Here is a 72,089-nt window from a genome sequence, read left to right on the forward strand (position 1 = left end):
AATATCCATTCAAATAACAATCCATAATTCAAAACAAACCAAAACCAAACAAATTATTCCAAATACTTAGGAAAATTGTTCAAAATTAAACCATAAACCTACCAAAATAGGGGGGTAGGGCCGGCCACTCCTAGTAGGTTCGGCCACTAGGGGTAAACACCCTAAAAACATGTCTAATTTATTCATCCATAGGCGTTGACGCCTCCTGAAAATCCGATATCTCTATTGATGTAGTTGCATTTTCCGGATGATCCACATGTGCAAAGTTAGACTCACGACGGGAATGATACTTGGCAATAGCCTCAAGGGAAGCTCGGCATACGCGTGACTAATGATCCCTTGATCCATAGCGATAGCACATGTCTAATTCAATAGAAGCGGGCTGAACGAGAGCTTTGCCCTTATTCTTGAAGTTTGGGACCTTAGAGGTGACTGGTGGACGTTGTTGGATCACATTTCTTCCCTTAGGTACGGCACTTTATTGACCTTGGGCACATGGTTGGACTTGTCGCCCATTGCCACGGCCACGACGATTCTTTCGTTGTTGATGGCTGCTAAAATAGGTCGCATGCGTTTTAGGCGCGATGTTCGAGCTAGTGGGTCGAGCTTGATGATTCTTCATCAGAAGCTGGTTCTGTTTTTCAGCAATAAGTAAAACAGAGATCAAATCCGAAAACTTGGTGAATTTATGTGCCCTATATTGTTGCTGCAAGACAATATTAGTGGCATGGAAGGTCGATTAGGTATTCTCCAGGAGATCTAATTCGATTAGTTCCACTTTGCAGAATTTCAACAAAGAACAGATTCTACAAACTTCAGAGTTGTATTCATTCACAGACTTAAAGTCCTGGAAGTGAAGATGCTACCAGTTGTGTCTTCCTTCAGGCAAGTATATGTCTTTCTGGTGATTAAAACGGTCAGCCAGAGCAAGCCAGAGGGTGCATGGGTCCTCCTCAGTGAGATACTCAGTTTGCAATGCATCATGGATGTGTCTTCGAATGAAGATCATTGCAGTAGCCTTTTGAGCTTCGTCAACAGGTTTGTTGGCGATAGGTGCCTCGATGGTGGCTTTAATGCCCTTTGCAGTTAAATGGAGCTTCACGTCTTGAACCCATTTTAGATAGTTTCTTCCAGAGACTTCTAGAGCGGAGAAATCGAGCTTGTTCAAGTTCAACATGTCCCTAAAACAAAGGGAAAAACGTAAGTAGTCATATGGTAAGCCATAGACATATATCATAGAACATACAGGTTCTATAAACATGTATTGGTTTAATTTATGCATGAAAACTACAAGTTTCATGTGGTATGTTTTGAATGAAAACTTCGGGTTTCAAAGGCACTAAAGTTGAAATTACAGGTTCAATTTAGTTTTATGAACAATTAGTTCATAATGAGAGGTTCCTGCAAGAAACACATAATGCAATATACTAATTTGAATATAGTGGATTTGAGGTTCTTTGGGAACTCAAGTGTGAGAGCTTTGTTACTACGAAAGTATGTGACGGTTCAAAGTATAAAAATAAATTATTGAATCGTTAATGTCCAAAAGTGATCTTCAGGTCAATAATTTTGGATTCATTATCAAATTAATGGACTGCAGGTCACTTTTAATTAATTCAATAAATCAGGCAATACGGGGTCGATTATAGAAGTTAGATAATATTAAAATAATATTATTGGATCTAAAATATAGCCCCAAAATAATTTGGGCTTGGTGTCGTGGGTAAGTGCACGGGTTGGGTGCCTTAAGTATAAGGCAAGGCCCAAAAAAGAAAGGACCTCGGGTCATGGCTGCAGGCTACGGGGTGGAAGAAATCCCCCAGCAGTAGCTAGGTTTTCGTTTGGGGCAAAGGAGGGTGCACGGGACAAGGCCCAGTAGGAACTGGCCTTGTGGATGATGCACGGGAGGACAAAAACCCAACCCCGTGGGCTGGCATGTGGGTTCAAGTGAAGGCCCAACCTCAAAAAGGCTGGTGTCATGTCTGCGGGCCAATGCAACAAGATGGGCATGGGACTTCAGGTCCTACCGAGGTGAGTGCCAGGCCGAAGCCTGGTGGCTGCTTCCACAGTGATGGTGCGATGGTATGTCGCACCATGTCCAATCCCCTTTCTTTTTCCAAAATCCCTTAGGGTTTAGCAAAAACCCTAAATATGCTTCTAATTTATTTTGTATAGTTTGACTCACAAATTCCACATAACAATTTAATTGTGCGATACATGAAACAAATATATATATATATATATATATATATATCGAAAGGAAAATATAAACATAGAGGGGTTCATGCGGGGAATGCTTTCATGCTTCGTGGACGTTTCAAATATCTTCTTTTATTTTAAGCGTACCTGATTAGCAAAAAACGAATATGCCTTTGAATTTGGTGGATGATAGCCTCCTCCTACGATGCGTCAATTCCTCAGCTTCTGGTAAGAACGTGCTGATAACGAGTTGTAGGCCTATTTGATTGAACGATCTAGGGTTTAGAGAGAGAGAGGGGAGCCGGCTACAATAAGAGAGAAGAGAGATTGACTTAATTGTGAGGTGTGTTTGATTCACCCCATTGTGCCTTTATTTATAGTAGTAGGATAGGTAAAAACCTTTCCCTTTAGGATTACAACATTTAATTGGTAATCTAGTCCTAATAGGAATATAAGATATTTTCTCATATCTCCTAGGATTTACATAATCACATTCCTATTTTAAATATGACTGCAACAAAAACAAAAATATCAAAAAACAAAACCCCCACACACACACTTGGAACACGCTTAGAGCAACAACACAAAACTCTCCTAAAACGAGACTACATATCACAAACAACTCAACCTAAAAATATGTTGGAATGAAATACATATTACATGAGAACGAGGAATAGGCCTGGGCCTCTCTTGCATTTTCTTTATTTTGTATGCTTTTGCTTGTGGTTGTTAGCTTTAGCTTTATTTTGTGTGCTTTTGGTTGAGTAACGATGATTGATGTTTGTTCAACTCCAATTTTCTTTTTGCAAAACTTGTAAACAAGTTTGGTGCTTATAATATAATTCTCTCAAATATTAAATATTTTTTTTCGTTACTCCGCTAGTCGCCTTTGTTTACAATATTCCATTCCTATACTAGAACTAGAATTATCCCTAAATTTTTCTTCCATTTTTTATATTATATTTTATTTCTCATATGGCCTAGAGGCCCCTCCTTGCTTCAATTTTTGACTCTGCCATTATTTCATTCAATAGCAGAAAATGAAGACAAACTATGACGATTCTGTAACGGCCAAATTTGAAGTTAAAATTACGGTCGACGATGCGATGTAACAGTGAAACTCGTTGAGTTCTGCAGAGGCTAAATTACCATACATATCTACCAAAAACCATGATGTCCAATTATATAGTTGTATTGGATTTCTAGAAACCCTCCAGCCCTCCAGCCCTCTCCGATTCCGTGGGGCCCTCTCAGATTCCAGAGCCCTCGGTTGGGGGCGGTTTTTGGACTATTTTCAACCCTCTGGCCCTCTGGACCCTTCGGTTGGAGATGGCCTTACGCTCCTAAATTTAGCCCTATACCCTCCTTGAGTAGCTTGTATATATCATACTCAATTTATTCATTGCTTAATCCAAGAAATTCATTTGTAACCACTTTAGCTTGAATTTGAAAATACACACCATGAGCAATGGACACCACAATGGTTATGCAGTGTTCATTGCTTCTTTAGTCTTATGTCTCTCATCGTCTGCAGCACCATTTGCAAATGCAGAGAGCGCCTCAATTAGTTATGAGTGTTTGCAAGCAAACCCAAAACCAATTCGGCTACAACCATTAACCATGCGTAAAAATCCTATGGAAAGATATTCCAAATCGTTCAGTACCTAATCTCAAATATGTTGGTGTAGTCATTGTTACCTTAGCACTTGAGCTTCCTAATTCACTATCTACGATGATGTTTTTTGTCATGTTATAATGGGATGTTGCATTCCTTGTTACTTCCGAATTATGAGATATCTAGGAAAATATGTGCGAATAATGTACTAAAATTTGAACGTAATTACATATGAAAGAATGTATCTGTCATTACTATATATCGGAAACCCTAACTAAAGGTTTGAAGTATACTTTGCCTCGGTTACAGCTTAAACTTTAAAAACATTAGTGAACGAAGTTTGTTTGTCAAAGGTATTTGAGTTGAAGGAAATTAGCAACATACGGCCATGGAACTCCACTGGTTTAAATCATTACATAAATAACGGTTAAACGGCATAAACAAATTACCATGGCAACATCGTTTCTTTTTTTACCCTGAACAAGTAACATCTTGCTAAGTAATCTGCATCAAGCATGAAGCGCGCAAGTAAAACAAGTGAATCTACCCTACATTAAACGGCATAAACAAATTACCTGAATGCAATCTTTTGCAGTCAAGGTTCCACCAAAACGATCACCAACCATATTTGGAAAGCATCGTCGAAAGGGAGAATCTTAAGGCTTGGGGACAGTAACATTCAGAATTTTCACGTCTACTTGGGGCCTTTCTCCCCTGTCTGTCTTCACTTTTTCTATAGCCTGCATACAATAAGATGGGTGTCAGACGTTAATTAACCAGTCACACTGGGGGACCTCATACTACTAGCTGTGATTCACGAGTAAAAGGTATACATAAATTCCCGTCATCATAGGACAATTTCCAAGTTTGCAAGAAAAACAAAATGTCTTTTGGCAAAGAACATTTTCGTCCCAAATCAATGACTAATTTTCAGGCAATTTAAAATCTCTTCCTCTCCACTCTCCCTCCTTCCACTACTCTTCGTGAAGACTGCACAGGCAGGTGATGACTCTCCCTCTCCCCATCTCAAGGAGAAGAAAAAAGAAAGACCACATGCAGATGATAAACATAAAAACCAAGGCTCAATCGTACCTGCACGACATCCATCCCCTTGATAACTCTGCCAAAAACTGTGTGCTTGTTATCAAGCCAAGGAGTAGCAACTGTGGTGATAAAGAACTGAGATCCATTTGTGTTTTCGCCCGCATTTGCCATTGATACAGTGAAAGGCCTGTCATGTCGTAAACTGCAAGGAAAGAAAATTTACATCATTGAATACTTAAACCAAAGAATTATGACAATACAAAAAATTGCAAGAGCAAACAGAAAGTAGAAACTTTGACTTCTTTGCAACCTACCTCGGTCCATGAAATTAAATCTTTACCTTTTATGAAATTCATCCTCAAACTCCCGTCCCCAAATAGACTGCCCACCAGTACCATCTCCTAAAGGATCTCCTGTTTGTATCATGAAGCCTTTGATGACTCTATGAAATATGAGGTTATCATAATAGCCATTTCGGCAGTGTGTTGTGAAGTTCTCCACAGTTTTTGGGCATTCCTCTGGATACAATTTCATGTGTATGTCACCCATTGTAGTACGTAAAATCTGAGGAAGAAGAAAATAGAATATTAGACACCTAATGCTGTAACATATCCCGAAGAATACAGCTAAAGAGAACATGATGTATGAAAACAAAGCAATGCTGAACCCATACATCTTCATGAGAAACAGGCCGCACAATTAAGAAGATGCACATCCAAAGATCTAAACCAGAAAACAAACCAGAACTAGTGGATTTAAGTCAAAAGACAGTGAAGTTACACATCCAAAGATCTATACCAGAAAACAAACCAGAACCAGTGGATTTAAGTCAAAAGGCGGTGAAATTATATACCTTTTGCTCAGATGATGATATCTAGAAAAGATAACACGACATAAAAATTTCCATACATTAATAATTTGGGTATTGATTCATCCAATTATCAAATAATTTCCAGATGAGAAAATATAAGAAATTAAACCATAACTATTAACTAAAAGAAAAACATATGTTGGAATGGATAACAAGAATTTCACCTTGAAAATAAACGCCTTTTCTCATGAAGACAATCAAAAACTCCTTTTTTGAAGGAGGAAAGTATTTCAAAAATAAAAAAAAATATATAAACATGAATGAATGGTAGGCATGGCCCACAAAGCCGCACCACTAAAACACCACAACCCATATATTTACACCATAATTCACACCACGGACACATAAATCCCTCTAGCTAGCCATTCATCCATTAAAACACCCAATTTCGTCCAAAGTTGTTTAGAGTCTTTAAATCTGTTTGCTTTTACTTTAATTTCGTCAAAACCAATCCCCCCTTTAATATTTCGTGTTTACTTAGTTAGAACCTGTTTTAATTTGTTTCTTTTAGTGTTTTGAGTCAAAGTTAAGTTAGAATTCGTCCAAAGTAATCCTTAATTTCTGTTTTGAGTCAATTTAACTTAGTTTGTTTGTTTGAGTCAGTTTAGCTTATTTTGAGTTGTTAGAGTCTAGTTTTCTGTTTTTGAGTCTAGTTTAGTGTTTTAGAGTTTAAATTGTGTAGATTAGCATCCCTCCTAATCACCGGCCTAGAACGATCCCTACTTACATCTTTACTACAATTGTCAATAAGAGAGTTTAATTTGAGTGCTAGCCGGGGAATTGTAATTTTAAAGGGAATTGTAATTGGCACTCCAAACTTTCAATATTTAGAAAGAAAAATACACTTGTGAGAAGTGCACAATTAGATTTTTGGAGTTCCACTAGCAGTTCCCTTTTTAAAATGTATTTGTCAATTCCTTATTGTAGGTCTAAAAATAAAATTAAAACCAAACAAGTCTGATATCATCTTCTCCTTTTTCTTTCTCTTTCTTTTATTTTTCTTTTGTAAATTGAGAATGATAGCATACCAAGATACAAGAAAATCAAGGGTTATTATTGAAAATTTAAGAAAAGTACAAGTAAAATGGAGGAGAAAACCATCACATCCAAGATACAAGGAAAAACAAACTTACCACATTGTCAGGTAGAGACGTTGTAGCTGATTTACCAATCTCTGATGCAGCCAAGAGTTCATCAGCAGGAGGCTTTTCGTTGAATATATCTCTTCCCTTAGTTGCATCTTCAGGCTCTTCTGGTTCTCGCTGACTGAACAGAGCACAAGGAAGTCAGATCAAATTAAAAATGCAGAATCACAGTTCCAAAACACCAGAATATAAAGTAGTCACACTAATGGGTGAGATATGCAATTGACAATAACTATATAAATACTTCAATCTTATATCCCAAATCATAATCCAATTTCTTCTTTCCAAGAACTTTTACCAATATCAAGATCTCCTCCAAGTACAAATCTGGGCCAGAAAAATATCATCATGCAATGACTTGGGCATCCAATCATCATTAGCCATGTAGTAATGAACCAAAAGCATAAGCTTAAAAGAAGAAAAAACAATAACAGACAGGTGTTTTCGAGGTTGTCTGAAGTATTTTAGTACCTGAATAGATAGATTCTGTGTTTTTTGAAAGCACAACATATGAGAGTAGGATCTGTCAAAGGCTCTTTGCTTTCATTAACATTTGCTGCAGCAGCAGGAATTTTTCTAACTTTTTTACTGCTTCTGTCACCTTGGTATAAGGCAATTCTCAAAAACCTATCATTATTCTCCACTTTTCCGAGAATTCGGGAAACTTTATTAGTGTGTAAATTTACCACCTGAAATAGAAAAACAAAATTAAAACAGAACAAATAGTTTCCTTCTTTACTCAAGAGAAGTAATGGGAAGGGGGAGAGGACAGTCCAACTCTATTATATTACTTTTATTCCAAGGAGAGTTGCATATATGAGAAAATTTGAGCTTTCATCAAAAACTGCATTCGGCTGTGGGGCAGATTCTGTTTTCTCAATTTCCCTCTCAACAGCCATTCTTCGCCCAAAGTCGATAGCTTCCAGCTGGTACAAAGGCACATCACTTCTCTGGAGATCTTGGGCCACCTAATCAGTGCAAGATGATCAATAGGAGTGTTAAAAAAACAAAGATTCTTAAAAACATTAGAGATTAACATACATACAAAAAAATGTTCAGGTAAAAAACTGATGTTACCTCGAGAGTTTCATCATAAACTCGTCGTAGTTTTCCTGTGCTAAACCAAAATACACGTATCCTGCGATCAGGCGATGTAATCGAAAATTGCTTACCATCCGGGCTAACCTGAGGAACCAAAGAGATTTTGTAACAAATTTCTTTCGTCATACATCAGCTATTAACAAAGTGTGGAACAAAACAAAACAAGTTTTAGCTTTATCTAAATGTACAAATAGAATGAGTTCATACTTCATAAGGATCAAAAGCCTGAAAAAGTTAAATCGATTTCCGACAGTACCTCGATAGAAGAAACGGTAGTTTTGCATTTCGGGATTTCAAACAGATTAGTATCACTTTTCATTCTGAACTTCACCCTGCAAACACCACATGAAAGCAGTATAGTTCTATTAGGAAGTGAACAAATTAAACACCTGATTAGTAAATCCTTAATGAACAGATGTCGTCAGAATTGTGTTATTTGCTATGCTAATGAGAGAAAAGTGAATAGAGAACAAAAAAATATGCACACAAAATGTAATTGCCAACACTCTCAAAAACAGCACATGTTGAATTCTCACTGGCAGTCTCTCTCTCTCTATTTTCTAAAAAGCTGGCTTAGTTATATTTGACTAGGATAAAGGTAAGCAAAACTTGGTAAGTTTGACTGCTCTGACTGCAACAGTAGAACTATTGTCTTACCACAATTTTATACCAAAACCAACCTTACAGGAATTGTGAAAGCTGATCATATGAACTTATCATCCGCATATAGTTTTCCACATAAAAATTTGGTGTACCTTCGTACAGTTTCTCTACGATATTGATGACGGAAAATTATCGTATTAACACGCCAAGGTGCACATACCCAGTCTCCGGAAACTTAAGGCTGTCAGGACTCCAATATTCAATCATTCCCTGTTGATCAGCTGAAATCACTGTATCAAATACAGGATTATACCTCATAACTTTCACTGGGCCCAAGTGTACCTGAGGAATGGATTAAGAAAAAAAATGGAAAACAAAATTGGAAGTTCAATTTGTTTAAAGTAGGTACATATTTTTCTAATAAAAATAAGATTCTGAAGGGGAAAAAAATATGCCACTTCCAACATTGCAAAAACATACCTCTCTGGAGATAATAGGTTCATTTGTACCAGACCGTGCATCGAAAATGTGTACATATGATGAGTTCCTGTCACTGATGGCAAGCCTGGCTTTGACATCCCCTTGTTTGTAGACCCACTCAACAGCACCAGGAACAAACTCTGTGCGAATCATGACCATCATATCGTAGTTGACTACGTCATATATCTTCACAGACTTGTCATTTGAAATTGTACAGCAAAGCAAACCATCAACACTAACCTGCATAGCTGAACAAGTTAAGGTTGATGACTGCAATACAGGGAGTTTGAAATCTACATAAAATCATTAATAACCAAAGAAATCAAAAAGGTCGGCTGGCTCACGCAAATAAATAGGTGAGCAACAAACTGAAAATTACAAACCAAAAACAAAAAATCCTCACATATCAACGCACACAAATCAGGTCGTTCATGTATATGCCATGACCATGAGTTAGAGGAACTAAGAAAAACATGAGAACTAAACATGGTTATGGACAAACTTTTCTCGTTACCATCAGAGTCTGAAATTTGAGGACACAGCATCCGAAATCACTTTTATTTAGTACCAAAACTGGGGATCGAAAAAAAAGGAAAAACAAAAAGCGCAGCTAACTTTGAATACAAGGAATAACAGGATGATAACTAGTTCTCTACACAATAAACTTAGTGTACAGAGCTTGTCTGCTTGACAAACATATCCTCTATCAAACAAGATTAGAAACAGATAACTGTACCACATTAATTAGAGAGCCAAAACTTCAGCTAACTGTGATTAATACAACCTAACACATATTCAGGAATCCTAAGTTTCACGTACAAACTAAAACAGGAGAACAATATGCAGCTTTTAAGTGTATGATGTTGTATTAAGGATAAACTACTTCAGATTGCATGTTCAGAGTCAACCCAATATTTAGAAAGAAAGCAGTGATCAATCTAAAAGTAAAATACGGCAGAATACACATGTAGTAATGTGGAGGAATAACTCACAGCTAGGCCTTCAATTGGACCAAGGTGGGACCTAAAATGCTTTGCAAACTCAATGCCAACAGCCTTTTTCTTCCAAAACTTCAAATGTCCTGGTAGAAAAACAAAAAACAAGAATAAGGAATGGAATCATACGTAGCTTACAAATAGAAGAAAACCAAAAAGGTCATAACGCAAGGTCTTATGAGTAACATCATCCCCAGTCCAGGTAGTAATATGAATTAAATTGCATATAGTTAGAAGGCAATAAAATATAAATTCAGGCCATATTACTGCAATATTTAGTGGCAGAAGGAAACTTATACCCATCCTTGTATTTACACACTTATTTTGAAAATCAGGAAAGTCCATTCCATGATATTTCAGGATGTAAACATAGACATAGTATGCTGGCTACGCAAATCTCGTTCGACTCAAACACACACTTCATCTAAAATGCATACTTCCATTTTACTAAAATGCATACTTCCATTTTACTAAAACACATAGGAGTCATCATCCAAAAGCATACTTCCATTTTACTAAAACACATAGGAGCCAAAATTAGGCTAAAGAATCTTTTTTTCTCTTTTTTGCAGACATATATTTACTATCAGGCTACATGTGGGGCTCGTTTGGTATACATGATTGGACTGCAATGGAGAACTCTCAAATTTCAGGCTATATTGAAGGTGGAAGTGAATGGTTTTTCATTTGGAGGGGATTAGAAGAGGATTAGCTTTGAAGGAAATTCATCCCTTCTAATCCTTCCATTTTAAAGAGAATTGCAATGGGTAAGTTTCCTTCATGAGTAATCCATCTTCTATCCTCTTTGATAATTTTATAATTTCTCCCTTCGACATACATTTACTTTAGTAGGTTATACATTCCAATCCAATCATGCGCATCAAATAAGCCCTTGGTTCCTAAACTTGGAATGGATAGGACTGGATAGCTCACTTGTTCATCTAATTCCCTCAATTTGGATAAAAATTTGGAAGTAGGCCTTCATTTCTTAATTCAACATACCTTGAAAGTGGCAACTTATCCAATCCAATCCAATCCTTCGGACCAAACCTAGGCTTAGAATATATGCCACCCTGCCCTGCACTAAACTCTTACTCACCACAATGTCATCAAAACTTAGCAACCACTGCTTAGGCTACAACTTCTTATCTTACCCACATCACGCTATGTGGATGCACATTAATCACGTTACTCGTACAGTTTTCACAAGAGTAGTAAACTGGGACCTTCCCCAAAATATTTTAAACTTTTGGTAAGCAAGAACTTCCTAATAGAACCACAAGAAGTCATCGAAAAATCAGCATGGACACATAGCCAATTCATTAATTAACACCATATCTACCCAAGTAGCAGATGACATGCACAATACAAGAGAAATAACTTCAAATTAATTTTCGGACATGCAAGAACAGTATGTTGCTATCATTACCATCAATGCTTCCAGTTACAACAAAATCCGCCGATGACACAGCAACATGCGTAACAACGTCACGGTGCATATAACTTTTCTCGTACCTGTTTATGCCACCAAAAATAAGAGAATACAAGAAAAAATTACATGAGAATTGTTCTACCTAACTGCTAATGCTCTTGGCTGGGAGAACCAAAAGAAATCAACATCAAGAATTTGAATTCAACTCATTCGGCCAAAACAATAGGGATCATAACACATGGGATTTGCCCAATTAACACGAGCTGAGTTTCCTGGGGTTTAAGGGTTTATGAAGCCAAACAACAAACTGACATTTTCGAGTAGAAACTACATTTTGAAACTCCAACTGAATTGCAATACATAATCACGGAAATTCCCAATTCAAACTAAGAATTGGACCAAAAAAACAATCAGGAGACCGAAAGGGGGGGAAATCAATACATACATTAGAGCGGAGGGAAGAGCATCGAGGTAGGCGTGCTCGAACTGGAGGGGCCGCTTGGGGCGAGAGCGAGGGGGTGGGGGTGGGCCGGGACCCACCATGGGCTCCTCCTCGGTCTCCGCCACGCCGTTCAGGGGTTCGGCTACGTCTGTTGCTAGGGTTTCTCCTCCATTCTGAGGCTCCTCCATGGTTGCTCCTAGGGTTTTGCTGGAGACGAAACACCGCAACCGCACCGAGGCAGTAGGTTTTGTAAGGCGAAGCTTGAATTGTTGGAGTGAAAGGAAGGCACTGGAAATCTGGATTTTTTTTTAATTTAAACAGGGACAATGAAACACCGCCGCCATTTTTCATACGGGGTTCCGTACCGTTACCGGTTCAAGATTGGGCCGGACTCGTGTAATCTTTATGATTAGGAGGATTTTGTCTCTTTGGGCCTAACCACGATTGGTTGTGGACCTTATGGTCCTAAGGCTGGCCTGTTTATGTTGCCACCGATAACTATTTCGTTCTTACTTCTATGTTTTATTAGAAATGGTATTAATATTTGAAGCTACTCTAAGGGGGAGTTTGAATGGCGGATGTAGTGGGTTGAAGAGAATGTCATCTCCACCAGGTCATTCATCACTTGCATAACTATTTCGTTTTTAATATCAGAAGGTTTATTCTAATTATAATGGTTAAAATGAAGCTCTAAAAACAACCTACATTCATGGCTAAAAGAAAGCGTCAAAAGCGATGGTCAATAAAATAAAGCATCATAATCGATTTATTTCCAGCTGATAAAAAGAAGAATAACTATTTCTATTAAGTAAACGCCAAAAGATTACTACATTTGTTGACCTGTAATGTGGGAAATTTCTTCCATGCTACATAGTACGTAGCGTTCTAAAAATCGGCCTGAACAGTTCTTAGGTGTTGGGTGGTGGGGTTCCTTGGCCATCTTGGGCAAACAAAATCACTAAAAATCGAGGAAGAACTAGGGAGTCTAAATGCTAGGTTCCAAGTTTTTTTTAATAAACTAATTAAGTTAAAGTGGGTAACGTGTAACCTACCCAAAACACAAAGGGACCCACAAGCTCTCGTGCCGCATATCGCCTCATCACCTTATGTCTGTGCAAACCCAAAGCTCTCACTCATGCCACATGTCATCTCGTCGATCCTATAAACCCAGACTTGATTAGTTGATTCTACAAACCCAGAGCTCTATGCAAACCCATGCTTGATCAGTTGATCTTACAACCTCCATCGCTCTACCTCTGTGCTATATATCCATTGCTTCTGTAATTTGACAATACTCTGTGATTTAGACTCGACATGCATCTCTCGGAACTCGTTCTTATCTGGAGCGAATCGTGATTGATGAGATGAGAGTCGAGACCCACTAACCACTGTCAAATTATTCTCTTCCTTTATAAATAATGCAAGACTTTTGAATTGTTAGTTTGCTTACTAAATTACAATCATGAGGCTTTTGAAAGTGTGAATAGACACTTATTTATATGATATAATAATAAATTTACTTAAATTCGCTTAGGACCTTGCCTGTTGCTCAACTAGCGCCTAGCATCTTTTAAAATCACGTTACATAACATTAAATGCTATGAACATTGGATGCTCTTTACATTGATTTTGATTATTGCCTTTTATTTTGGTCCCATGGATCCAAGCCATCCAATGCTCATAGCATTTAATGTCACGCCCGGATCCCGACGTACATCCAGGATCGACACGTGACATCACCAAGTACCTGTATATCTAACATACCTGCCTTGGGGATATGGATAAAGCACAACTCAAGATTCGAATTGCATAGTAATTTTTTGTTTACTTTATGGTTGCATGTAACCTCTTTGTTAGACTGCATACGTACCCTCCCACGGGATCAAGCCATTTGTAGTTCACCATTTGTTAAACTCTGAACTTTTCGTAAAACACTTCCTACCTAAAAAAACATATAGTACCACACTACACATCAACCATAAGCCAAACAAGAGTTGCCATCTTGCCATTCACACACACATATGCTTTCCATCACCATTCCACAATCACATCAATTAATAACTCATACAATACACCAACATGCAGGGCTAGAGTGACACAGTTTGGTCAAAGCCTACATCTCTAAACTTTCTCAATTTAGACCAAATCCAACGAATCAACTAAGTCAAGGATGTGATTTCAGACCACTCAACGAAATCCACCATCGGGTTCTGGGTTTCGGGTTTCTAACCACTCAACGAAACCAAAATACTAAGAGGGATTTCGGACCACTTAATGAAATCCAAACCAGAATATGATTCCGAATCACTCAACGGAATTGCAAAGTAAATGGGATTCTAGACCTCTCAACAGAATCCGAGTGGATACGATTCCGAACCACTCAACAAAATCGCTGAGTACAATGGATATCGAACCACTCAATGAAATCCAAAATAAGATACGATTCTGGACCAGTCAACGGAATCGCGGAGCACAAGGGATTCCTAGCCACTCAATAGAATCCAGATGGAGCAGGGAACTAGCACTCAACAGAACCCTAACAGAATCCAGTTCCGGACCACTTAACGGAACTGAGCGGAAGTCCAAGAAACATAACCATGGCTCGAAGAAACAAGACATAATCAAGTTACACAATTCATGAAGGCTCAACGAAATGAAACAAAGCACAAGTTACACAATTTAGAATGGCTCAATGATGGAAAAATGAAACAAGAAACGAGATATGAAACAAGTTTTGAAGCAACAAATCCCCATGTCAATGGGTTATCAGTCCATTACTAGCCTTCACATTTCACAAATAATTCACATGCATTTCAAATCACATTTAATAAAAATAGATCGATGGCTAAATATAAAATAACAATTTAATATAAAACACAATTCTAAAATCATGCCGTATCCACAAAGAATACTAACATGGAGATTTTAGGGTAATAACCAGATCACATATATTAAAGTACTCATCGCGATAAGCCCGCAAAGCCTCACTGAGTCTCTAGTAATACTAATTTTAAAACTTAAGGACGATTACAAACATGTGGATCAAAGTCAACCCTAGTAATTAAATTCATCAAGATTCATATGTTGGACTCCATATGTCAATTCCTAATGTCCTGAAATATTACGTACTATGTACTAAAGTTTGGTGTCATCCAACGGTCGGATCGTCGATTCATATAATAATCAAGTGACGTACCATAATGAAAATAGGTTCAAACAATCAAATCTCATCAAACAAATATAAAATATGAAATCAGGACATCTAATTTAAGTTAAAAAGGCATTGTTGGCCTACTAGCCACGCGCCACTGCACGCGCCGCGGCAGGTGATGATTTCCGGCAAACAAAAACCCAATTTTTAGACAAACTCCAAAAATTACCAAATTTTACATAATAGTAGAACACAACAAGGGGAAGAACTTTCATACCTGGATTGAATTCCAATTCAACCGGAAAATACCTGGAATTGCCATCGATCCGTTGAAACCCTAGAAATGGGTGTTCTTGATTCGACTCCAAAACAAGCTCTGACGCCTCAACCAACCTATGGGCATTGTTCCTAGAGTTAAAAGGAGTTGATTGATGGTGGTAATTGACTGTAATACTTTTAGGAATGACGGATTGCTGCCATAGACCTCTCGGCGCCAACAACGCCATTCTTCAAGAAAATGAAGCCAATCCTTGTCGAGTTTGGGTGAAAATGGAATAGGGATCGACTAGGTTCAAATTGAGGATCAATATGGCAGTGGTCCTATCGTCAATGGTGGTCGGAATAGGGAGATACAGTTGGGTCGAGTCAGCGGGTTGAAAAGGGTTTGGGTTAGCTGGTTCCTCCCTCATTTCCGTTCCCTCCTTTCTGATTGGCCAGTTTCTCTCCTCCTTTCCCTCCTTTCTCTTCTCTTCTTCCCATCTCAGTCGTACACGTGGCACCCATATTGTTGCTCCAGCAAATCTGGAACCTTCTAGATTAGTGGTTAATTACTATTTTACCCCTGTATTTAACCACTAATTTCTCTTTCGTTAAAACTCCGTTTCACAAACCTTTTCTTGCCTGTGCACTGGTGAGGTTGAGCTCTATCCCAAATATGTATAAAAGTGACAAAACATATAGAAATTAAATACGTCCTCAAAAAGTCTGTTTAGTTCATTAAGGGCATTTTTTCCTTTTACTTATTGAAAAAAAAAAAAACTATAAGCCGTAATTATAAATGTGTCGAAACTAAGAATACGAAATATGTAATTTTAAATAGTGAAATCCGAGGACGGGATTTTACATTTAATGCTACGTAACATCGAAGTGGAAAGCATGTATGTTATAACTTCAAGTCAATTTGAATTACATAATGTGTTCATTAAGTAAAATCAATAATTTGACCATTTGACCATTTGTAATGTGACAACTTACAAAAAAGAAAAGAATCTTAATATGTGACATAGTTTGGGTTTGGTAACAAGTTATTTTGACAGGTCAAGTTCATAGTTGACTTTTTGAATTTGTTAATGAGTTAACATAACATGACAAGTTAAAATAACAAATTGACACAAGCATGGCAAAGATGACCCATTTGCTAGGTTTAAGGGGCAACTAATGGAACATTACATCAACAAAATGAGACTAAAAAAATAAAGTAAACAATAAGAGCCAGTAAACTATTCATGACAATAACAGATTTGAAAACTCAATCCAGCTTTGCTAACAACAAATAGAAGATACAAACTTAAAAAAAGGAGGAGAAAACAAAGTGATGCAAACAAAAAGTGGATGTTACTCATCCAAAAACAAAATAAAAATTAACGGAGATGAATGAAACTTAGCAAGCAAGCAACCAAACTCATGTGAGGTAGGTTCTCTTAAAGAATGAAACAAATTTGAATAGTAGCTCTCAAACACCTTCTGCCCAAATGTCAAACCCCATCTCCTTCCAAACCAAACACTTCACATGGGAAGGCGGCCCAAACACACATTTCACAATTTCTCACAACCACTCTAAATTCCATCCAAACGATGAACGCTCCAAGGGCTCCCGGCGCTGCTACTCCCCCGGGGGGCGGGGTGGCGCGGGGTGGGGGTGCGTTGTTATGAGGCGGATCATTAGATGGTGGACAAAGGAAGCCGAGCGGATGTACCAAGCCGTCCGAAGTCAATGTCATTGCTTATGTTCGGATTGTCGGGATTTCAACACCAGCATTGACTTTGGAAATATGTGAATTAATTTAGTACATGTCGGTTTACCAAATCATATGTGGCCACATAAATTAGGCCACCCCATATAAAGATGAAGTGTTTAAGAGTAAATGTACGTGTTATGTACGTTGTTTTGTTTTGTGACAAAGTAATGAAATATTTGTGACAAGTGCGCAATATATTTTTCTTATTTGAGTTTGTTTTGTGACTAATAATATTCCATTTTCTCAGGACAACTTTGATCAGATACAACTCGCCTACTAAGTGGTGGGGGAATAAATGGTGGAGGTGTACATCTCAACAACGCCCAATTAACCCCTTGGAAAAATGGGTGCCTCTTGACTGCCGATGCACCCATCAACGATCCCAATCGCCGAGCCGGATCCTTGACCAGCAGTTGTGAGATGAGGTCCTTGGCCGTGGCCGGCACAGCCGGTTCTTTCGGAAGCTCTAGGGCTCGAGCCACAATATTTGCTAGGGTTAGCTCATTGTCCACGCCCCTAAAGGGTGTCACACCATAGAATAGTTCAGAAATAAATATCCCTAACGTCCACCAGTCCACTGCACTACCATGTCCCTCACCGGACACAATCTCCGGAGCCAAGTACTCGTGTGTCCCGACAAATGACATGGACCGGACGTCTACGGGCTCGGACACAAACTCGGGGCCATTTTTATGGCTCTGCTTCTTCTTCCGCTTGTTTTTCGGGTGAAAACATGACACGGAAGGGACCATACAACTGGGCAGTATGCATGAAGATGATGCAAATGGGGGTGGATCAAGTGAGTAGTCTTTTCGTGGTGCAGCATTTGGGGTATTTTGAGTAGAGATGATCTGAGGCGTTGATGTACCATCGTCGCATTTTAACGAGAGGTCAAAATCCGTAAGCATGATGTGACCGTCAGATCGAACTAAAACGTTTTCCGGCTTCAGATCACGGTACACAATCCCCATCATGTGGAGGTACTCAAGAGCTACAATCACCTCCGATGCGTAGAACCTAATCATGATATTAAATACCAGTTAGTATGCTAATCAAGGATCCAACATATGATTTGTTATATCATGATCAATTGTTCACTTGTCTACATGTGACCAAAATATTTTAGTTTAGCAAAATGTCATTCGTTTGGTTGGGGTCACTCTTGGAAGTGAATTCCGCACATTTTTTTTCTCTTTTTGCACACCCCAATTGATTTTGTCTCTTGATTCTCTTTGATTTATTCAATCAAAAGACCAGGGTAAACATAAGTGCGCAAAAGGAGAAAAAGGCGTCCAGAAATCACTTCCCAATGGATAAAGGGGGGAAAAGAGAAAAGTATACGAAAATATAGCTGGGTTATTAACCTACTGGACCTTAGCCCTACTTCGAGTCTTCAATCATATATAGAGAGGTTTAACTTTTTAGATAAAATTCAAAAGACATAACTCTCTAAATTAACAAGGTTCGCAACCAATTTGCAAGTTAATGATAAAAACACATGCAAGCAATCCATTGCCATGATAGTAAAAAGCACTTGTAAATTGCAATTATCACAAACAAAAACTGTATATAATTGATGATGATAAAGAAAAGCGAAAAGCACTTGCATATAATTGATGAAATAAGTACTTTTGATGTGATTCTCTGGCCTGGAATTCATCCCTAACCACTGGGTCACCCCGTGGTGGTTCCTTAATGTGTTTTGGCTAGGAACACTTTTGGAATGGAAAAGGACGAAAGAGAAGAACCTCATCATTTTTTATGGTAAGAAAACAGATCACTAACAACATTTCATCTTTATCTTTTACTTGCTAAAATTTTTACTACTAAGCTTAATCACAGTATTGCCTCCTGAGAGCGTTCGTGAATCCCACTTTGCCCCCGGAGGTCACTTTTGCCCTCTAAATCATGTTTTTGTGTCCCACGTTTCGTCGGCATTTCACCTTTCAGTTGCAGACATACTCAGACTGCTGGGACCTTATCCCTACTATAATTGAAAGTCAAAAGACACAACTGCCTAAATTAAGAGTAGTCTCAACCACAAGCCAAAAGCAAGAAAACAACACTGGGGCCACTATTTTGGGAAATCCTGCAACAATTATCTGAACCCAAAATACTGGAATTCAGATTTTAAGGGACCTGTTTGGTCCTTGAATGCAACAAAATCTATCCAACAAATCAACAAGAAATAGGGAAAAGAAAAGCTCACATAAAATTAACATCCTAAACATTTGCAATCAACCCAAAACGTAATTATTCAATGTATTTTTTTTAGCAATTTTATACTTGTACGACTTGATTGCTAACTAAACAAAACTAAACGACTAAAGCTGCCTAAACGACCAGGACCAAAGTGGAAAACGGGGAAAACTACAGGGGCAAAAATGTGATTTGGCTATGAGAAGAAAACTACTGTTAAGTGTAGGGTAAAGCACATGTCGTTCGACGTGCCATATTAGTGATAGCCTTGACTCAAACCATAGTGTGCACGTGCATGTAATTATAAGTGGCCTTTTTAAGCACATGACAGTCAAAACTAATCAAACGTACTTTCAACGAAACAAACGACCCACATGGCATCTCAAGCACAAAGAAGATGACTTATTAGAACGAGTTCGCCGTTACTGTCATAGTGTGACACTTCAATCTAATAATATCATAATATAAACATATATTTCTCCATATATCATTATATTATTAAACTAGGATGTTCGATGATCTGGTTAGACTCCTTTCATACAAATTGCTCTCCAAGTGAAAGTGGTCATTTATCTTAGCATTCTTCGAGCGTTTGAATTTCATATTTTCTCCATTCATATTTTCTCCATCCTTAGTACTGGTTTGATACTAAGGTGCTTCTATAAAAAGTGAATATAAAAAAAAACTGAACTAAAAAATATGTTTGGTAAACACTTAAAAACAGCTTATTTTCACAGTTTTGGATGAAAAAAAACTGAAAATGTGAAGCAGCAAAAATGAGCTTATTCTCATAGCACAACAGAAATAGTTTTTTTTTTTAAAACATAACAATATCAAACCAGCCCTTGACGTAGCTTAAAGTAGTAATATTATTTACAAAAAAAAAAAAAAAAAAAAAAAAAAAAAAATTCAGTACGCATATAAACAGCCACTTATTGATTCCGTGTCACACAAGTTGTTAGTCTTCTACCATGCTTACGTATATTGATTCCATATCATACAAGTTATTCCTTGTACCGTGCTTACGTGTGCTTAACAACAGTTGACAATTTACTTCAAAATCCTAAATTTCATTTTCACCCATCAATCTATATGTCCAGATTTTATCAGGTGCATGTCAGGTACACCCTAAAGCTTTTTCCATTAAAATAGGTAGACCCCACCAAACAACCTGACAGTTAAAGCTGTACAAGTGTCGGGGCCGCACAGCACGATTCAGAAAAGTCTGAACCGTGCAAACGCGTACCATTACATCACATCAAATCTAAGCCCTCCGATCGTCATCAATTACGGCCCTGAATTTAATTTCGTTATGGAAAGTAGTGAATTAAGGAAGGAAATGCTAACGTGCGCACCTGACGGCAGGTTCGTCGAAGCGTTTGAACGGCTGGCGCTGGCGGAGGACGTGGAGGTCACCGCCGGGGCAGAACTCTGTCAGCAGGAAAAACCAGTTGGGCGCGTCGATATTCGCGTAGAGCGTGGGCAAGAACGGGTGCTCCAACATTTCCAATATTTCCCTCTCTGTCCTCGCCCGCCCTTCCTTTCTTCGGCTAATCAATTCCTTCTTGTCCATCACCTTCGCCGCAAATACGCACCCCTGCGCCCCACTGGGGGACTTCAACTCGGCCAAGTAGACGGAGCCGATGTCGCCGGAGCCGAGGCGCTCCGCGAATTTGAGGTCAGAGAGGGAGAGTTGCCGGGTCGGGGATTCGGATCGGATCTTGTAGATTGCGGACCAGAGAGGGTCGGAGGAACAGGATTGGGGTCGGGACTTGGGGACTACGGAGGCGGGGAGGCGAGCGGAGGAGGAGGCGGAGGGCGGGAGCGTGGATTCGGAGCAGGAGCTGGTGCTGCGCTTGGTGGTGGTGGTGTTGGTGGTTGTGGTGGAGGTGAAGCTCAGGCTTTGGAGGTCGTCGGCTAAGTCGTCCAGAAAGGGCTCCATTGCGGGGAGGGTGAGAGAGAGAGAGAGAGAGAGAGAGAGAGAGAGAGAGAGAGAGAGAGTGAGGAGTGAGAGAGGAGGAAGGAGAGCTACTTTGCTGAGAGAGCGAGGAGGGAGTGAGAGGAGGTTTTGAAGGGCGGGGGAGACGGGAGACTGGAGAGAGATTGTTGGGCTTGGGCCATGTTGTGGGTTTGGGTTGCCGGGGAATTTGGGTGCTAAAGGTGGGCCTTCTTTGTGGGGACCATGCTTAATATTTTAGATTTCTATTTTCCAATCATGGAGTCTATGACTGTGGGTACAGTTATAACAGGTGCTTAAAATATCGGTACTAATAAAAATATTGATATGTAAATTTGTGTAAATATTGATATATCGAATATTAATATCAATATCAATTGCTTTTAATAATGGATTTAAAATGATAATTTAAAGATTGTCAAATATTAGTTTAGACGAAATATAACAGTTTCTTCAATATTTAACAGATGTATCAGAAATATCGACAGTATTTGTCTATTTTAGCCTAAACTTAAGAGTCTATTTGATATGAGAAGAAATTTAGACTTAACCTCCAATTTCTATAACTTTATCTGATTTTTTTGATATTTCCATGAAAATATCGATCGTATCAAAGAAATTTACAAAATCATGAAAAGAGTTTTATCAACAAACAAATTGTGTTTCGCATCATCTAACTTGAATTGCTATACTAATTTACCTTTAGGAGAGGAACAAAAATTCAAACCCGAGATGTAGTGGGTTAAATAAAAAGTCTTAATTGACAATTCACCGGCAGGGAATGCACATTTGTAAACGGAGACAAGAGTATCCTAAGTCAACCAAATAAGAAGATGGTGAAAAAAAATTAAACACCCATGTGGATGGGGGAAGTGTGATTTGCCAATACGAAGCATGGTGCGTCGGGTGCCCCTAACGATGCACGTCCGCACGTAAAGTCGGGAGTTTCTCGAGACCGAAACTTGGTTTGTTCCTTCTAGTTTCGCAAAGAAATCATGAAAGCTTGGATTGGATGCATGTGGAACTAAAATACTAATTATTTATTCTGCATAAAGAGAAGTGATTAAGACCATCGATGATAGATTTCATAATTACGCAGGGACCATGGGGGATTAACTTTTAAACCATATATTATAATTTAAAAGTAAATATCATTTGCCGCACCAAATGCTTCCATTTGGTTTGTTCCTGCAAAGGAGACTCTTATGAGACACTTTGTCACCTCACGATTTAATGTTACTTTTCATATCAACATTATAAAATATTGTGTAAAAAAACATAAGATAACAGATAGTCCACATAAAATCTCACTTTAGAGAGTCTCCTTAGCATTTCTCTAATTGAATTGGTGGAAACCAATCACTGCAATTAGATTAAGTGATCAACTTCAGGAACACTTTCCAAATTGATGTCGTATCATATACTTATACAACCTCTTTAAGGGAAAAGATCCCAAATTTTTTCAAAAAATGAGGATTAGTTGTGGGATCAGGATTAGTTATGAGACCTACTGCACATCAAACTTTAACGATCTGAATCATTTATTTTGTAAGTCTTGATTCATAGATCATTCTTGCAAAAATTCAATTCAATCCGAAACTATTTGCTTATTTAATTATCACGATGAAATTTCATTGTTTCATATATAACAAAATGTTCGTCAACTTCTTTGAGCTCAATTTAGATATCTCAAATATATCCGATTTGGCTAATAATTTGTAAGGATGATCTATGAGGTGCAACTTGAAAAATAGACAGTTCAGATTGTTGAAGTTCGATATGGAGTGTGCCCCACAACTAATCTCATTAAAAAAAAAAAAAAAAATAGAAATCCCTTCCTTTAAAGGCTTCTTATACTTATATTTCATTATTTGCACTATGAATAAACCAAAAAGAAAGTATATTTTAGAATAATTAGGGAGGTTAAGAGAAGGCTTTTCAATTGTTTAAGAGACAAGTGTTAGAGTATGAGTGTGATTCTCACAGTTTAGTAATAATCATTGTTATTTCAGATTGGTATAAAGAGGTCTTAATGTGTTTATAAGAGTTAATTCAACTTTGGTTTGGATTGAAACTCTACTGTTGGCTTGAGGATAGAACTCATACTTGTACAAGGATTTGGTCTTGTATTCCTTGTAGGATTATTATAGGGTAATCCAGCTTTTGTAGTATAAAAACCACAAGCCCCTACTCTCACAAAAATACGCTCTTATTGTTTCAATTACCTATAACTTGGAGAGCATTGAGTTTTGCAGAGAGGAGAAGGTTGTGTGTAGAGGGTGTCTTGGTATGCGTCCATGTGACAGTTGAAGAAGATGGAGAACTCGAATTGCACACGCAGTGCCACGGCTTGGTGCTTTACGTGTCCTGCTATATTATTGAACCCAGTTCCTTTTGGCAACAAAATAGTTTTCTAGTGCAGCAAAGGTTGCGGTGTTCATGGTTGTGACACCATCTGCGTGGCTCTTGCTTCCGCTGATCTTGGTCATGGTTGGACCGTCACCAATCATCACAACATTGGTCATTTGCTTTTCAACGATGACAGTCATCTCGGAAACCCTTCGTCCTTTGGCTTAATGGAATAGCACCATCTGCTGTCGTCTAACAGCACACATGGGAAAGACTTCGTGAAGCAGTCTGCAGGTATGTGTTGCAGATATCACTTCAATATCTGCATATGTGGAAAATATTTGATGTGTTGGTTGTGATTTAGTTGGTAAATTCTTGTGTTCTTGGCTAAGTATATTAACATAAAGCCTATGTTTATTCTTACATGATTGTTGAAAGATAATTTGAGTATATTAACATAAAGCCTATGTTTATTCTTACAACAAGTACTTGTTTTATTTTGTTGGCAAGAAGACAAGTACTTCGTAGTTAGAAATCTCTTAAACTTGGGTGACCAAATAAACTTTATGGAAACATCTTTGTTTCCAAAAATGTCTCTTCGTGGGAATGAGAATGAATGATGAAGGAATGAAATATTATAGAAGTAATAAGGATGTGGATGATTGAATATGGAATAAACAAACTTCCCTATGTTGAGGTATTTCATTTGTAAAATTGATAGGATGTTCGTGATTAATTCATTTCTTAAGTGTTAGTAAACACAAGAATGAAAATTATACTTATTCATTTCCATTCTCATACATGGTAAGTGAACATGCCCTAGTATGGGGGTGTTGTTTATCCCAAATCCAATTCTTCACATCCCTATTCATTTTGATCCCTCATACATTGATATCGCATACCATTGAGGAATAAGATCTCACATTGGTCATATATAAAAAATAATAATATAAAATTATATATGAGAGTTTCCAACCCTAATATAATTGAAATCCTTTGTGGTAAACCTAATACCTAATAATATGTTGTTAAATTGAGACAATATTGGTATTAGTGGTGAACCATGCTGAGCCTTAAAATTTATCACATTATGTAAGTAATCCCGTTGAAGATTCCGCATGAGATAACACAATAGATTACAGTATGTTTTAAAATTTTCTACTATTATGTGCATTGCAGTCTTTTTGTGTATCACCCTATACTAATTAAGTTGAGAGAAATATTGATGTTGATTTAATGGTGAGTTGTGCCATGACTTTGAGCTGGACTTTTATATAATATATATGTTCTTATGTTGATTTAATATTGATGTTGATATATATGTTATTATGTTGAAATATATATGTTATTATATTGTAATTACATATTTTAGTTTTGATTAAAAGGTCCTTTCCATTTCAGTTGTCCTTTCCATGACGAGTCAAATAAAAAGCCTAAAACCTGCATCAAAGTACAAACATGTATATCTGCAAGCACTTACAGCGTGCAAATTTGTAAGAACCATTAAACCCAGGCAACCACTAATGAAGGGAAATCTATGAGATTCATGTGGGATTTTTAGTGACTAGCATGCATATACAATTCAAAATTTATATACGAAAGCAACGGAAGCATGTCATACATTTTATCAAAGCTATAGTCATGCAAATCCCCTTCAAGATGCATAGGTTTATATAAGATGCATCAAAACAAAATTTATAAGAAGAACAAACTAGAGGTTTAGTTTTATACCTCTTGATCTAGATCTTAGACCAAGGATGGACCACCTCCAAGATCTTTGCTCCTCAAACTCCTTGAGCCTAGCCTCCCTCCTTGCTTCCTCCACTTTGTATAGTAAGTGCTCCTAGGTTCTCTTCAAGTTTCCAAAGATATGAAAACCTCTAAAGATCCTCACCCACTTTGTAATGAGAAAGATGAAGGAATAACCAAAGGGGTGATAAAATGATTAGCTAATTTTCCCCCATGGTGGCCGGCCCTTTGTTGTTAGAGAGAGTTTGATATTCTCTTCTCTTTTGTGTTTTGAATAATCTAAAAACCCACACCCATCTTTCATTATTATGTTCCTTTTATTACATAAAGAAACAAGTCAACAATTGACCTTCTCTCCTCTCTTTGGCCGGCCATGTGTGTTTGGTTTGGGCTTTGGGCTTTTAATTATTTCAAGTCATCCAATGCTTGAATAAAAGCCCAATGGGTTTTGGCCCAATGGGCCTACTTAAACCCGAACGTTTCTTTAAGCCCAAAACGATCTTTATCGCTTTTATGATTTCTTTAGACTTTCTAAATTAATCAAAACACTTAATTAATCCAATTAATTATTTCCATCATCCATTAGTTACTCACTACAAGAGTGTATTGGTGAACAATCTTTTAGGTTCTAATTAGCAAGGCAGTGAGGTGATTGGCACCAATCCAATTGATTATATTTAATCCATACACTTAGTGAATTAAAACTTACTTTTAATTCACCTTCTTCTTTGATGACTACATTTAATCATCTAGAAGAACTCACAAGCCATGAGTGACATCTAAACATATATCATGGCTACCCAAGCTAATGTAGAAGTTATTCGGAGAACCTATTCAGTTGGAATTACAATGTAATTCGATCCTTCTCTAAAACAATACTCTCAATCACATTACTAGGGTATGGATTTATAATGTCAAACCCCTAATGTGATTATTCCTTCTTATATGATTCATTTGAGACGTATAGGAACGCTTTCCTTTATTACGCTCGATACTTCGGCCGAAGATTCCCGAATCATATCTTAGAGTATTCATCCTTTCTTATCGAGGATTAGAGATTCCTTGTTGCGCATTCACTTGCCTTCATGGCTAAGTGGCTTAACCCTAACGATGCCTTGGACACTCGCGTATGGAATGACTTTAACATAATCAAAGATTAAGTACTTAACCACAAGACAACGACGATGCCTCAGGTCAAAGGATTACTTACATTATTCCAACCATTAGAGTTACTTGCTTGACATGTGAGTAGACCTCCATGCAAGTACTCTCGTTTGATTGTGTTCAGTGAACTCATTCCCTTAATGAGCACCTACATGCTTGTCTTAGTGTCGCTACACGAATGGGATGAGACTTTCCATCCTTCGAATTGAAGCAGACATAGTATGTACTGGTCTATGGATTGTCAGTATCCCTCCGACAATCCTTATGACCAAGAACCTTTTTGGACATGATGGTTATGAGAAGAAGGTCTCTGTAATCTAACATCATTAGGTTACTTCTTCCATCGATCCATTGTCCATGGATTCACTATTTAGGACATATTTTGTTCATTGAGATAGTCCTAATTAGTATCTTTGCCTTCCGATGTATAAGAGTCATATATACATCAATTCATTGTCCTGAAAGGTTTCTTCCAAAGATTGACTTTCAGGGCATATTTCCAACAATCTCCCACTTGCACTAAAGTCAATCACTAGTGTATCTTATACATGCTAGTTGAGTGAGCTTATGCTCGTAGGTTAACTTGGTTATGTATTAATCACCTTTTAATTTAAAAGGGATTTACTTATCAAATGTTTCTAAAACATTTTGATGATGTCTCTTTCTTGTGTTCGAATACTTTGATGAGACCTTGATTCCATGGCTTGAGCTATCGCCCCATTATGTCGTAGTATCCTACTAACGACCTTATGGTTTGGATTCAATCATTGGTTCTAAAAGAACCCCTTCCTTTCAAAACACCTTTTGAAGCAGTTTCTAAAACAATATATCGACATATATTTTGTTTGTATACTTTATACAAACTTTGCTCCAACCTTGAGACCATTGTAGTACGATACTAACAATACATTCATATGATTAGTTCTTCATCCATTATGAAGTTCCATTTGTTAAAATGGGTTATTTTCACTTTGGTTCGTAACCTAAGTGAATGCACGCTTCCAAAGTCCCACTCTGATGTTCCTTTCTTAAAGGCAATAATACTCTATCAGTTGCTTTGGTTCTGATCCTGGGATATAGTAATATCTTAAAGTGATAACCCATGGTTTTTCACTTTTGGATATCTACTCACAAGTCCATACATGTGTCCCTTTTTGTGATTTTATGACACATTCATTATAAGGGTTATGAAAGTGATTTTCTATCATATAGTAAAATGCTTTCTTAAATCTTCAACATTTGAGATTTAATTTCCCCATATAACTTCCTTGAGATAGCCTTTGTTATATCAATAAGTCCAATTCAAGTCTATACTTAAAATTAACCGTGTCATGTCTTGTCATTTTTCGAGTAACATCTAGGTTTGATCAAGTCTATCAAATAGACTTCATTCATATCTTGTTGCTCAAATTATGACATCACTCCCATTGGGCTTGTTGTAACTTAGCATTCATTCAAAACTTAACACTTAAATTTTTCTTGATTTGAATGCATATTGCTCGCACTAACTTGTTTTGGATCTATTGACAATCATTGAGATCCATTAGCTTATTAATGATGTCTCAACAATTTTGAGACTATCAACAATACTAGCTAACACAAGTTATTTAAATGAATCATTTAAATGGTGTCATACACCATTCTTCAAGTTTTAGTCATACTAAGACTTTAATGTAGTCATATAAGAATTATCCAAGTCTTTAGTGAAAGCAAGGCTTCTACTAAGGATATAGAAACTCAACCATTCCTTCTAGGTGGTTGATATAATTCTTTATCAAAAAACTACATGGAGCGTTATAGTTACATAAGGTGACGAATTCGGATTGTCTTGTCGTTAAACTATATGTTGTGACTCATTTTGAAACTATTCCCTTTTGTTTCATCAACTTGTCCATATGCTTTGTAATTTAGCTTGTTCTCATAAAAGAGAATGATGGACAACTCCCAACATATAACCATTTTATGCTAGGTTGACGAAACCTACATTCAAAGACTATTCTTTAGAATGTTACACAACATAGAATATTAATGTTTTGTAGAGCTTGAGTCTTTTAACAATTAAAATTATAAACTCTCAATAATAGTCAAGTACTATTATTATTTAGACAACTATAAACCAATCATATTCAAGTTTATATCCAATTTCTCACCTCCCACTATTTCTCATGACTTTAATGAGAAATCATTTCATACATTCAAAAATTGTATAAACGTGGAGTATACGGGTTGAGGACATTGTGTAGTAGCTTTAAAACCTTTCAAGCTCATTTGTTTCACTCTTCACTAAGTTGATGTCTTGTTATTAAGTGACTAAAACCTTTAAACATTTTATTGATTTAGACACTTAAATTTTTGGTTTAAACACACTTGACATTTTAAAACAATTTTAAGAATGTCCAATTAATTGTTCAAAACTACTAATTGAATCAAGAGTGATCTTGATTATTGTGGTTTAAGTGATAACCATATAAGAAACGTTGTTTTTTTTTATTTCTAATATCATTATTATCATGTATCTCATCTAGGATACAACAAGACAATCTTCAATTCATAACTTTACTTTAAGGAAATATTTTAGAAGGCATTCGTCACATTACATTAATATGATAACACAAACATTCACAATGTTTAACTTAAAAGGAATTATCTCTAAACATTTAGAGACTTATTTAAGTACCTTCAAACATTTAGGCATTAATAGTGGTCTTCCATCATATGAAGCCACATAATAAGTTCTTAACACAATAAGAAAGTTTAAAGACAATCTTTAAATGCCTAAACAAACTTCCCAAGTAGTAAGCAAAAACATGGTGACCGAACCCTTCTCCACTCTTTTATTTGCTTGTTCCTCTTCTACTTAGCTCCTCCACCTATATACAATTATATAAGTGATTAGCACTTTATATCAAATATAAATATTTAGAAGATCTAACAATTAGAATTGAAGATAAGAACATAAACCATACCTTGTGGCTTGTCCTTAAGAGTTGCAAGGTATAACCTGCAATTCCTCTTCCAATGTCCCTCCTTTCCACAGTGGTGGCAAGCCCCCTTGGGCTCCATTGCCTTCTTTTTCTTCACTCCCCCTTTCGGCTTAAGAGTGGGTGACTTCTTCTCCTTCCCTTTGCCTTTGCCTTGCGGCTTAGACTTGGAAGAGGATGGCTTGTTGTAGGCTACTGCAGAAGTCCCTACAACGTTCTCTTTTATCATAGTTTTCTCAGCAGTTACTAACATGTTTAGTAACTCAGAGAGAGTATGATCCATCTTATTCATGTTGTAGTTCATTACGAACTGTGAAAATGAATCAGGAAGAGAAGCCAATATAAAGTCCTGGGCCAATTCCCCGTCAAGTGGAGTACCTAGGTTCTCCAGTTGTTCTATGAATCCTATCATCTTCAGTACATGTTGATGCACTGGAGCCCCTTTGACCATCTTGGTCTTCACAAGTTCACAAACAGTGTTAAAGCGACGGTTGCGCGTCCCTTCACCATATAACTCCGTAAGATGGAGTATTATGGAAAATGCACTGTCCATGCCCTCGTGCTGTCTCTGTAGCTCCTCATTCATGGAAGCCAACAGATAGCACTTGGCTTGTGTATCATCCTCAACGTGCTTGTCATACTTAGCACGTTCATCCTCTGTGGCCTCAGGGCCAAGAGGTATGTCAGGAAGAGGCTTGTCAAGTACGTAAATGATCTTCTCCAATGTTAGGAGAATCTTGACATTACGATACCAGGTTGGGAAATTATGCCCCTCTAGGCAATGTTTGTCGAGTATTTTCGCGAACGTGCTTCCAACCATATCTAAATACATAAACAATAAAATAAATTAGTTTGATTGTTGATTAAGTCACACGATTCGGGTCTTTAAACCGAATGACACCACCCACCATTTTTGGCAAATTCCATATCCCTCAATAGAATCCGAGAGTTACGTTGAACTCTTAGCGGGGTATGGGAGACTCACCATTACCAAGCCCACCTCAGAATTATATCATGTTGGTTAGCAAAAATAATGATGAGAGAATAACACTTTAGTCATTTACAACTCTTGTAATTACCCATCTAGTTTGGCCTCTAGAGAATGAATGCCTCAGAATTATATCATGTTGGCACCATTGCACTTAGTTAAGTTATTCCCACCATGCTTAGTTTATGTAAAGGTTCAAGCATAACCTCAGAATTATATCATGTTGGTCATACTCGTTGTCTACACTCACCTCATCATATGTTTATGGACTCCTCCTGAATGTAAGCACATACTTTGTACCTCCCCATTATAGGGTGAAGTTGGTGCATGAGTCACAAACGATTGGAGCCCACCACGGTGGAAGGCCTACGAAGAAATGTTCAAAGCATCTCTCGCTTATCAACTTAATATTCTTTGTTGGTTGAGGGATTTTAAGGTCTCATCAATTTTATTTATTTAAACATATTCAAATAAATTGTCCTATTACAACTACTAGTCCAAAGTTAATGAAATTAGTAGCATATGATATCCCCACTATTCGTTTTCATAAAACAAATCAATATCAAAACAGTTTTCAAAATATTGGAGATATATATAACTACTAATTGAAATCATTATAGTTTAGTAGCGTATGATACTCCCACTATTTGTTTTGAGAAAAACAAATCAATATCAAAAACGAATTTTTTCAAATATTGGAAGTAACTACTACTGCTACGGTTTTTGCAATCCTTTGAAATTGGACTTTATAGTTATCTTAGGCTCTTGGATGACCATGGACTTATTGGGTTATTGCAACAACGAGCCAACATTGTTGAATAAGATCTCGGGGAGGTTGTGTCATTTTAATTACGTGCTTTTCAATCCAATTAAAACATTTTCATTGAGCCATTAGAAATGAAAGACAATCATTCATTGCTTATTAGGGCGTTGGACCCATTTAATCTTTAATCTCATGTCAAAACCCTCTTTTAGTTATGTCTCCTTACCAATAGTTAAAGAAACTCTAGTCTAGCACTAGAGGGAATCAACTAACTAAAAGAGATTAAGAAGTAATAAGAATTACAAACCGATTTGTACAAATTCCTACAAATTACACATACTAAGAGGGAGAGATAGATTAATGTCGAAACGTGACAAGGTCCAATTGAAACAGTAATTAAAACACATTCCCAAGGTTCAAACAATTTGATTTTAGCGCCTTAACTCATAGCTCAATTATCGTTTAAGGCATAAGTCCATAGTCACCCATTTTCTAACTACTTAATCACATTAAATAATTAAATGGAATGCAACATAATCAATTAGATTTAGTGCATATGGGCATAATTAAATGATGAGTTTAAACTTTAAACAAAATTAAAATCAAACATTTCAATTTTTAAATAGTAGGGGTCTTAATGCAAATATGAAAAAGTAAGGGGTCAAACCATAAATACTAAAAGTAATACCAAACTTTTCATGATTACAAAAGGACCCTCAAGTGGGAAAACCACTTGAGTTGGCCGGCCAAATGAAGGGGGAAGTGGGTAGGTCTCACCCACCTTGCATTATTTCAACATAAAGAAGAAGAAAAATATATCTTGTTTGCCACTTAATTTTGCTTTAAGGACTTTAGGGAAAAGGGTGATGGAAATATATATCTAGACAAGTCTAGGTATTAATTTAAATTTTGGTGTAGGCTATGGATGGTATGTACATCATCCATAACCACAAAACAATGCATGTAAAACCATTTTCCCCAAAAACCAAACCATGAACACCAAGAACAAAACCATGAACATATTTTTCAAGATTTGTATGTTCTTGGTGATTTTTCAAACCCAAAAAACAAAAGTGACAAGATCACTACTTTCTAGCTTCAAGGTGTGTGTGTGAGGTTCAAAACAAAACACAAACACTAACAAAAATTCCCCATTTAGCCGAACCCCCTTTAAGGAATAAAACCTCAAAATTTTTGTTTCTAAACCCTCTTTTCATTCATGCATCCAAAACATTTTTGCATACATATCTTTCTCAACTATTGATACACCTTTTTCAACATTTGAAAAGACAAAAGATAAACATATTATGAATGAAAAACAATTTAAACTCAAACTTCATTCATGCATCAAAAACACTTTTCTTGCATATCCTTTTCAACTTTTGATTTACAATTTTTCAACACTTTGAAAAAACAAAAGATAAACATATTTTGAATGAGGCAATAATATGACATACATAAAATTAAAACCCATATGCATAAAATCTAAAAGGACACATCATACATAAACCTTTGGCTCTTGATACCACTTGAAGGGAAATCTATGAGATTCATGTGGGATTTCTAGTGACTAGCATGCATATACAATTCAAAATTTATATACGAAAGCAACGGAAGCATGTCATACATTTTATCAAAGCTATAGTCATGCAAATCCCCTTCAAGATGCATAGGTTTATATAAGATGCATCAAAACAAAATTTATAAGAAGAACAAACTAGAGGTTTAGTTTTATACCTCTTGATCTAGATCTTAGACCAAGGATGGACCACCTCCAAGATCTTTGCTCCTCAAACTCCTTGAGCCTAGCCTCCCTCCTTGCTTCCTCCACTTTGTATAGTAAGTGCTCCTAGGTTCTCTTCAAGTTTCCAAAGATATGAAAACCTCTAAAGATCCTCACCCACTTTGTAATGAGAAAGATGAAGGAATAACCAAAGGGGTGATAAAATGATTAGCTAATTTTCCCCCATGGTGGCCGGCCCTTTGTTGTTAGAGAGGGTTTGATATTCTCTTCTCTTTTGTGTTTTGAATAATCTAAAAACCCACACCCATCTTTCATTATTATGTTCCTTTTATTACATAAAGAAACAAGTCAACAATTGACCTTCTCTCCTCTCTTTGGCCGGCCATGTGTGTTTGGTTTGGGCTTTGGGCTTTTAATTATTTCAAGTCATCCAATGCTTGAATAAAAGCCCAATGGGTTTTGGCCCAATGGGCCTACTTAAACCCGAACGTTTCTTTAAGCCCAAAACGATCTTTATCGCTTTTATGATTTCTTTAGACTTTCTAAATTAATCAAAACACTTAATTAATCCAATTAATTATTTCCATCATCCATTAGTTACTCACTACAAGAGTGTATTGGTGAACAATCTTTTAGGTTCTAATTAGCAAGGCAGTGAGGTGATTGGCACCAATCCAATTGATTATATTTAATCCATACACTTAGTGAATTAAAACTTACTTTTAATTCACCTTCTTCTTTGATGACTACATTTAATCATCTAGAAGAACTCACAAGCCATGAGTGACATCTAAACATATATCATGGCTACCCAAGCTAATGTAGAAGTTATTCGGAGAACCTATTCAGTTGGAATTACAATGTAATTCGATCCTTCTCTAAAACAATACTCTCAATCACATTACTAGGGTATGGATTTATAATGTCAAACCCCTAATGTGATTATTCCTTCTTATATGATTCATTTGAGACGTATAGGAACGCTTTCCTTTATTACGCTCGATACTTCGGCCGAAGATTCCCGAATCATATCTTAGAGTATTCATCCTTTCTTATCGAGGATTAGAGATTCCTTGTTGCGCATTCACTTGCCTTCATGGCTAAGTGGCTTAACCCTAACGATGCCTTGGACACTCGCGTATGGAATGACTTTAACATAATCAAAGATTAAGTACTTAACCACAAGACAACGACGATGCCTCAGGTCAAAGGATTACTTACATTATTCCAACCATTAGAGTTACTTGCTTGACATGTGAGTAGACCTCCATGCAAGTACTCTCGTTTGATTGTGTTCAGTGAACTCATTCCCTTAATGAGCACCTACATGCTTGTCTTAGTGTCGCTACACGAATGGGATGAGACTTTCCATCCTTCGAATTGAAGCAGACATAGTATGTACTGGTCTATGGATTGTCAGTATCCCTCCGACAATCCTTATGACCAAGAACCTTTTTGGACATGATGGTTATGAGAAGAAGGTCTCTGTAATCTAACATCATTAGGTTACTTCTTCCATCGATCCATTGTCCATGGATTCACTATTTAGGACATATTTTGTTCATTGAGATAGTCCTAATTAGTATCTTTGCCTTCCGATGTATAAGAGTCATATATACATCAATTCATTGTCCTGAAAGGTTTCTTCCAAAGATTGACTTTCAGGGCATATTTCCAACAACTAATCCTTTCTGTCACCAAAATTTAACCACCACGTATGCATCATGCATGCATGCAAATCTGAAATTATGAAATTAATTGGGATAAATTACAACAAACTATCTTAATTATGAGTCGCATGACAATCTTATACCTCATGTTTTAAATATTGTTATGTCATACCTCATCTTATGAATTTGTTGCAATGTCATACATTTGTCAACTTTTTAGTTAATTTTTCTATTAAATGTTGATGTGGCATGAATGGGCCGCATTCTTTCACTAATTGAAATAAAAAATTAATTAATAAATAAAAAATTAATTGTTATTTATTTAACAATTAAAATGAATTATAAACAAATAATTTTGTGAGCCCCCTCATCCCAATCTCTCTTTCTCCCTCGAACTCTCCATTCTCTCCCAACGCTTGCTCACCATCTCTTTCTTCTCCGTGTTCACAGAAAAGCCACCCACCAGCCGGCGATTTCTGAAGCGACTCAAGAGCCACAATTTTTCATCTGGGTTGCAAGTGTGGGCGTGAGTGCAATCCTTTAAGAAGGTCATCGAAGAAGCTATCCATTGAGCAACTACTCACAAGTTCACTGCCCATGTTTGCACCCGGAAACACCTCATGGTCGTCCATTAGGGTAAACAACACGAAGACCAGGAGGAATAAGCTCTAATCGAGTGAAAAAAAAATACCAAAATTTCAAAACCTGCCCACGACCCAGACCAAATTTTGGAGCCCGATACTCTTACCAGACTGAAATCAGAGAAACCCAGATGAAAAATTGAGGCTCTTGAGTTGCTGCAGAAATCGTCACTGGTGGCTGGTTGTTCTCTGGGGCTCGGCTTCTCTGTGAACACAGAGAAGAAAGAGATGGTGAACGAGCGTTGGGAGAGAAGGGAGACAAATTGACGGAAGGGATGAAATTGTAACAAATTCGTAAGATAAGGTATGAAATTGACATTTTTTAAAGATGTGGTATGAAATTGTGACTAACCCAATAGTTAAGGTAGTTTTATGTAATTTACCCTTAATTTTAATTGTTAAATAAATAACAAATAATTGATCATTAATTAATTAATTTTTATTCCAATCAGTTAAAAAGTGGGGCCCGCTCATGCCGCGTCAACATTTAACAGAAAACTTAACAGAAATGTTGACGGAAGTATAACATCGCAACAAATTCATAAAATGACGTATGACATTGCAATGTTTAAAACATGAAGTATGCGATTGTTATACGATTCATAGTTGAGGTGATTTTGTATAATTTACCTTATTAATTAATTAAGAGATGATCGATGGAGCTACCCACAGTACGTGGAGTCGTTGTTGTGGAATAGCAGTCGTAAACCATCCGATATTTACTGGCAAATGTCTGGAGATGATCGATGGAGCTACCCACAGTACGTGGAGTCGTTGTTGTGGAATAGCAGTCGTAAACCATCCGATATTTACTGGCAAATGTCTGGTGGATCCGAATGCATTCATATTTAGGACCATACTCGAACCGAAATGTGTTGACCGACACCTAGAAGATGATAAAGTTACAAGGTAGAAATAATGTGTAAAAAGTTGAATAAATTAAAAAAAGTCTAGAATTAAATTTATTTAGGAGTCTGAGTGCACAGTAGCAGGATAAATCCTTATTACAAATGTGATGTCAAAGCATAAGTAGTTGTGCAGTAAAGTAAAGAATATTCTCATCCTAAATGGTGGATATTAGTGCATAAAAGGAAATTACCTTCCTACGTTTTTGAACATGCTGATCAACTAATGTAAGTTATTCCTCATTTCCACAAGAGCTTAGCCTCAAAAGTCTTGGAGGAGCATAAACCAAAGGAGTGGGGCGAAAAAATAAAGTTTTGTAAAAGCTGTGCATTTTTCAAATACTTATACTACTCATACGTATAACAGAAGGATATGATATAGTAGTAATAAACAATAATATATGCAAAGATCAATATATTCATGTAAGCACACAATTCATGTAGAAAGTAACTACATGAACAGGTTAGGATCGAGTATAAGTTACGTTCTAGTATTACAATCATGTGAAGTTGGCACAAAACGCACATATAAGGGTCCCAGTTGTCTAGTGCAATCTGGGGACAAGCTGACACCTACACTAGATTCAATGCAGATGTAACGGTGCATATGAACATACACATGATGTTGGTTATGGCCCAGGCAGTACAAATAAGGGAAAAACCATGTAAACGTTTATGATGAGTAGATATAGTACATGTATGAACATCCCAGAGTAGATAAAGTATAAACATTTATTATTTTCAAAGTCAAAACATGAAATGTCACACAATCACAACACATTTATATATGGAAACGATGATTTGAATGTAAAGACTCACTCACAGATACTTCACCAGCGAAAAACAGTTCAAACTAGGAAGGACGAAGTCACCAATAACAATCAAACTTAAGCAATACAAGTACCCATTAGCAAATCTCCATTAAAACAACTTAATTTGGAGAAACAGAGCGCGAAAACATAATTAGGACGTCAACATAGCTAGAAAGGGTCCCGAGGCCAATTTTGTAAAAAGAAAAAGTCAACACTTTGCTGATGGTTAACGGTCAAGGTCAGTGCTGATCAACTCTAGTCCAAGCCGGTTCAAGCCACGTGGAATATTTTGTTACTAGAAATGGATTATTCCATTTGCTAGATGGAATACTTCGTCTGCTAGACGAAATATTTCATCTGCCAGACGAAATATTCAGTTAAAACTAACGATAAAGTAACAAAATATACCTGGAATATTCTACTCAAATTCAGAAATGGGTCGGATCGGTTTGGGTTTGGATCGGGTTTTGGGTCAGGTCAAGCCGCCAATTCGAGGTCACGGGTTGTCAGATTCTTCCTAAATTCGCCAAAAAATTGGCAAAACTTCGAACGCTCCATTCTATATCATTTCCTCCACCAAATCAGACAAACAATAACTGAAAATTCATCTACTCAACTAGACGAACACGTTGGTGGTAGTTAGAGGTCTCGTCTTGGCCGTAATCGGCGAGAAACTCATCGTGAAAGTAGTGTCTGAGTCAGAGCTTCTCAAATCGGAGATTTTAGTTCGATTTCCATGAAACAAAAGGCATGGCTGAGTTCGTAATGGTGAGGAGATCATAATGGTGGTGTTTGGTGGTTGGAACTCGCCTTAAATGGCGATGGTGGTGGTGTCTTTGTAGTTCATGTGAAAGCGAATGAAAAGGAGAAAGAGTGAAATGAGAGAAAATGAGAGAGAAGTGGGAACACGGGAGAGAGTTGTGGGCCCCCGTGGCTCACACAATAAGGCCAAATAAGACAAACAAGATATTTCTAACAAATGTAAAATGATCTATTTGCCCTTAAAGTTATGAGTCTCATAAAATTTTCATTTTAGCTCCAAATTTAGTTCCATCTACGCTCACGTGTTTGTAGTGATGAGCATTACAAGAATACGCCAATTTTCGAGACAGATCGTCACATAATGAGCTCAAACGTTCACGTAGGATTCCATTAAACCCAACATGGGCATTTTTGTCCCTTTCTACCTTTCAGGGCCAACCCTGAGTAAAATATTACAAGTTACTATAACAAAAATAAGTTGTTTTTTGGGGCATGCTTTTTTTCTTACCTTCAAAGGTCCTGAGTTTGATACACGTTGGATGTGTTTTTGTTATCTCCTTTTTATGTTTACAAATTTGCAAAAGCTAAAAAAATTAGAAATGCAATATCAAAGGGATTCAAACCCAGCACACGGGTCATAAAGTAGAAAAGCTAAACCGTTAGCGCTAGAACCACATATAAGATTGTCTTTTGCATCTGATCTATTTATATGCATCTGTATACATGTAATGAAAATTTGGGGGCCCTTTCAAATCGGGGGCCATGGGCGGTGACACCTTTTGCACACCCTCAGGGTCAGCTTTGCCACCTTTAGAGATTAAAATACGGTAATTTTCGAGACAGATCATCATAGAATGAGAGGTGGATCACTTGTTTCACATCATGAAATGAAAAATTATTATTTAATGATAACATTATATTATTTATATGAGAAGAAAAGAAAAAGAAAAAGAAAAAGAAAAAAGAAATAATAGAAGAGGAAGAAAACAGTGGAATTTGGTTAAGAGCATTTTTCTTGTACCCAAGACCCCGAGTTCGAATGTCTTAAATATCACTTGTATAAAAAATACATGTCTATTTTTTTCATGTGATTTTTTTTTTCTATTTTTTTTATAAAGGTTTTTCCTTTTAGAATAGTATTTTTATTTTATTTTATTTTTATTTTAATTTTTAATTTTTAATTTTTTTGTTAAATAAAATATGATATCTACACTAAGAGGGTGAGGGAGTGAGCTAAGCCTCACAATAGACTAGCAATAATGTGGTTCAAATTCGTCGTGGTGAGAATCAAACCTGAGACCTCTTACTTACAAATGAAAAGAAATACCACTACACCACCATAGTATAAAGTGGTTTCTTTTTAGAATAATTAACTATAAAGGTAAATTATTCCTTATGAGATTTTTTTTTTGTGTTTGATGATGTCAACAATATTTAGATAAAGTATTGACTTAAAAGGGATGTGTAAAGTAAATCAAAACTTGCATGGAGTCAGTATTATTTCTCAAACCTAAAGAAATTATGAGAACACACAATAAACCTAACCATGTGTTAGTTAAATTAACTCCCTTTAAACTTCAAGCTCCTAACTAACACCTGATTATCAATGTGCTTAATTGAAAACCTAAAACAGTACATAAACGTACATCCACGCCCAACCACCTGATTATCAATGTGCTTAATTGAAAACCTTAAACAGTACATAAACGTACATCCACGCGCAACCATTAGAAGTCATTTCATGTTAAGCCATTGATCCCATGCAACCACCATAACCTCCTTTATCGCCACCAAAAGTCACGCACGTATTTAACCACCATCAGTGGCGTGGTCAGAATTTTTAAATAATAAGGCCATAATACAACAAAAAAAGCTTCATTCGGTCATTTCATCCAGTACTTAGTCGACACCTACCAATTCTTACCAACATATGCCGAAAGCTTACACCAACATATTGATAATTACTATTATTTCTAGAGACTTGTCGAGGGTGGATGCAGGATACTATGGAGTCATGTTGAAAACTGTCAAGACTTGTCAAGTACGGTATTTCATTAAGCACATAGTGCTCAAGTCACACACAAGAAGAGATAAAAGGGAGACAAACATGATAGAATAAAATAAAATAAAATAAATAGGAGAAAGATGTTGTAATTTAGTTTGCCTTAACTGTTTATAGGGGTCAAATACAATACACGAACAAATATGCATGGAGTTTTTAAAGTTGTTGGGGTCAAGAACAACCAATGAATTCATACTGACTCTGCCACTGACCACCATGCCAGCTGCAAATGAAGGGCTTTTAAATAATGTAATTAGTGAGAAATTGTCCTGGCGATTAAGGTATTCGAGTGCTCTTGCGAGACATTGGCCAACCGAGGACAACCCAAACTATAATACCACAATTAACCGATCAATATTAGATTTTTGAGTTTGGTCAAAGCAAAAGATTCTTATATGATGTACAACAAAAAATGAAAGGTGACCAAAATTGAATTTTAAAAGAACACTATTTAGCTGTTGCAAATTCAGCAGCAGAATCTGCTGTTACCCATGTTTGGATGCATGTCTAAATAATTGAATTTGTAAATATAGATTGGACACGTGTTCAACGTGATGGGGTAACAACAGGGGCTGCCGTCGAATTTGCAACAACTAAGTAATGGTTATTTATTTTTATTTTTTTATTTATCAAATCGTGATGAATAAATGATCTTCAGATGCATGGCAAAACCTTCAGTGGAGACGATCACTGGAATAAACAAAAACATTATAAATTAATGCTCTGTGTTCAGTTTAGATCTTAGACACCAAATATCCTTTTTATAAGAGTATTGTTTAAGAACACACACACGTCGTAAGAAAAATAGTTTCACATATGAAACTATTAGCAATCAATTAAGTACCTTGCGGCACTTCCCTTAACCTGTAGAAGAGATGACCCAGTCTGGAATAGTTGACATCAGCCTCACTCCTAAAACTGAAGTTTGCGACTTCTAAGGTGCGGACAGAGCTTTGCAGATGGTGCGTGCAGACGGAATGTGGACCGTAGGATTAAATTTGAACGACTAAAAACAAATCCATCATAAAGGATTTAGTGTGAAACCGGGTTGAGAAAGACCCGTAAGTTAATGAAAATGCTACCTGCAAGAATTAAAAAAATAGGGAATTAAACTCTCTCCCTCCCATGACAACAACAGTTCAAACCAGAAAATTTTCTTCACCTCTTAAAAATCTCCTTCTAACCCCGAGATCGTGCTCATTCAAAACTTTGGTAGTGTTCGAAAACTTTGTTTCCATTTTGAAACCCAATCAGAGTATTGGTGTGGTTGTTGTCTCCAGGCTCAGCGCAGTTTGACATTCAGCCATCTTTGGTTTGAGGGTTAGCAGTTGCTTACACGGGAAAAATCTAGTGGTTCCTTGATTGGAGTGGTTTCAGATTGGTTGTTTCTGCGAAAGTTGACGGCAAACTTGATTCCGGAAACTAAATTTGAAATTTGTTGAGTTTGGCAATTTGGAACCCTAGGACATTAGTTTGTTATGCATGTAAAATTGTGTATATTTTTTAGGGTTTATGGTTAATTATGCAACTGGGTTGATGAAATTAGTTGATGTGGAAGTCATTGGAAAATTTAGTGAGATGTAAGTTTATGAACTGTGGTTGATAGGTTGTGTACAAGATACATGTGCTTCACTTTGTTTTGTTGAATTTATATTATTCACTTGGGAATGATTTTTGTCGATGAATCTTTGTTAATTTTATGAATTAATTTGTTATTTCTTAACTCATGAAAGTAAGTTCATAGTAGATGTATAACTATGAGAATTTGTTGACAGGATGTGTCAAATGTACAGATATGATAATTTGTTGACAGATTGTGTCAATGACAAACATTGTTGTATTTGGTTGTTATCGGGTTATAAGTTGTTCAATTTGGTTCTGATGAATGGTTGTATTGTTATGTGTACATGAGATGACAAATCAGGAGGTTGAACTTGTGACAAAATATGAAGAATTTTATCAAGGATGGGTTAACAACCTTTCTCAAGCTAGTCATGTCCTAGGAGTGTTGCATCACAAGTTTAATGACGCATAACTTTCTGAATTTAGGACCTCATGCTTTGGACACTTAGAGAGTGTCGATAAATTAGCCTTTAGTGGGACCTAGAGGGACTCACATATTTAATAGGCTGTGAGGTCACCTTGTTCATGAAGAAGGACTTTTGCCTCATTATGGGGCTTTGTTATGACGAACCCTATTATCTAGAGGTTGAGCTTTCCAACATTAGGTTGTTGACTAAGTATTTTCCTCAGAAGTTTGGTTTTGTTGGAGAGAGTAACAAGGGTAAGGGTAAGGGTAAGGGTAAGGTTATAAAGGGGATAGGTAAAGTGAAGACTGCCTCCAAGAAAGCAACGAAAAAGGTTTTAGTGACATGTGCCGAGCTTGAAACGACGTTTAAACAGTGCGAGGATGAGGATGATGCATTGAAGATGAGGCTGGTTTACTTCGTCGATGGTGTGTTGATAGGGGTGAAGAGTAATGTTAGTGTGAACCTAGAGTACTTGTACCTCGTAGAGGACACAGATAAGTTCAACCCTTATTCTTGGGGTGCGATATTGTTCGAATAACTACTGCTAAGAGAGGGAGAGGAAGATGGGATATTGATGCTAAAGGACATAAAAAGGATGAAGAGGAACAAGCTAGGGAAAGTAAGAGCAGGTAGAGATCCAGATGGGGCTGCAAAAGGTTTAGTTGTGCCTTTCAGGTACAATTTGTTGGTTTGATTGAGTACAAATAAGGGCCAAATTGTTGCGATTGTGATGAGCACTAATTCAGTGTACGTGCATGTGTGGGTATGCGAAAAAATTGCGCAAATGGAGAAGCCACTACGCTATTGCAAGATGACTGATCTGGCAGCCATCCCAAAAATTCTTCGACAGTTAACAACGAATAAGCAGCCAATCCATGAACAAGTCTAAATGTACATAACTAAGAGCCGAGAGGTATGGCTTTATTTCAAAAGTTATAAACTTCTAAAGTATTATAGAGCTATTTTAATATCGATTTGAAGTCTGATGAATGTTTATGAATACATGTTTTGAGAAATGTACACAACTGAGAGCAAAGATGTATGACCTTATTTGAAAAGTTATTAATGTATGACCTTATTTGAAAAATTATTAATGTATGACCTTATTTGAAAAGTTATTAACTTATGATGACCTGTGAAGATATTTGAATATATGTGTGAAGAACGGTGAACCTTTTTGTATGTTTCTAGAAGCTTGTTTGGAGAAATGTAATTTTGATGACTGGCGATAAATGACATGCAGTGGGGATTCAGGAGATAGTGCCCACTGAAGCGGAGAAGAACTCAGGCTACTGGACATGGGGCTATGATGTTAATGTCGTGATGCTGGAACTCCAGAGAGAAATGATGTCGACCAGCTTAAAGCATAAATTAAGGAGTTGAAGGTGGCAGTTGGGTGTTTGGCCTACAAGAATGATATTTTTCAAAAGAATGTGGAAGAGTTGACAGCAGGTGAAGGCATTCAGAAGGGAAGTTAAGGGAAAAGAAGAAGAAGAAGAATGAGAAATTAAGGAGGAGGAAGAAGAAGATAAGGAAGATCAAGAAAAAGAAGAAAATGAAGAAGAAGAAAAATAAGAAAAATAAGAAGAAAAAGAAAAAGAAGAAGAAGAAGAAGAAGAAGATGTAGATGATGATGATGATGAAGGGAAAGAAGTAGTTAAAGAACAGGTAAAAAAGAAAGAAGATGGCAATCAAAACTGTGATGCTATACAAAATGGTGTTCATGAAAGGAAAGAAGAATCAAATGGTGGTCAAAACAGGGGTGAAGAATGATGACTAGAATGATGACAGTAAATCTATTTTTTTTTGTTACATTGTTAATCTGGTTGCCCGGTTGGAGACACAGACTTTTGGAGATAACTTTTTGACAAGGAAGGGTGGCTGTCAACCGATGTAAGCCCGTAAAACCTGTTGTTGATGTAGTGTTTCCATATTGTTGGGATTGTATTGGTGTGAAAGTTTAATAACAAAATTTTTTGTTGTAGCATATTCATTTGTAGCTGTATCTTTTCCGAAAGCATGTTTACGAGGCTCGGATGGTACAGACAGTGTTGAGCACCAACACAAACGATTGGTTTCTGGTAAAATATCCAAATAATATGTACTACTTATGTAAATATGTGCAATTGTTATGTTGAGTGTGATTTTGGGGATTAGAATTGGTGTACATGTCTTTTACTTTATACTTCAATGGTGTACAGACTTGCTGTGAGCACGACCATACTTAAAGGACAGCTCAAAGAGCAACCAGAGGGCGGAAACCCGAAGCATCCACTCTATTCTTACTTGTCATTTTAAAAACAATTAAGGGGGAGGGGGACCCATTTTCTATATCTTGGTTGGTCGATGTTAAGAGGGTGTACATGCCTCTTAACCTCGATAGCCATTGGGTTGTTGTGGAGATGAACTTGAAAGCTTTCAGAATCATAGTGTATGACTCCTTGTGATCAACAAAGCACTTCCGAAAAGCGATGAAAAAATTGGCTCCAATCTCTTATGTGTTGCCCGATGTCTTACGAAGTATGTCGAGAGAGGTGAAAGAGGGACCTTGGCCCATCGTTGTAAGTCGAAAGGCTCCATAGCAAGACAACTGGTCAGTTAAAAATTTATTGAATTGTTAGTTAAGTTAAATGATTTAATTGTGCATGAATTGTTTTTGAAACTTGTTGGTGGCACGGGGGGGATCGCGGGATTTTCACTTTAAAAGTATAAAGTTCTTGTCTGCCGGCCTTCCCCTCGATCTTATTAAGCCGCAAAATGTCTCTGCATTTCAATTGAGAATCACGGTTGACATATGGCATAGGGTGCACAATGTGTAGGCAGCGTTCGATGATTCAATGGTTGTTAATGTAATCTTGTAGACTTATAGTCGATAAAACAAGTAGTATTTTGTAGAATATGTGGTGGTGTATACATTTTTATTTTGTTAACATAGGTTCCATTGCTTGGGATGAATATAATATCTTATTCCTGGTTATTTGTTGTTAAGGATCAATTAAGTATAATGAATTTAAACCACAGTGTTTCAAGCCACCCTTTATGTGTCGTGAAAACAAGTGACAATTTATGAATACTTTATTACAAGTTATGAATGTTTGTGATCAATGTTGTCCTAGAACTAGTTGGAGTATTGTGAAACCCACTACAACAAATAAGTTAGACAGTGAACCACAATCAGACAAAGGAAATTGGAAAGTAAACTTTAATAATTTGGATAATTTTGTACTTGGTGTGGAAGAATCTACTGGGGTTGGGGAAGAATGTACTGGGTTGGGGATGCTTTCATTATGTCATTCCAAATGATTTGTTGTTAGGGATGAGTAAAGTTGAATAATTTGAAAGAGATTTTTGAAACATCATTTATGTGTTGTGAATACTTGTGACAATATATGATTTGATACTTATTTCTTATGAATGTTTATGATGGAGTAATAGGAAAAGGTCATGCACAAATGATAGGAGATAGTGAAACTGAAAGTGAAAAAATAAATTGCACATTACAATGCGATGTTTCCATCCCAACCAACACACTAAAAATAAACTTCGTAAATGCAAACATTCAATCTTACTTAATTGGTTAAACACAAACATAAATTAATACATACTAAAAATGAAATCTACTCGTCTGACTACCTAAACATCAATACATAAAAAAAAACCATCCAACATATAAGACAAACTAAAACATTAATTAAAACATGCTAAAATCCACTTGGCCAATTCACCACGTCATCCAATGTCATTAATTATTTGCACCCACACCATCACCAGTACCTGCATCTGGACCCGTAACCTCACCTTAACCCTTACTTTCATCTTCACTATCACGTTCATTCTCTATTCTTCTTTTTCTCGGAGCCCAACTAACATTCCTCTCTGAGTCGTCCGCACCCACCTTGAAGTGTGCACCATCGGTGACAGCCTTTGGTGGTTGAGGGAAGCAAACGATGAGGTAATTGTCAAGGTCGCCTAAAGTGAAGTTTGAATCGTAAAATCCTCCGACAACATGTTTAGCTCGTCACTAAACACCTTGCTCACCATAAACCAACTGGCTTCCAACGCATTGACATCACAGCTGTATTTGAGTACTGTTCTCTTCCCACAGTAAGAGCAACCCTCAAACAGACCCTTATAATTGAGGAAGGTTGGCACCTTTTTGTCTCTGTTCACCATAAGGACTCGCTTCAAGGGGAGACGAACATCCATTTCCATTAACACCCTTATGGCCATTCCATTGAGGGAGTTAATATAAGGGTTATGAAGCCTAAGAAGGTCGCTGATGGGTTTAGTGATAATCTTCAAGATGTTCAGCTCCATATATTACATTGGTATTTGAGGGATCTTAACCCATACCCTCAAGTAAGATATATGGTCTGATTCCCTAAAGTCTGCCCACCTTTGTAAGTGGAAGATTTAGCTTTTCATAAACCATAGACGTCCTTCCACCATGTTCCAGTTCATCTTCGTTGGTGAACTTCAATGCAAACCAACTTCGGCTGAAATGGTCGACAAAGAAGGGGTTTTTAATAGCTTCACCAAACGATAGAGTTAGTTTGGTATGTATAACCTCGGTGCACTCGGGTTTCCCGAACAACCTCCCTATCAAAACACGCCGTTTCATATGCTCGACATTTGTGGTGGAAACGACGTCGGTGTCAACCATTGTGACACCCATTTCAACTTTGAACACGTAGTTGTTATTGAGGACGATAACTAAGCCTTCCCCAGGGTTAGGAAGTGGGAATGAGTTTGCCCAGGAAGGAAGTTGGGACATGGAGATTGATCATCATAAACAGGAAAAAGTTGCAGTGAAGGCCAAGTTTACTGCCATTGTTAATGCCCAACAGTAATGTACAGTTTGTAGGTTGGGTTTTCAATAATGTTAGAGGAGTATTTGAGTTATGTGAAGACGGACAAATGTGATGCCCAATAAATATAGGGTTATAGTGACCTCCGAAAGAATGTGAAAGGTCAGCTTGTTAATGGGTGGCAATCATGGTAGTTATTCCCAACACGTATCTTCCCAATAGGAGTGTTTTTTATGACATCTTGTGAAACGTTATAATTGGAAAATCCTAAATCATTGTGTGTGTGCCTATCATTGTGTTTGTTAAGAAACCCAACGATCTACCAAAATGGACCTCTTCCGTTACTAACCGCGAGATTGACCACACGGGTGGCTAAGATTTTCCCCCATCTGTTACCATGCAACCTCACACATTCTGTCCCTTTACCATAATGCAGCACATTGATACCGACGTGGCCCCTTCAAGGTTTTCCATGTGGATTAAAATGTGTACTAACATGATATTGTTAATGAAAATTAATAATAAAAAAAATTTCCAAACGGGGAAAATGAGGTAAAATTACGGATATGCTCGCGATGACATCATGCACCGTATGAAGTGGGTGATATGAAAAAATGGCTGCAATAAAGGATCGAAACGCTCGTAAATAGTGATTTCACAACGATGGGGACTAACATTGAAAATCAATTGGTAACTAATTTAAGGCCTTTAAAATTTGGAAAAATTACTATAAAACTTTATCAACATGACGGCTACAACGTTCATGAAGGATGATATTTGAAAACCTGTGCAAATTGGTTAATGGCTAATAATAACCATTGGTTCATAGTATTCGTTTGCGCCTTGATTGGCAAGGGTTTGGGGGTAATTTTATTTCAAATTATAATATTTTAGCGGGCTACAAAAGATGAACGGTTTGGATCGTTCACATAACATTCAGACATTTTTGGATTGCTAAAATATTGGTGGATGTTTTATATGTTTTAGAAACTTATCAAACATTGAGCAATATTTTAGCAAACTACAAAAAATTCGAATTCGATGTCAACAATCCAAACTGTTCATCTTTTCCAGACCCCTAAAATATTATACTTTGAAATAAAAAGTTACCCCGAAACCCTTATGAAGATGACCAAAGAAGTTGTAATTGTAAATGATAATTCGACAATTAGCATTGGCCGCAACAGATTCTCCATGATCAGTACGTGGGTTGGACGTCCATCCTTCATGAAAGTTGTATCCCTTGTTCATACGATCATTGCAATTAATTGTTCACATTTTTCCCATTTATGAAAAAATTACTTTATTTTTTTACAAATTTATAGCAGTGAAACCACTATTCATCAGCGTTTTGATTGTAAAAAAAATTCCACAACGGTATATGCCCATGACCATCATGTATAGGATACCATCCTGAGCGTGTCCATAATTTTTGGGGATTTTTAGCATTTTTAATTTTTTTTGCAAAAATATTCATTATTCCTACAATTTTCCATGTGACATTATATGACCACGCCATGTGGATACTATAGTTGCCACCTAAGAGTTGGAATTGAAAAATGTGGGGATCCTTTTCCCTCCAAAACCGTTGGTTTTTGCATAAGGTAGAAAAAAAGAGGGATTTTAATCCCACGTTTTCACCTAATTCGGCTCCTACTTCCTATCAAGACAGTTGATAAACTCTCATTCTCCCATCTTTATTTAATGCCCTATCCTTGCATGTTTAATTCCCAACTATCTTTGCTTGTGTACCGAATTAGTAACTCCACTCAATCAGCCTAACAACTCTCAAGCGTTATTGGAAGAAATGTTCATATTCTGTCATAAACATTCATAAATACTCATAACATGTCACACCTTATGTAGGCCAATTTCGATTAGTGGTGTTATGCTTAGTTGACAAAAAGCAACCATGATTTGAGATGACTGTACCCGTCTCTGTAGCACACAAAATCATCCCCAATGAGCCAAAAAAAAAAAAGGGTAAAGTACAAAAAACTACCTCAACTATTGGGGTCACGACAGTTTCATACCTCATCTTTTAAAATTGACAATGTCATACCGCATCTTACGAATTTGTGACAATGTCATACATCCGTCAATTTTTTTGTTAAGTGCTAACGTGGCAAGAGACGAGGACCACTTTCTATTAAAAAAATTAATAAAATATTATTAAAAACTAAAAAAAAAATTTTTAATATTTTTTTAATATTAAAATAATAAATAAAAATAAAAATAAAATAAAAAAATAAAAAAAACTTAGTCGTCCCTCACCCCCACCCCACCCCCCCCACCCTGCGCCGCGGGAGAAGGAGGAAGAACCGAAGAAGAAGAAGGAGGAGGGGGTTGAGTTGATGGGTTTTCTTCTTCCTCTTCCTCATTCTCCTTCTTCTTCTCCTTCTTCTTCTTCTTCTTCTTCTTCTTCCTTCTTCTGGTTTTTTTTTTTTTTTTTTTTTTTTTTTTTTTTTTTTTTTTTTTTTCTGGGTTGCAGTTTCCATTTTTTTTTCCTCCTCCTCTTCTTCCTCATTCTTCTTCTTCTTCTTCTTCTTCTTCTTCTTCGGTTCTTCCTCCTTCTCCTGGTGGGGGGGGGGGGAGGAAGGGGGTGGGGTGGGTGGGGTTGGGTTTTCAAATTTTTTTTTCCTCCTCCTCTTCTTCCTCCTTCTTCTTCTTATTCGGTTCTTCCTCCTTCTCCTTGGGGGGCGAGTAGGGTTAGGTTTTCAATTTTTTTTTATTTTAATTTTACTTTTATTTATTATTTTAATATTTTAAAAATATTAAATATATTTTTTTAGTTTTTAATAATATTTTATTAATTTTTTAATAGAAAGTGGTCCCCGTCTCTTGCCACGTCAGCACTTAACAGAAAAACTAACAGAAAAATTGAAGGAGGTATGACATTGTCACAAATTCGTAAGATGCGGTATGACATTGTCAATTTTAAAAGATGAGATATGAAATTGTTGTGACCCCAATTGAAAAAAAAAATGAAGGTCTAATATTTCAAACTTGACCCATCACTGTGGCAGACAAAAACACCTTCAGTGAAGCAAAATAATTGGTATGACAGTTTACGAATGTTTGGTAAAAGTTTTATCATGTTTATTTGTGTTTATGAATCATTAAATTTTGGTGTATGAAGCAGTGCCAGTAATAGAAACCAAAGGTTGTGTTATGAATACTTGCGAGCATTTATGAGAAATTATTTCTGCATTATGAATCTACAGCTAGCATTTTTTTTACCGCATTACATTTACAGTTATCATTCAGAAATAATAATAAGAGCAAACATTTAGCGAAAAAAAAGCAACTATATTAATGATTGCAAGTTGGACTACTAAGTGGTGAATTCCCAACAGCAGAAGGAAATTTGGCAAAAAACATTATGTGGCTACGTACAATGTAAACCTTAAAACGTAAACCATCATAAACATCAAACTTAACAATCTAAAAACATTACTTAAAACATGAAACATAAACCTTCAACCTAACCATTATAAACCTTCATATCATACCAATTCTTCCCAGTCACCATTAGTTTTCACCCACGACATGACTACAACTTGCACCTTCACCTACCGGATTTCGTCTTTTTTTTTTATGGGTGGACCCTCAACTACATGAGTGACTGTCCCATCGTGGTGATCTAGACCCACCTTTGGCTCGTCCACTGGCCCATCTTCCTTCATAATTTTTGGTTGAGGGAGGCAAAAGATTAGATCATCCTCCGTGTCTGGCAATGCAAGCCTTAAACCTTTAACACTATCCTTTGGCAGCACGTTGGGATCATCATTGAACACCTTGTTGACCATGAACCAACTGACATCCTTATCTTCCTCATCACATACACAATTATCTACTTTACATCTACCATAGTAAAGAAAAATTCAAACAGATTTTCATAACTGATGACAGTTAGCAGCTCCTCATCCCAGTTGACCACAAGAACCCACTTGAGTGGCAGATGAACATCCACATCTATCAACACCCTAATGACCATTGCATTCAGGGAATTAATAGAAACATCATCAAGCCTTACAAGCCGGTTGATGGGTTGAGTGATGTTTTTCATGATTTCCACCTCTCTAAACTGCATCGGTATCTGAGGGATTTGAACCCACACCTTCAAGAAAGTTATAGGGTTTGATTCCCTGAAGTCTTCCATCTACCTTTCCAAGTGGAAAATTTGGCCCCTCACATACCAAGGACTCCCTTAGAGCACGTACTCCATTTCATCTTCATTGATGAACTCCAACGCAAACCAATTGCGGTCGAAATAGTCCATAAAGAAGGTGTTTTTTTGCACCTTCAGTCCAAGATAGAGCGAGTTCAATGTGACATCAGCTTTCTCTGGTTTGCCAAACACTTTCCCCGTCAACACCCTTGTCTTTGCATGCTCAACGTTAGTGGTGGAAATGATGGTGGTCTCAACCCTTGTGACACCCATTTTGATTGTGAACTTACAATTCTCACTTTCGACAACAACATGAGGTTTCCCTCGGTTAGGAAGTGGGGATGGGTTCAACTAGTCAGGAAGCCTGGGCATGGAGATTAATCTTTTAAAGCGGGAGGAAGTTGAATTGAATTGGAAGTTGTGAGCCATTGATACCGTGAAACAGTCACTTCCAATTTGCAGTTAGGGGTTTGAATGAAGAGATAGCAAGTGTGTTGATGTGATACACAAATAAGAGGACCAATAAATACAGGTATATGGTAACGTGCACAAGCACACGAACAAGCAATGATGATTGCAAATGCCACATTATGTGTGCAGATATGGTAGTTATGTTTGCATGTACAAGAAGTGGCATTTATTCCCAGCACTGGGTTTCTCAACCTGGGTGTGATGAAGCCGTCAGTTTAGTTCTTTTAGAATGATGGGTTGTGAAAGGTTATGACACTAAAGCCTGTGTTTATAACCCGTGAAAAAAAAAAAAAAAACTGCAACCTGTCAACGTGGGAGCCTATCATTGGGTCCCCATTGGGAAAACCAAATGTTGAAGTCAAAGTCCCCCACTCTATCCTTCTTCCCAACCACCTTATTGAACACGTAGGAGGCTACGATTTTCTGTGTTCTTCATCAAGCAAGTAATTGCATTTCCCTTCACCATGTTGCCACTTAAAATTATAGACGTGGCTACGTCATGGGATTGCCACTTGGCATTTCATGTGTAATAACACAATTTTGTAAAAATGAAGTGCAATTTTATCACAAATGTGAAAAATATGTAGATGGTTGGGATGACATCTAGTACGATATGATCGGGTTCATACGCTGATCTTGGGCTGGGGAACAAACTCAACGTTCATGAATACTAATTCAACTAAGGTTTGACACTATTTTTGACAAAATAGAAGATAAATTTGGAAAGGAAAAATGTGCAAATAATTTTGGAAATGCTCATGGAGTCAACATGCAATCAATGTGTATGAAGGATTGAACTCGAAAACCTTAACCCATCGTGCAGAAATATCAGTTACAAAAACTAAATGTCTAATTTAAGTTTTAGTTGACGGCCTCTTGGTCATCGCCGTTAGGGTTTATCAGTCTTTATTTTTGTCCAATTTTCATATTTTGGTGGATTACGAGAGATGAACGGTTTGGATTGCAAGAGGTGAATGGTTTGGATTGCAAGTAGGGATGGGCAAAATACCCACGGGTATGGGTAACCGCAGTTGCCTGCTCATTTAAAGTTCACGGTTACGATTATAGGTAACCATTTAGACAAACAAATGGTTATGGGTATAACCGTTTACTCGTGAAATTTAAATGGGCGGTTTTGGGTATTACCCACAGTTATAATGGGTATCCATTTAACCATTTATTCTAATATACGTAAAATTTAAAAAAAAAAAATTAAAAATCCTAAATTATTCAATCTCAGTGTTTTGTGAGAGAAAATAAGTTTTTATCACAGTAAGTGCTTCTTTTGGCCTGTATCTTCCATTTTCAAAAGTGCTTAAGAGTGCAGAGGGGGCAAGTAGTAAAGTATGGAAGCAAGGAAGCAGTTCAGCCCCAGCTTTCCAAAATTATGACAAATGTTACTTTTTTAATTTTTAAGTTGTTAAAAAAAAATGTAGATAGTTGAAAAAACGGTTAAAAAAAAAAGGGTTAAACGGGTATACAATTACAGTTAATGGGTATACGGTTACGGTTAAATGGGTACGCAGTTATAAGTATGGTTAACCGTTTATAAACGGTTATGGGTATGGGTATAATCGTTTAGGCAATTACCCAACGGGTAAACTGTTATATACAATGTCTTCAATAATGGAAGTGGGATTGGGATGAGTACATGTTTTTTGGAACACAAATGTTTGTACAATGTCTTCAATATTGAATGTGGGAATGGGATGAGTACATGTTTTTTGGAGCACAAATGGTTGTACAGTTTCTTCAACATTGGATGTGGGAGGGCTCAGATGTTTGTGTAGTACTGATTTTTTGTCTCACTTGTGTGTTTCCAAAAATATTTTCTACTACTTGAAGGACCAAAGTGACAAGACTGCGTGAGGGCAAACAGTGGTCTTCATAAATGCTCATAAACACACACGTATACAAAAATGTCATTTTTATGGCCTATTGAAGTACACGAACTCAACATTTTGAAGCCATTACAACACATTCTTACTGTCATTACGGTAAAATGTTTAGGATTTGGAAGGATTTTTTATGAACGAGAAATAGCAAAATCAGTTCCTGACAGCTTGAACACCACTGTTTACAAGCCCTTATATACATACAATAGGCAGTCATAAATCAGTCAAGTCCATCTAGTTTTTGTTGGTCTCACATTTAATGACATCTAAATTGATCATTTACACGTGGAAAGCAAGGACAAGTCATTAGACAACACTTGGTTTGTCCACGATACATTCCTAATGTAGTTACACAGAAAAGGGTAAGCAATTGGAAGGAATTTGCTGACGAACTAATTGTAAACAGACAATCCAGTTCCATCTATTTATGTCTTCTTGTGACATTTAATGACATCTAAATTGATCATCTATAAAATGCAGGCAACAATAATTTACTAGCCATGGTTTAACCACACTTGTCATTGCTCTGTCGAAGAGTAATGGTGATTCCCATATCCAACTGAACAAATTGTAGAAACAAAGGGCAAATTTTCTGCAAACTCACGCTCTATCAATGAGTGACATCAAAAGTGCCTATAAAAGGAGTCCACATTGGTTGCATTATAGCAACAGCTGAACGAGGCGATGTGCAAATCAGCAAAGTACAAACGCCTAATACATAGCCGAAAGCGTAAGTATGAAGCACTAGTTGAAAAAAAAGGAAGATGTACGTGGCAGGTCAATCTATTCATGGTAGACAAAGCATCTTCAAGAAGAGTGTGACTCGGCTTTCTATGATTGGTTTGACAAATTTCATTCCTATCTCCATCGGGTTCGACCTGGATATGATTAGGATTACATTATGGCCTCACAAGTGGAAGATATCGTCAGAGACGGTGGTGAGTACATCGAACACAAGTATGTGAAGACGGCTCACAACATACCCAATGATGCTTAACCTCATATCTCCCTTGCTATATATTCCCTCCCATCCTAATTACGTAAATTTTCTAGGGATTTTTGTAACTATATCGTAATTTCAAGCTTAAGTATGTATTGCAAGTACAAGTTTTATAGACGTTCTTGTATATTCACAAATTTTCATAGGATCTCATAACACGTGAGTCGCAATTGATGACACATTCCATCACTGCTATCACCCACATATACTTTGAAAAATCAACTGTGACCACAAGTAAATAATAGTTCACTCCTTACAAAACTAACACATCTTGCATACAAAATGAATATCAACAATTTAATTATTCACACCCTTTTTAATGGTAATTCATTATATATTCATAAAACTTATCTAGCATCCCCGAATGACCGCTCGTAGGTTTAGTGTTACTGCTTTGCTTTGGGTTGGCATTGAATTAGGCTCAGGATCAACAATTTCATTTCGCTCGGTAACATCACCACGACTGGTGCTCGGTGGCACCTGTGTGCTTTCTTCAGGCTCACTCCAGCAAGAACTGGACAGTTACAAATCAATCCAAAGTTATTTCAAACATTACAGCCACAAATATATTGTCAAGCAAATCATATTTACATTGCGTACCTTCTATTTGGCCATGGACAATTCTTCTTCTCACCCTTGCATCTCTAATTTTGACTTCGCTTCTTTTTTGTACTTGTCTTCGATGCCCCTTTTCTTTTAACTTGAATAAGATCTTTAAGCACCTTGGGTTGGGAACTCCTCGCTCCTTCTGCATTCTGTTTTTTTATGATCTGTTACCACCACCCAAATAGTTCAACTTTGTATTCAATGCTTTGAAAGTCCAAGATAGAAGTGCGGTACCTTCCTCTGACATCACCGCCTTATCAATCAAGTCTAAAGCTTTATTAGAAATTTGAGCTCTTTTGGACACGGTAGAATTGTCGGGGTGTTTGCCTATTTCTTTCCCTTCCGTGTCCAAAACAATGTCGCATTTGGCAGTTTGAAGCCACCTTTTCAGTATGTAAAGTTCCACCAATAGCTCTATTTGTTTCATTCTCAAATAGGCCAATTTGTTTCATTCTCAAATACGCCAGCATGTAAAGTTCCACCAGTACCTCGAAGCTCTATCTCTTTGCAATTGCATTTAGCATAACCCGAGGTCGTATTAACCACCAACCTCTTCATCTTTGTCACCCCCACATCCCTCTCAAGTACTAGGTACATTGCCTCATTCTGGTGCCCGAAATACTCCCTCAAGGAACAAGTCAAACTCTTCAACTCCTCCACTTGAAACTTTTCGAACATAAACCGTGTGTACAATTTGGCGATTTGCTTTTCCATTGGAGTGCGAAGCTGCAATGGAGGGGCACGGTTTTCATCATTATGGTCACCAACCACCTCTTTCTGACATTGTCATCCAAGGGCTCGATTGAACCGAATGATGAATTCAATCAAATAATGCTTTATGTGCGTATATTGCTTGAAAAAGGAATGACTACTCTAAGCACACTGACTGCTTGACATTTTGATAGAAAAAGCATGCTTATAAAATGTTGGAACCCTTGTGCACGCAAGTCATAAATGTCCCGAAGCCATGTTTTACCAACCAACTCATGTTCTTCTAGCAACACCTTCCACCTTACCTCAAATTCTTCTTTGCTTTTGATATCCCATATGCAATCATGCAGATCCTTGAAAGTGCCCCTAACCTTGTCATTGAACTTGTTACTAATATGCCATATGCAATAGCAATGAAATGTGGTTGGTAGTTTGCTGTTAATAGCCTTTGCTATGACTCTATCTTGATCCGTCACTTTCAGCAGCTCACCCGACATAGCCTTAAGCATTTCTTCAAACAACCATTAAAAGCTCTCAGTTTTTTCATTTTTCAAGAATGTACATCTGAATACCTTGGTTTGACTGTGGTTTTTAACTCCTAACAAAGGAGCAAACATCATGCCGCAGACATTGGTGTTGAAAGTGGTGTCAAACACAATCACATCACCAAAAAGGCCGTAACCACGTCGTGACTTAGCATTTACCCAAAAGAAATTCCCAAGTGTTCTACCTTCGTCAATCTCCATCTTGAAATAGAATGAATCGTTTTTTCTTTCTCATCCTCAAAATGCTCTTTCAACATTTCGGCATCATGCCCGATTAGATGGGTTCGCAATTGCTGTTCCACATTATACATATCCTTAGGGGTGCAATCAATATTTCCAATTCCTCCATTTTGCATCTTTAATAAAGCCACTTGTTTACTTATTGAAATATTGGTCTCCGCGCATTGTTCAATCATCACATTCTTTGCCTCCGAAACTCGACGGTGTGTTCTAAATAAGTGTGACGTACTTGACATAGGGTGGTTCTGTCCTTCAATGAAAATTGTTACACCAAACATTTCACAACCACTTCATCTATTCAACACAAGATTCGCCTTGCACTGAATTCTAGCATCTCCCATTTTTCCTTTCTTATTAGGTTTGAGATTACAATCCTCCCTCTTCTTCCCTTGTTTGCAACAAACAAATTCTTTCCTTAACCAACATTCAACATCAATGGACTTTTTACTACTATGCTCCTGAATCCCATACCTCGCTGCAAGTGCATAATTGTTGTAAAACCTATATCCTTCATTAACGAATTAAACTGCATTCTCAATTTCGGTTTTAACTCTTCATCTACTCTTGGTACCAAAAAAATTCAATCCTCCCTACACCTAATTCATTCCCTACATCTACATCTTCTCTGTCGACAACAAACCTTCTACTTCTACCTTTCCCCCCATCGAATTATACTTTAATGTCTACCTGTAACAAAGTTACATAAGCACAACACAACTTATCACAAGCCAACACAACATTTACACCTATATATCTAAAATCCACTTTCACGATTTCAACCAAATCCACTAATAACCACTGACCATTATGGTTTCAAATCCCAGGTTAAAAAAAAAAAAAAAAACCACACTGCAATGGAAATGCATTATAACATAGGTTCTGCAATTATTCAAACACTCACTTTCAAAATCTGGGCTTCTTCTGAGGTTGTGGATGAACCAACAGTGTCAACTCCAATCCAAGCACAACTTCAAAGCTTCAATCCTTTATAAATTGAGCGCGTGCACACCTTTCAACATTTCCCTCTCTCTGCCCTTTTTCCCCGTTGGAGAAAACCCTAATCTACCTTCCCTGGTTGTCACAAACACACCCTGTGAACAATTTTTTTTTAAAGTTATGGGATTACCGGGTCACAGCTACAACCCAACTTCAATCCACTACAAATCCGTTCCAAACTCCAACTCCCTATGTTTGCCTCTCTTCCCCTCTTTTTCCCTCTCCAACGCGCACAACGGCCAACATCTATTTTCTGCTTGCCTTCTGTTTCCCTCTGTCAGAGAAATACATGCCAGATGAATAAAAAATTTTAAAATTTTCTAAATGTACCGGGTCACAACGACCCTGTTCTACTCGTGAGCTCATCCATTTTCAACCGTTAGATCCTTGTCCCCATGCTTCATCCACACCTTAGACACACCCAATTGAAGTTTCTGCTATCGTTAATATATACGTTTACCAGAAACCTTTAAGGGGAGGGATCTCCATTTTTTTATAAGAATGAAGATTAGTTTTAAGGCCCAACCACATCGGAGTTTAACGATATAAACCATATATTTTTTCAAGTTGCACCTCATAGATCACCCTTGCAAAATATTAGCCAAATCGAAAACATTTGAGGCATCTAATGGAGTTCAAAGAAATTGATGAACACTTTGTTCTACAACAAACAATGAAATTTTATCGTGATAATTAAAGAGGCAAACAGTTTTGGATTAATAATAATAATAATAATAATAATAATAATAATAATAATAATAATAATAATAAAATTGCATAACATCCTATTTGTAGATAGATCCTGCCTTTAAGGGAAGAGATTCTCATTTTTATAAAAAAAAAAATTGGGAATTAGTTGTTGGCCTCATACTACATCAAACTTTAACAATCCAAATAGTTTATTTTTTAAGTTGCATATCATAGATCATCCTTGTAAAATATTAGCCAAATCAGAAATATTTGAGGCAAAAATTGATGAACACTTTTTTTCTCTAAGAAACAATGAATTTTCTATGTGATAATTAAATAGGCAAATGATTTCGGATTAATTTGAATTTTCGTATGGATGATTTATGAATCGAGACTTACAAAATAGACGGTTCATATCATTAAAATTCAACTTGGAGTGGGCTTTACAACCAGTCTCCATTTTTACCCAAAAATGGAGATCCCTTTGGATAAAGGGCTGACTAATCCTAATTCTTTATTTGAGTGAGGAAACAAAATCCTTATTTTAATGGGTTAGCCCAAATCCAAACAATAAAATAAACCTAAAATACTAATATTTTCCAAGTAATATAATTGTTGTGCAATATTTTCAATCTTTATTTATGTGGGATCAACCGTCACGGGTGAAGCAGTTTATGGATAGTGAACATGGGAAAATTGGAAAACAATGATATGAACATATTTATGCGACTTTGTTATCTTACTTCTTTGCATTTACTTAGTTAATTTCCATTTATTATAGTGATTTGGTTATTTTTGTGACATCCCACATCACCCAAGGGAGTGATCCTTAAATGTATATTCCCATCTCTACCTAGCACGAGGCCTTTTGGGAGCTCACTGGCTTCGGGTTCCGTAGGAACTCCGAAGTTAAGCGAGAAGGGGGCTAGAGCAATCCCATGATGGGTGACCCACTGGGAAGTTGCTCGTGAGTTCCCAAAAACAAAACCGTGAGGGAATGGTAAGCCCAAAGTGGACAATATTGTGCTACGGTGGTAGAGCGGGCCCGGGAAGTGATCCGTCCCGGGCCGGGATGTGACAATTTTCGTATTATTGTAGGTTCAATTGGTGAAGATGACAATAAATGGCCAAAATGAGCAATTTGGAGCAGTTTTGGACTTGGATTGGATAACATGTGTGGGGAGCACTTTGGATGGACGTTTTTGGTGGTCAAATAAGGCTAGGAATGTGCTACAATCTGGAAGAACTAGGATTGAAGCTTGGAAGACAAGGAATCAGAAATTAAAGGGAAGCCTTATCCAATCTTATCTTATCCAACCTTATCCTTAACAAACCTTATCTTATCCTATCTTTATTCTATCTTACCTTATCTCCAGTTGAAAGGGGGATTCCTTATCACATTAAACCACTTCCTATCTGATTTTTGGGAGTCCTAAATTAATTCAAAAACGCCAAAACCCTTTCCTCCTTGGATTCAGCCATTTCCCCTATATATATGAAGTTGCTGCAGAGATTAAGGGTGTGCCATGCCTACCATTCATCCATTGAAGTTGCTGGAGCGTTTCTAGGTGTATTCTATCCTTATTTTTAGTTTCAATGTTTAAATTAGATTGTTTTTATTTAGTTATGATAGACATGTGGAACTAATTTCGTTTTAGCTAGAGGTGAATTCAAAGCCATGAACATATATGTGATTAGTGTGAAATTTAACTTGACACACAAATTAAACCCTATTTGTGACAATTGTAGTATATATGCAAGTAGGGATCGTTCTCGACCGGGGATTAACTAGGGATGCTAATCAACACAATTAAGACTCAAAAACACCAAACTAGACTCTATAGACTCAAAACTAACTTAAAACACTTAAAACAGCAACAAACAATAAAAAAGACTCAATTCTAGACCTAACAAGTGATTTTGGCGAAAATAAAACTTAACCTGACTCAAAAGACTAAAAGAAAACAGATTTTGACTCAAATAACAAGACTAAATGAAAAGGGGATTGTTTTTGACGAATTAAAAACTTAAACAGAAACTTTGCATAAAACACATTGTAAAAACGATTTTGAGTGAATTAAATGGGTGAAAGGCTAGTTAGAGAGTCCTCCTTCACACATGACATATGCATATAAACCAATTTCCAGTTATTATTCCTTTAGACTATGAATGACAATGCCCCAAATTAACCATGAAAATCATAAATTAACTTTCAGATTTTCCTTAATTCATTGAATTGGATGAGATACGCATCACAACCAAATTATCCTTATCAAGTTCCCTAACTATGAAAAGCATGATAGAAAATCATATCAAAGGTCATTAAGTTCTTTAAAAACCATAAGCATTGACAAGGCATTCGTAACTATGAAAAGGATGATACTCATACAAGGATTCACTTAACACAATCATGACTAGTGACTTCCACTACTTGTGAATATAAGTTCATAACAATTTGGTGAAACTCCCTTATACTCTAGCATTAAATTCATGCATGCAAATTAAGTGTCGACCCCAATCAACATACATAAACAAGTTTTGATAACTCAGATAAGCAAATCACATTCAAGGCTTAAGAAACAATAACTAGATGTAATCAATTCATATAAAACATATAATGATGGCTTCGAATTCACCTCTAACTAAAAAGAAATTGGTTCCACATGTTCATCATAATTAAAAACCAAATTAACATAAATATTGAACTAAAACTTAGGATAGAATAGACCTAGAAACACTCCACACTCCAATGGTAGATTTCGAACCCTTCTTGGATGGCAGATTGCACAAGTCTTCTTCTCCTTCCTTCCTTGCTTGTGGCACTAGGGTGATGTGGTGTGAATTATAGTGTTTGATGGCTGAATGTATGAATGAATGAATGAGTGAATGGATGGATAAGAAAAGATAGGATAATGCTAGATTTAGGAAAGGATAAGGTTGGTTAGGATAGGATAAGATAAGGTTGGATAATGTTCCTTATTTCTTGCTCTTTCCTTATCTTCTTTGTATTTAAACTTCTTTCTCTAGATTTGTAGCATTTCCTAGCCTCTCTTGACTTCAATTTCGTCCATCCACCTTGCTCCACTCATAAGATATCCAATTGATGCCCAAAACTACTCCAAATGGCTCCAAAATGCACTTTCTTCCTCCTTTTGCCATTAGGACCTACAAACATACGAAAATAGCTTAAAAGACTATAATAAGTAGTAATTAACTAACTAAATGCAAGGAAACAACATAGCTAAGTAGCATAAATATGCTCCTATCAAATTCCCCTACACTTAGCTTTTGCTAGTCCTTGAGCAAAACGAAACAAACAAAACACAATCTAAACCTTCCAACAATTTTCTCAGGGATTTCCAATGCAACATGACATTAAAAATCACTACTAACATAGATTTTAGCTATCCTTACTCTTGAGCATACACTTAACAGTAGTCACCACTTACTAGCTTGCATTTAATCAATTAAAACAACATTTTGAATGTAGTAACATGCCTTAGAGAATCCCTTAATTCCTCATTGGATATACTCTCTATTTTCACACAGATTTTTTTACTACACTCCCTACACTAAGTATATGTGAGAAGATTGATGTAAACATGTAGACTAATACTCACATATGTATAATCAAAGAAGGCACTTTTTGGAATTATTAACATGTATATGATCTCATGAATGGAATGCCACTACTTAGACGCGAGAACCAGGGATACCATATGCTCAAACCAATTTTAAACTTCACATATTGAAACACATAACAATCAAGATCGAAGTCAAAGGGTTGTAACGGGGCTAAGGTATTTGGCTAACAAAGAAAGGTAAGGATAAACAAAAGTTCTTAAAGCAATAGTAAGCAAAGTAATGAAATAAGCACTTAGAATTCACTTTTGAATGCAAAAATCAACTTTAAACACAAAAGGAAGATTCACACATCGCTTAGGGCCAGATTCAAACTTTTGGACCCTTTCTTCAACAACCAATACTTGTGAGTTCATTCTTACTTATTTTCAACTCATTTTCTTTCTTTTCTTCAACTTTTTCTTCTTTTTTCTTTCTTTTTCACGTTTTTTTTTTCCTTTTATTCCTTCGTGCCCAATTCTTTTTCTTTGGCACATAAATTATACATCCTCCTAGATTTCCACGAAAATCCTTCCCCCACACTTGTTTTTTTGCAATTTTTAGATCAAACGGAATTCCCTCTAAGTCATGCTTTACTATCCTTTAAGAATAAGGGTATGGATAGTCCTATTCTAGGTTAGGTAAGGATAATGTGGTTAACAAAGAAAATAGGCTAAATAATGATCAAAGGGGTTAAACCTACAATACATATGCAAGGGATAAGGCTTTTTGGCTCTCGTTTTAACTAAATAACTTCATCTTGTTATATGTTATGCACTCAATTTTATGCTTTGAATGAAATGGGCATGAGTTCTAGTATTTGGAACTATAGTGATGAAACGCATTCTAAGTAGCAACCAAGCAAAGAAATAATGAGATCATGCAACGACTTTAGAAAACAAGAACATCAAGATTAATAACTCTCCTAATAAAGTTTAGGCTCAAGTCTCTCAAGGTTGTAGCGTTAGTTTGAGTTTCTTCCTTCAAGCATGTTACAAAAACTGATTTTTTTTTCCTTTGCGATTACATGTGAATTTGTAAATGTCAACTATAACGAAGCATAAACCAAAGAGCATATCAAACTTCCATCCATGTTTGTAACTTTCTTTAACAGTCATGCAATTAAAAGCCAAATCCTCATCATTATGTTGGAAGGTACCCTAAGACACAAACAAACATACAAAAATAACTCTTTTTGGGTTTTTTATACACTCTTTTTGGAATTTTTTTTTTCTTTTCAAATTTGCGGATTTTCTGTTTAAGACACATAAAAACACTTCAAAACACACTAAAAACACTTAAAAACAGTGAGTAACAACATTAGAAGTGATAGGTGATAAAATCCCATGAAAATCATGCAAAAATAGCTTGTTTACCCTCCCTCCCCACACTTAAATCAAACATTGTCCTCAATGTTTCAAACAAAGGCTCACACACAAACAATGAAACAACACAACTAACAAACATGACAATCATGGCAAAGTAAAAGCAATAAAGAGTAGGGTTTAGGAACGTAAATCTGCTTGTGGTGCCGGAGATTCCTAGGTCTTCTTTATTTGAATGCATGGGTTGCCTCCCAAGAAGTGCTTGCTTTAACGTCTTCCAGCCGGACGATACCTCATTTTAAGCTTCATTGGAGCCCACGGCATGGAGGAATATATCCTTCACTACATGCTCTTCAAAATGCTCATAGTATGGCTCAATGAATGGGAGGGGATAATGATCCTCCCTGATTGTGGTGTTTTGGTTCCTAAAGTCCATGTAAATGCTCCCACCACCTTGAAATCGATTTGGAACCTACAGCAAAGAAGGTAACAACCTATTAGTTAAAATGGGAATTGGAACTGGGATTGGAGAATTACTAGGATGTTGTGGCAATGCCCCTAGGGCAGCCACCATCTCGCCAATTTTATCATTAGGCACAGCTATATTGGGTGTTTTTAGGGTAATGGCGTGCTCCTTGTGCTCCACTCCAATTCCTTCCTTGATGATGGTTCTAGATGCATCCTTCTTGATTGGTGCTGAATGTTCCTACCCTATATTTTTAATTACACCAATGGCAAAATAAGAACGAACATCATTAGGATTCTCAATAGATTCAGAAACTTTGAAGTTAATCATATCACCACCAAACTTCATAATGAAAGCTCCCTTGGCCACGTCACTTGGTGTGGGCTGTTTTTATGAAAGGTCGTCCAAGTAAGATTGACGATGGTGGAGAGTGGGCTGAATCCTCCATGTCAAGCACATATAAATCTGCAGGAAAAATCAAGTGGTCTACCTGCACCAAAACATCTTCCAAAACTCCTATCGAGTATGCATTAGATCGATTGACTAATTGAATAATAACACCATCATTTTTAAGCTCTCCTAGATTCATAGATGCATAAACAGAATATGGCATGACATTAATTGATGCACCTAAATCTAACATAGCATGTTCAAACCTTGTATTACCAATTACACAAGGGATAGTTAAACTACCTGGATCTTTGCATTTAGGTGGCAGCTTTCTTTGCAACATTGCAAAGACATTCTCACTTACATGTACCACCTCTTTCTCTCAAATCCGTTTCCTTGTTGTACAAATCTTCTTCAAAAACTTAGCGTACTTCAGAATTTGCTTTAGTGCATCAAGGAACGGGATATTGACGTGCACCTTCCTAAACGTTTCCAGAATGTCTTTTTCATCCTCCTCTATCTTAGATTGCATAAACATGTTAGGAAAGGGCACATTTAGTGGAATAGAACTAGAAAAATTCGAATTTGGACTTACCTTGGTGGTTTGGGACGGTTTTGGTGCACTAGGGGGCTGCGGCAAGGTTTTGGCTTCCCTTGCTGTGGCCTTTGCTCCCTGTTCTTCTTATGGTAGCAATTTTTTCTCCTCATTAAGGCCTTGTTTTGATGGTTTTGGATGATTTCTAAGCTCCTTACCACTTCTCAACGTAATGGCCTTGGCGGTTTCAAAGCTTCCCTTTGGATTCACAACGGTTGAACTAGGAAGTTTGCCTTGCTCTCGAAACTGCCCAAGGAACTCTGAAATCTGCCCTATTTGCTTCTTCATGTCACTCATCTCTTTTTCTTGGTTCGCTATTCTATTATTTTGATTTTGTAATCCCTACAATATAGAAGTTAGTAATTGAATAGTTTGATCATTATCAATTAGCGAACCTGAGTTATGTTGGGCAGTTTGTGATTGATGTTGAGATTGTGCAAATGGCCTTTGATATGTCTTAGGGGGTGGCTGTCGAATTCCTCCTTGTTGTTGAGGCTCCCTCCACTTGAAATTTGGGCGATCTCTCCATCCCGGATTGTATGTATTTGAGTATGGATCATTCCTTGGTTGACTTTGGTACCCCACGGCATGGGCGCTTTCCTATCCTCCATTCTTTATCAATTGAGGACATTGATCATTGAGATGCCCTTACATAGAGCACACATAGAGCACACTCCACATATGGCCGCACCTTGCATTTTGGATCTTTCAACAACCTGAGACACAAGCATAGTGATATTAGGTAATTGAGACTGAATTTCAAAAATTGCACTTACCTCATTCACTTGTTGTTGCCGCAGGGGGTCTCTTTGTCTAACTCCCTTGTATTGTTGTGCATTTAAGGCTCGATTTGCAATTAAGACCTTGGCAGCCACCGATGTTTTGTCAACCAAAGCACCTCCTACTGAGGTATCTAGCATTTGTCTCTCAATTGGAAGGAGTCATTCGTAAAAGTATTGAATTAGAAGCTCTTCCTTCATTTGGTGTTGTGGGCAAGATGGACCAAGGGCTTTGAAATGCTCATAATATGCTGGAAATGATTCTCCTTGGTTTTGTTGAATTTCGCTAATCTTCTTCCTCAAAAGAATTATTCTGGAAGTTGGGAAGAATTTCCCCAAGAATGCTCTTTTCATACTTTTCCAAGAAGTAACGGTTCCAGGCGCCAATTCGCATAGCCAATCTTTAGCCTTTTCCAAAAGAGAGAATGGAAAGGCTTTCATCTTCAAAATATTCCCATCCACGTTAATGGGTGTCATGCTTGAGCATATAACTTTAAACTCCTTCAAATGCTTGTTTGGATCTTCCATGGACAGCCCATGGTATTTGGGAATATGATGCAGCAAGCTTGACTTTAATTCAAACTTATCAGTCTTGTCCAGGGCTGCCCTAGGGTATTGAATGCAAATAGGCATGACATTGTCCAAACCCGAGATTGAAAGTTCTTTGATTGTTCAATTGTCCGCTACCATGCTTTCTTCTTCTTTAAATTCAGATTCGGACTCTGAACTTGAACTAGGTGGATTAGGTTCTGGTTGCTTCCTCTTTCTTCTCAAAATTTGTTCAAAATCATCGTCAAAATCCAATATGTTTGCACGAATAGGTTGAGAACGACGAGTCATAAACTAGTACCTGAAACAAAGAACAAAAACAAATCAGCAACCACTTTAAAGGGCATGGGCAAACACAACAAAAAGACAAAGAAACACACTACACACTTTGACATGACACAAACAAAAGGGATTAGCAAGTTTGCTAATCCCCGGCAACGGCGCCAAAATTTGGTGTGAAATTTAACTTGACACACAAATTAAACCCTATTTGTGACAATTGTAGTATATATGCAAGTAGGGATCATTCTAGACCGGGCATTAACTTGAGATGCTAATCAACACAATTAAGACTCAAAAACACTAAACTACAATATGCAAGTAGGGATCGTTCTAGACCGGGGATTAACTTGAGATGCTAATCAACACAATTAAGACTCAAAAACACTAAACTAGACTTTATTGACTCAAAACTAACTTAAAACACTTAAAACAGCAACAAACAATCAAAAAGACTTAATTCTAGACCTAACAAGTGATTTTGGCGAAAATAAAACTTAACTTGATTCAAAAGACTAAAAGAAAACAGATTTTGACTCAAATAACAAGACTAACTGAAAGGGGGATTATTTTTGACGAATTTAAAACTTAAAACAGAAACTTTGCATAAAACGCTTTGTAAAAACGAATTTGGGTGAATTAAATGGGTGAAAGGCTAGTTAAAGGGTCCTCCTCCACACATGACATATGCATATAAACCAATTTCCAGTTATTATTCCTTTAGACTATGAATGACAATGCCCCAAATTAACCATGAAAAGCATAAATTAACTTTCAGATTTTCCTTAATTCATTGAATTGGATGGGATACGCATCACAACCAAATTATCCTTATCAAGTTCCCTAACTATGAAAAGCATGATAGAAAATCATATCAAAGGTCATTAAGTTCTTTGAAAACCATAAGCATTGACAAGGCATTCGTAACTATGAAAAGCATGATACTTATACCAAGGATTTACTTAACACAATCATGACTAGTGACTTCCACTACTTGTGAATATAAGTTCATAACGATTAGGTAAAACTCCCTTATACTCTAGCATCAATTTCATGTATGCAAATTAAGTGTCGACCCCCAATCAACATAGATAAACAAGTTTTAATAACTCAGATAAGCAAATCACATTCAAGGCTTAAGAAACAATAACTGGATGTAATCAATTCATATAAAACATATAATGATGGCTTCGAATTCACCTCTAACTAAAAAGAAATTAGTTCCACATGTTCATCATAATTGAAAACCAAATTAACATAAACATTGAACTAAAACTAAGGATATAATAGACCTAGAAACACTCCACACTCCAATGGCAGATTTCGAACCCTCATTGGATGGCAGATTGCACAAGTCTTCTTCTCATTCCTTCCTTGCTTGCGGCACTAAGGTGATGTGGTGTGAATTATGGTGTTTGATGGCTGAATGTATGAATGAATGAATGAATGAATGAGTGAATGGATGGATAAAACCTGCAGCAAAAGCTTGTATTTATAGGCTAGGTCTTACACAATTTCTGAAGGAAAAGGATTACACAATCCAATGGGAAAGGGACTAGGGTTTCTGACCTTCTAGAAATCAGAAAACCAAAGAGAATATGGAGAAGGTGCGACATACATTTAGGAGTAGATAAGGGCTTTTAGAAAGAGTATTAGGGCAGATTTCTAGAAGAACTTAGGCTAAAGGGTACGACACCATTGTAGGAGAGGGATTACAACTCCTAAACCTTCAAGGAATGGCATATATGCGGCACATAAGGGATTAGGCTTCTGGAATCTGAGTTATGTGTTTAAATGTATAACTAATCCTTTCTAAATAGCTATAATTTATGGTACAAACTGATTTGGATAAGAAAAGATAGGATAATGCTAGATTTAGGAAAGGATAAGGTTGGTTAGGATAGGATAAGATAAGGTTGGATAATGTTCCTTATTTCTTGCTCTTTCCTTATCTTCATTGTATTTGAACTTCTTTCTCCAGATTTGTAGCGTTTCCTAGCCTTTATTGACTTCAATTTCATCCATCCACCTTGCTCCACTCAAAAGCCTAATTGATGCCCAAAACTGCTCCAAATGGCTCCCAAAATGCACTTTCTTCCTCCTTTTTCTATTAGGACCTACAAACATATGAAAATAGCTTAAAACACTATAATAAATAGTAATTAACTAACTAAATGCAAGGAAACAACATAGCTAAGTAGCATAAATATGCTCCTATCAATGATATGAATTGATTACATCCATTTATTGTTTATTTTCGTTGAAGGACCGTCTTGTAGCTGCCCTTTTTGTCGTGATCTTCAAGCTTTTGTGGCTGATTTCTTTTCATCTTCATGACTTTGTCATCATCATCCTTCAACGCTTACAAGGTTTGTCTCGCATGTCATTTGCTTTGGTGAAGCAATTTTTTTTTCTTCTTTTTTTTTCTTTTTTGCCGTCCCACCTTTGTGCTTGTGTTGCCTTGTTTGTTTTGTTGCAACCATGGTATTTTTAAGTGCTTTAAGAGCAATACCATCACCATTCTTGCGAAGGAAAACAATTCACAAGATAGGGGAACGATGTTGAAGCTTTATGCGCTGTTGATTGGCCCTAAGGTGCTTGTTCTTCCTTCAAAAGACAATTTGATGCACATCAAGTTGTGGTCTTCTGATGCATCTTGGAAGGTGACAAATTTTGGTCAACCAAATACAAAGAAGAAGACGTGTACGTCAAGGATTCTTATCTTGAATCCTTCACACCATGCTCGTGACAGTTCACTAGCTTCGTGTAAGCTTCTTGGAGATCGCGTCCATAGAGGAGTTGTGACTTGGAATAACACTTTGCTAACTACTGGAGAAGTCGTCTTTGTTGAGTTTCATTGGAAGTGGCTTGAAGATGTCTTGAGCCGATCCAAAAATGTATTTACCAACATGGGCCTTTATCACTTTGTGTACACATCTTTGTTTAGTTATGATAGCCATCATTCCGTCCTTCGTGCATTCTTTGAGCATTGGTGTTCAGCAACCAACACACTTCACACGTCATAAAGGGATATGTTGATTTCATTTTGGGATCTCCACAAGATAAGAGGCTTGCCAATCCAGGGTAAGTTTTACGATGAGGTTGTTCCTAACATGGAGGAATTTTCTCATTGCAATAGTCAAGGATTGCCTGCGAGTTGCCGCTATTTGTTTTGGGTGTATCATAAGCTTTCCCATGAGGCTCAGGGTAAGTTAAGCGTGAAGATTTCTTTATTGATTCGATTTTGGTATTGGGGTGCCATGAAGTATAAGACGCATTCGAAGAAAGTGGTTGTAACAAGACCACTAAACCAAAGGGAGACTCAAACCTGTCATGTGTCATTGGTTTAGCCAGGTGTTATTCCCCTGTCAAGTTGAAAGCATTTGAGGATATTGGCATAGTGTTAGAGCACATGGAAGAATCTTACCTAGCCACTTTCTTAGTTTGTTAGCTTTATAAGTTTGTTTTCCTTAAAGACGATGTCAACCTTATTCGTCCTGGAGTCTTCAAAGTGGCTAGCAAGATGGCTACAGGTGAATCTTTTAGCCTTGCTATTCCGGTCTTAGCCAATATTTACAATGGCTTGAGTCTTGTTTTGAACTCAACGAGCACTGAAGATCATGTTGCAGTACTTTCCTACCATTATGTGTATGGTTGGTTGGGTGAGTATTTTAGCACTCATTTTTCTTTGTCGACTTTAGACAAGTCGGGTCCTTCTTCCTCAACTTCGGCCAAGCTGGGGCCTTCGATGACAAAGTACTCTGGTGTGCGTTTTGTAAAGAGATTTGATGATTTACAGGTGTAGACATTGTTTAGAAATTGTGAAGGTTTGAGAATGGATTACTTGGCAAGGGTTAGATCGACACGATGAGGCCTCGTAAATGATTCACACCTTCATTTCTTAGACTTGTCTTATATTACAAGTCTTCGCTATGGGTATGTTTCTTTGCGGCAAGGAGACCGATGTATTGTTAGCCATATAGCCCTCACCGTTTTAGCAGGCAATTTGGTTTTGTCCAACATATGCCAAGCAAATTGAAGGAAAACACACAGTCGGAATCCTTGCAAGCCGTGTATATGCATTGAGAGTCTTGTACCCGTTCATGCACAAATGCTTCTATCACTCTGTTGGCCAATGACGAGTTTAAGAGTAATCCAGTAACCTATGCCTACATAGGTTGATGGTCAAAGGTACATCGTGAAGACTTGGGGATAACAAGTGGTGCCAATTCTTCTCTTTCACGCAATGATGCACCAAGAAATGATTGTTTTGCAGTTCTTATACAGCGGGCACCTTTTGATTGTGCGAGTGTAGCTCATTTGCAAGATGGACCTACGACTTTAGCTTTTTAACACCTGTGTTTGTCTTCTCATCATTTGAATGCTACTGAAGAGGCAGGTGACGAGGTTGACTGGTGTGAGGATAAACTTGTTTTGCGGGCAACTTCAACAAGTTTTGAACAAGTAACCGCTTGAAGGTGCTTTGGATAACAATAATGTTAATTTCTTTCATAAGAAGAAGAAAATGTTTAGGCCTCCTTAGTTTGATGGTCGTGTGTCACTTGAGAAAGATGTATGTATTTCCTTATTTCTTGTGATTTCTTCTATTTTTTTATTGGTTTAGCTTTTTGTTTCTAACACCTTTCTTTGTCTTCTTTAGGCTGGGCCCTCTTGTTCTTTTGACTTGGCGAACATGTGCATTCATTCCTTTATAAAGATGCTATTTGGAGGTAATCTTCCTATAGATGAGGAGATTGGGGATTCGCCTAGTGCAGAGCTTGTTCCAAATCCACCAAGTTGCCCAAGTTTGCCGTGTGTAGGTGAAGGTATGCAAAAGCCCGCCATGCCTCCAATACCCTTGCCAGCTAGCTTTGAGATTTCTCTTAGAGGATTGAACCTTAGTGGCACTGAGCAGCTTATCCATTGCATCACCGTTCGTGCAGCTATGGACATCTAGAGCCACATTAAGAAAAGGATTGTGAAGTGCCCATTAGAGGACCTTGCATTGCTCAATGAGGACTTGTTGAGGCTTGTTTTTGCGATTGACAACTTAATGTTGATTCCTCACTCTTAAGAGTTAAGATTGCTGAACTTATGGCTGCCTCAACTGAGTATTATTCTTTGCATGCTACTTCCTCAACGAAGTTGAGTCCAGAGGTTAGAGCTCAACAACTTGCTGCAGTAAACTTATCAATTGCCCAAGTTCGATCTTCTCAACAAGCTGCTTTAGAAAGTTATCAAGATACAAAGACTTCTTTGGTTTTCATCCAAGCACGTCTAGAAGCGTTGGCGCATGAGCGAAAACAGTTGGAAATCGAAGCATCATGACTTCAAGGTGTTCTCTCAGAGTAGGAAGCTACACTTTCTCAGCATCAAGAAGAAGTTTCACACCTAGAGCAAGAGAAAGGCGCGGCCATAGAAATGCCCACCTTGTTTCCCACCAATGTAGAGACTTTGAAGGGTTTGGAAGGCTTGCTTGAAGATCATCGCCGTAGTTTTAGGGACATAGCTCTCAAGTGGTGTATTCCATTTTTTTTGTACTTTAAGCTTTCTTTACATTTTGACATTTTCTAATAAGGCTTTGTGGCCAAATTCTTCCTTAAATAAAGTATTCATATTTTGAATTTGCTCTTTATTTTTTAAAGTGTTTGTGTTTTTGTTGATGATGTGACTGTACTTGAAGTTTTGAAGTTTCAAGTTGCCTATGTACCCTCGGTTGAGGAGGGATTAAGTGATGACGTAGTTCATATGAGTAATGGATTGCTTTGATGGTTTTGACGGTTTTGATGGTGATTTTTCTTTTTGTTTTCTCGTACACAGTTTATGCTCTTGTGGGCTAGGAGAGTTGGGTGTCGCCTTTTAAGCTCATGCAAACAAGGAGCATGGGGTGTCACCTTTTAAGGTCATGCGAACAAGGAGCATTGTTGTCGTGTGTAGTTTAGGCTCGTGCAGGCGAGGCACTTTGTGCCATATGCAATTTAGGTTCATGCATGCGAGGAGCATTTGGTGCCGTGTGCAGTTTAGGCTCGTGCAGGCGAGTCACATTGTGCTGTGTGTAGTTTAGGCTTATGCAAGCAAGA

General features: G+C 37.1%; 3 protein-coding genes across 5 annotated transcripts; all 3 read right to left on the bottom strand.

Annotated features, from left to right (window-relative positions):
- Positions 1-4,209: 4,209 nt before the first annotated feature.
- On the bottom strand, positions 4,210-12,217 carry LOC137742535 (peptidyl-prolyl cis-trans isomerase CYP71-like). Of its 3 annotated transcripts, XR_011069418.1 has the most exons (14): positions 11,931-12,217; positions 11,483-11,568; positions 10,051-10,139; positions 9,059-9,298; positions 8,799-8,920; positions 8,232-8,307; positions 7,952-8,059; positions 7,666-7,842; positions 7,346-7,563; positions 6,863-6,995; positions 5,199-5,422; positions 4,907-5,060; positions 4,390-4,554; positions 4,210-4,290 (listed from the first exon to the last, which is right to left on the bottom strand). XR_011069418.1 is itself a non-coding variant. In XM_068482428.1 (13 exons), exons 1-13 carry the CDS (start codon positions 12,113-12,115, stop codon positions 4,471-4,473), a joined length of 1,896 nt encoding a protein of 631 aa, XP_068338529.1. In that variant the 5' UTR covers positions 12,116-12,217; the 3' UTR covers positions 4,210-4,470. The 3 variants fall into 3 exon arrangements, 2 of the variants coding, with proteins under 2 accessions (XP_068338529.1, XP_068338530.1); XM_068482428.1 differs by having other exon boundaries at positions 4,210-4,554; XM_068482429.1 differs by lacking the exon at positions 11,931-12,217 and having other exon boundaries at positions 4,210-4,554; positions 9,059-9,306; positions 11,483-11,509.
- Positions 12,218-17,289: 5,072 nt separating this feature from the next.
- LOC137743379 (serine/threonine-protein kinase D6PKL2-like) lies at positions 17,290-21,270 on the bottom strand. The gene is made up of 2 exons (XM_068483262.1): positions 20,651-21,270; positions 17,290-18,113 (listed from the first exon to the last, which is right to left on the bottom strand). Exons 1-2 carry the CDS (start codon positions 21,235-21,237, stop codon positions 17,321-17,323), a joined length of 1,380 nt encoding a protein of 459 aa, XP_068339363.1. The 5' UTR covers positions 21,238-21,270; the 3' UTR covers positions 17,290-17,320.
- An 8,097-nt stretch (positions 21,271-29,367) lies between these two features.
- Positions 29,368-30,315, bottom strand: LOC137743023 (uncharacterized). The gene is made up of 2 exons (XM_068482945.1): positions 29,481-30,315; positions 29,368-29,384 (listed from the first exon to the last, which is right to left on the bottom strand). The coding sequence occupies exons 1-2, from the start codon at positions 30,313-30,315 to the stop codon at positions 29,368-29,370; spliced, it is 852 nt and encodes a 283-aa protein (XP_068339046.1).
- Positions 30,316-72,089: the final 41,774 nt, after the last annotated feature.

The sequence above is a fragment of the Pyrus communis genome, chromosome 8, assembly GCF_963583255.1.
Source record: "Pyrus communis chromosome 8, drPyrComm1.1, whole genome shotgun sequence".
Classification (NCBI taxonomy): domain Eukaryota; kingdom Viridiplantae; phylum Streptophyta; class Magnoliopsida; order Rosales; family Rosaceae; genus Pyrus; species Pyrus communis.

Bases quoted from the DNA above. Each gene is read 5' to 3' on its own strand.
- LOC137742535 (XM_068482428.1), bottom strand. From the start codon at position 12,115: ATGGAGGAGCCTCAGAATGGAGGAGAAACCCTAGCAACAGACGTAGCC. The intron at 7,564-7,665 runs GTAATATAATAG...TTTCTATTTCAG, and splicing joins CAACTCTCCTTGGAATAAAA to GTGGTAAATTTACACACTAA. The intron at 5,423-6,862 runs GTAAGTTTGTTT...CTTCTTCCTCAG, and splicing joins CGTCTCTACCTGACAATGTG to ATTTTACGTACTACAATGGG.
- LOC137743379 (XM_068483262.1), bottom strand. From the start codon at position 21,237: ATGGAGCCCTTTCTGGACGACTTAGCCGACGACCTCCAAAGCCTGAGC. The intron at 18,114-20,650 runs GTGCGCACGTTA...TATCATGATTAG, and splicing joins TTCGACGAACCTGCCGTCAG to GTTCTACGCATCGGAGGTGA.
- LOC137743023 (XM_068482945.1), bottom strand. From the start codon at position 30,315: ATGGTTGGAAGCACGTTCGCGAAAATACTCGACAAACATTGCCTAGAG.